This window comes from Phyllobates terribilis, unplaced genomic scaffold (assembly GCF_046119375.1).
Source record: "Phyllobates terribilis strain yellow unplaced genomic scaffold, ASM4611937v1 Scaffold_8__6_contigs__length_399053987, whole genome shotgun sequence".
NCBI lineage: Eukaryota > Metazoa > Chordata > Amphibia > Anura > Dendrobatidae > Phyllobates > Phyllobates terribilis.
This window is the reverse complement of record NW_027362768.1, coordinates 321,687,853-321,759,941: the sequence shown is the minus strand read 5'-3', so window position 1 is coordinate 321,759,941 and position 72,089 is coordinate 321,687,853.

Here is a 72,089-nt window from a genome sequence, read left to right as displayed (position 1 = left end):
CATTGGCCAGGCATGGTACATGTGTGAGCTTGCCTAGCTTCAGAGCCGCCGCCAGGTTCTCTGATACTGCTTTCAACAACTTTGCAACGGTGTGCAGTTTATCGCCTAAACATACAGTCCTGCTTATTGTTAGTGGCACACACGAAGTTTAAGTAAATAATCTGGAATATGTCCTGAAAAAATGAATCAAGTGATGGAGATTGAGGCTGAAGAGGAGGCGGTGGTACACAAGCTGTAGAATGTAGGGGCAACCCTGATTGACCCATGGCCCGTAATTCTCTGCGTCGGGAGGACGTGTTCCGTCCCAGGGTCCACAATATTAACCCAGTGGAATGCGTCAGTGATATGAACCGTTACTGGCCACATTCACTTGTACACGAGTTTGTGGTGAGGTGGTCCTTCCCACTTAAGTGCACTGGGGAGGGCCTGGGTAATGTTCTGGGACCCGCGCTTGTGGAAGGCGAAGATGATACCGTGAGAAATAGTGGTAGCTGGGGACCGAGCTTGGACACCCGCCCACCGACGCCATGAGGTTGTGGAAAGCTTCCGCCTCCACGAGCCTAAAAGGCAACATTTCAAGTGCAAGCAAGCAGTCCAGAAATGTGGCAGTTTAGTATTTCGGCCTGTGGGTGGGTGGTTGGCTGCATACTTGCGCTTGCATTCCAAGGACTGTGGTAGGGACAACTGAACGCTGTGAAGGGATAAGGAAGTGGACGGTGATGGTTGCAAGTCTGCAATGACAGGTGCAGGGCAGGAGGCATCTTTGCATGCACCATGGACAGGGGATTGGCGTGCACGCACAAGAGCGGAAGAGGCAGTGGTGTCACCCTCAGATACTGTTTCTGGACCTTGGTGTTCGGCCCAGCTAGTCGGGTGCTATGCTGTCATGTGCCTGAGCATGCTGGTGGTGGTCAGGCTGGTAGTTTTTGTGCTCTTGCTGATGCTGGCCTGGCAGATGTTGCAAATGGCCTTTTTGGGGTTATCTGAACAGTCTTTAAAAAAGAACCAGACTCGGGAAGACCTAACAGCTGTACTGGTGTGGTGCCCCTGCGGGTTCAGTCGCCACAGAGGTACTGCATCTCACCCAGAGGTGTGGTATCTCACTCTCAGGTAAGGATAGAGTGCTGCCCGGGACCCAAACACTTGCATCCAACACATTCCGCTTCAGTGGGGGGCAGGGCGAGATTGCTCCTGAGGGAGAGCACAGTCCCTGGTCCCTAGCTGAAGGGTGGAACCATGTAGTGGGTGTGGGTGGAGGAAGAAGTTCAGGGGAGCACATGAGAGGGAGGGTATAAATAGGGAAACCATCTTGGGAGTGGTGAGACAGTCTGGGAGAACAGTGAAGGGAGCAGGAGCTCTACAGGAGCTCTGCTCAGGAGGAGGGCCTAGTGAGAGAGGCCCAGGACAGACTGAGGAGGAAAGGAGCAGGAAGAAAGGCTCCAGGAGTGAAGAAAGGATCCCAGGGGTATGGGCAGTGCTGGAGGCCACCCGTACGCCCGAATCTACCAGGTGGTGGAGGGATCGAGCGGCAGAGGGGACCGGCCCCTAGCTAGTAAGAATTACAAAGTTCAACTAGAAACGGAGGCTTCTGTACTTTCAGGGTGCAGTTGCCACATCCGCAATTAATCGCCAAAAAGGTAGCCACATAGGATCCAGGGAACTCCAGGTTGCCCAGAAAGATCTGAGGATACCGGCTTGGGACACTGTTTGCGAGGCGCAGGGCAGGAAGGGTGAGAGCCAACGCAGGAAGACGGCTGAGAAGGGCATATAGAACGAGGTCCTGTCAGGCACTCTTGAAATACCTGAGGGATTGCTGAACCCCTGCCCAGTGAACGCAGCACGACGTGGGAAGTTATAATCTGCAGTTGTAACCAGGAGCAAAGAGAGAACTGTGAGTAAATCCGGAAGACTGCACCCCACTGTCTCTGTGAAATTATTGCTGTGTCATCATCCCCTGCACTACACTGCACCACAACTGCTACAGCAACATCCATAACATCTCAGCACAGCCCTGGAGCTTAGCTCTACCTCTGGAGAGCTGAACCAACTCTGCTGCATTAACAACAGCTCCAGTGGACCTGCTCCACAGTGGCGGCTCCCTTTAGCCGCATACCACAGGTGGCGTCACGAACATTATATAAAAACTATAAATCCCCTGTAAATAACCCCTTTTATTGACCGCCCTGGGTCACGGACCAGGTCACTGCCACTGTGACATCTCCCCTAGCAACAACCGGCCCGGCTACCGAGTACCCCACAGCCCAGGGGGTGCATCACTGGCAACTTCCGTCTTGTTGGTGTTCTGGGGAGCAGTTGTCCGCCTTTTGTCTGTGGCCACCACACTGCTTGTTCCTGCCTGTTGTGGTGCTATGTCACCCTCCCCCTGCGTGCTGCTGTCCTTGCTCTGCGTGTCCCCTTGCCAGGTTGGGTCAGTGACTTCATCGTCCACCGCTTCATCTTCCACTTCCGCACTCTGGTCCTCCTCCTGACTTTCTGTCCATTTTGTCTCATCATTATCCACCACTTGCAACAGTAATTGCACTTCTCTACCGTCACCTTTGGGTTACCATGGCTGCTCAAATCGCTACATGCGATCTTCTGTTGCCCTTCTCGAAGCTGGCCGGGCGAGGGGCCCGAATCTATCGATGGAAAAGTGAACAGCTCTTGGGGTAACCCTGGACTCTAATCTCTCCTTCAAACCACATATCCAAGCTCTTTCCACTTCCGAGCGGACCAAGCGAGAGGCAAGAATCTATGAATGGAAAGATGAACAAAACAGTTCATCGGAGTGTCCAAGTGAGGGATCAGTTGTCTCAGGTCACTCGGAATGGTGGGAGGAAAGAGGATCAGGGTGAGGAAGATGCCAACTCCAAGTAAAAAAAAATCTCCCATATCCGCACATTCCTCAACCACGAATCTACAAAAAAAACACTAGTGCACGCCCTCATCATCTCTCGCCTTGACGACTGCAACCTCCTGCTCTGCGACCTCCCTTCTAACACTCTCGCATTCCTCCAATCTATCTTAAACTCTGTTGCCCGACTAATTCACCTGTCACCTCGCTATTCCCTGGCCTCTCCTCTCTGTCAATCAGTTGACTGGCTCCCCATTGCCCAGAAACTCCAGTTCAAACCCTAACCTTGGCATGCCAAGCCATCCACAACCAGTCTCCTCCATACATCTGTGACCTAGTCTCCCGGTACTTACCTGCACGCAACCTCCGATCCTCCCAAGATCTCCTTCTCTACTCCCCTCTTCCCACAATAGCATACAAGATTTCTCCTGTGCATCCCCCCTTCTCTGAAACTCTCTACCCCACCATTTCTGACTCTCGCCTACTGTTGCAACCTTCAAAAAGCACCTGAAGACCCACCTCTTCCGACATGCGTGCAACCTGAAGTAACCCTTGCTCCACCATACCACTGCACGACCAGCTCTATCCTCACCTGTTGTATCCTCACCCATCCCTTGAAGACTGTGAGCCCTCGCGGGCAGGGTCCTCTTCTCTCCTGTACCAGTCGCTGTCACATTTTTGTTCAAGATTATTGTAATTGTTTTTGCGATGTATACCCCTTTTTCACATGTAACGCGCCACGGAATAAATGGCGATAAAGTAATAATAATGTGGTCCAGACTCACATCTACTGAGACTGGACCATGTGGAACACGGTGGTGGTGGTGGCAAACTGACTGGAAGCTTTATCTGCTATCCAACCAACAACATTTTCACACTGCTCTGGCTTCAATAGTGGTGTTCCGCAGCCCCCTCAAAATTGGGACAGGAAGGTAGTTCGACATGATGTGGGTAGCGTTGAGCGAGCACTAAAATGCTCGGGAGCTCGAAGCTCGGGCCGAGCTCACTGTGATACTCGGGTGCTCGACTCGAGCAACGAGCCCAATGTTAGTCTATGGGAGACCCCAGCATTTTTGCGGAGGCACCCCCGGCAGTCTGTAGAAAGCCTAAAAAGTGCCCAAAACGATAGTGACAGTGCTCAAATGACATGGGGACAGCATGGGGATCACCCAAGGAAGCATTTCTGAACCCCAGGTCATGCTGTCGACAATGTGGTCAGAGGTATTAAGCCACTTTTACGGACTCACAATAAAACATTCAAAAACAAAACTGAAACTATTTTCCTGTGAAATATGTTAAGGAACATCCTTTCCAGGGTAAAGACTTGTGTATAAGGTAAAATAAATAACCAAAAACAAAAATACTCCTCCAAACCTTGGGCTATGTTCACAAGTAGCATTTTTATGCGTTTTTGCACTTTTGTATTGCTTTCAACCGTGACAAATGCATTCACCGGAAAATGTGATTTTAACATTTTACAACCTTATCTGGCCATGTGCTGTGTGACACATGCATACAGTGCTGAAAAGACATGGGAAGACCCCTGGAAGCATCTCTGACACCCAGGTCACTGCCTAAAAGTGTGCCCATCAGAAATGATCCTTGCCGCATCAGAAGATGCAGACTTGCAACTATCCCCGTGCAAGTCCTTGTTCCAGGGAAGTGTTTAATTGTACCTCCCCCATTCCTTGCAATGCAAGCGCAAATATGCAGCCAACCACCCACCCACCCACAGGCTGCAATACTATACTGCTAGCTTGCATTTGAAATGGGGCCTTTTAGTTTGGAGGAGGCCGAAGCTGGCCACTACCTCATGGCTGCTTCAGCAGCGAGGTCTCCATACTCAGTCCCCAGCCACCACTATTTGTCCCGGGAAACTTCCCCACACTTTTCTTAGCCTGGCCTGCTTTAGGTCAGCATTGGACGAGCCCACCACACAACCAGAGACTCCTCCGGTGGGCCCTGGCCTCTCCATCAGGGGAGTTGAGAGTGCCAAGGTGAGGAGCATGATGATGATGATAGAAGTTAGCATCTGCTTTGTTTTCTTGGAATGCAAGTGACTCGCCTCCTGGGCCGTGGGGCACTCGGATCCGGGCAACAGGGCAATAATGGGGGTAGTGGTGGCAACCCAGTCCGTGGCTCAGGGTGGTCAGACCAGTGGCAGTCTTCTATATGCTTTGCAATGTCCGACTACGCCACCCGTGGATTGCGGTCAGGGTTAACCGCCGCTGCAGTGCAGACGGCTGGGGCAGATGTAAATGTGCAGCACTGAATAGTACAACTCCCCACGGGAGGAGTATGGCCCCAGGGCAGTATATAATGGATGATGGAGGGGATGATTCCGACAGCAATAGCCAGGAAACGGAGGCCTCTTAAACAGTTCAGGGTCTTTATTAGAACAGGAGGAACGACCCAAAAACAGGCCCGGCTAGGAGGGGGCCTGGATGTCTGAGAACAAGTGGGAAGCTGGCCCTGATCAGGGTGAGGGTGTAGGCCTACCGTGCTCTCTGCGGTCTCTCTGGCTATTTCCCTCCTCGTGGTGTAATAGCCCACGTTCCTGAGCTCACCGTGTCTTCTCGCCCGTATGGCTGGCGACTTGGGTCCCTTTTTACTCTTGTCCTGGTGTGGCTTCACCGGTCCCTTCTGCTGTGGCGGAACCTCCGGGCTTCTTAGGCCAAAGGACATACAGTCCCCTGCGGACTGGTTATCTGCTGTAGGACTTGGAATCCTATCAGCCTCGGACACCAAAGTCCGGTAGATTAGCTTCTCTATCTGCCAGGACAGGCTTGCTTCGCCTCTTGTCCCTGGCTCGTGTCTCTCCTACTGCCACAAGGCCTCTTAGGCTGCAACACAACTGTCTGTCCCTGCTCTGGGACACCTCTTAATCCAGAGACAGGTTGTCCAGTTCTCCTTTAACCCTGCCCCCAGTTCCAGCTTTTATAGGGGCAGCCTGCTCCCCCTACTGGCCTGGGACAGGAGGTATTGCATGCTAATGGTCCTTGACCAGAGAACCTCCCCCTTGCTCTCAGACACAGCTTTATTATACATTTGTGGCATCCAGGCCAGGGTGACACATTCCCCCCTAGTAAAATTTAGTACTCCGGGACTAAACAAGAAACACAAATACAGGTTATAAATGCATGACCATAAAACATTATTAGGCAAGTGACACACAGGTTGAGTTCTTAAGGTCATAGTGTGGTCTGTGACCGGGAGTCCATATCACCAACACAACGGGGAGCCTTAACCAGGGTCTGTCCTAGCCCCAAGTCCTTTACAGTCTTAGTTCATTCCTTGGTTAGGCTCCGAACGCAGTCCATACAAAGTCCCGGTTATTAAAAGTTCATAACCTTTGAGTCCGTACAGCAACTGTAAGAAACTGAAATACGCAATTACTAATCACGCATGTAACTTTGCAAACATTTCAACACTTGGCAACAGGGTTATTTACAGTTTTAGTGCGCCCTATATTTTCCAGCGAGCGGGTATCTGCCCCCTTGTGCTCTTGGTTGACCTGCGTAACCCACTGTCTGGTGGTGGTCTAACCTGGTTTTCTTCACTACCATTTAGGGTACAGTTACTGGCTAGACTTACAGGCAGGGCAGGCAGCTGTCTGCGGGTCCTCTGGCTTACCGCAGGCATGGCAGGCTCACTTTCAGCAGAGGGTTGATTCTACTGCGCTGCTGGTTCAGGGTCTTCTGCCTCTGGAACTGCTTGTTCCTCTTCGCTTTCCTGCTCTGGTGTAGGTTGCTGCTGAGTAGGTTGCAGGAAATGCAGGACAGGTACCACTATGGCATCGTTTATTCGAGTCCAGGATTGAGGGAACTCTCTGAGAACAGTGCTGATCATTTCTTCCTTGTCCTCTGCGGGTTCAAGGTCACTTTGATCCTCTTCTGCATTCCGTAGTTGCTCGGGGCACCTTTTTAGATGGTCTCTGGAGACGGTACTAGTGGTTTCTCCTCCATCCTTAGTGACCACGCACACCTTCGGGTTGTCGTGATCAGACTGCAGTACTGTGTAGGGTTCCCTTTCCCACTGGTCGTCCAGCTTGTGTAGCCTTCTCGTTCGCTTCAGGACCTGCTCACCAGGCTCTAATGGACCAGCAGGGGTGTGTTGGTTGAAGAGTCTCTCTTGCTTTTCTCTCACCTGGGCCATGCTCTTCTCCACACTCTCCTGTACCTTCTTGTACTGCAGTCGCCTTTCCGTATCCCAGTCCACATCTGGGGAGGTGTCCTCGGGTGTTAGGACTCCCATCTCCTGATCTATGGGCAGCTTACCTGGTCTGGCTCGCATCAGGTAAGCCGGGGTGCAGTTTGTAGCATTCACCGGGATATGGTTGTATAAGTCTATCAGGTCCGGTAGTTTTTGTGGCCACAGGCTGCGTTCCTCCAGGGGCAACGTCTTCAGGAGATCAATGACTATATTGTTCATTTTCTCACACATCCCGTTGGTTTGTGGTTGGTAAGGCGTTGTCCGAATCTTTTTACAGCCATAGAGGTTGCAGAACTCTTGGAAGATTTCAGCCTCGAACGCTGGACCCTGGTCTGTCAGGACCTGCTCCGGATACCCGTGTGGGCGGCAGAAGTATTGCTGGAAGGCTCTTGCCGCCGTTTGAGCTGTCAAGTCTTTTACAGGGACCACCACTAGAAATCGGGAATAGTGGTCCATGATTGTCAGGGCATAAACATATCCTGACCGGCTTGGAGCCAATTTGACGTGGTCCAGAGCTACCAGCTCAAGAGGCTGCGTGGTGACGATGGGCCTCAAGGGTGTCTTCTGGCTGGTGCGGTCCTTCCTCCTTAGGTTACAAGGGCCACAGTCTCTGCACCACTTCTCTACAGCCCCTCTCATGCCGACCCAAAAGAACCGTCCTCTTAGCAGGAACTCCAGTTTCTTCCAGCCGAAGTGCCCCACTCTGTCATGGTAAGCACCCCAGGACCATAGCTGCATCCCGCCTTGGGACCACGACTTGCCAGGTCAGCTCGTGTGTCCGGTGGTTGACAAGTCTTCTGCACAGCTTGCCTTCATAGAGGAACAGCTTGCTCTTCTCTTTGCATAGCTGCTTGGCTTCCTCTGGAGCATCCGGATCTAAGCGGGCGTCTTCCTGGGTCAGCAGGTCTTTCACCATGCGGATTGCAGGGTCACTATCTTGGGTCTCGGCCCAGCTGTGGTGAGGTAGGGGATTGATCATAATGGTTGTTAAATCTTCCTCCTTCACGCGGTGGGAGTATTGAGCAGCTCCATACCGGTGAAACGCGCAGAGTTCTACCTCCTCCAGCTCTTCTGGGTCTTCGTCACGTTCAGGTAAGTGAGGCATTCTCGATAGGGCGTCAGCGTTGGCATTGGTTTTGCCTGCCCGGTACTTGATCACGAAGTCATAATTCGAGAGTCGCGCCATCCACCGCTGTTCTAGGGTACCCAGTCTTGCATTGTCTAGGTGTGTCAACGGGTTGTTGTCCGTGTACACGGTGAACTTTGCGGAGGCCAGGTAATGCTTAAACCTTTCTGTGATGGCCCACACCACCGCCAAGAATTCTAGCTTGAAGGAGCTGTAATTCTCCGGGTTCCTTTCAGTGGGCCTCAGCTTCTGGCTGGCATACGCGATCACCCTTTCTTTGCCCTGTTGGTTTTGCGACAGTACGGCTCCCAGCTCCACATTACTGGCGTCTGTGTGGAGGATAAAAGGCTGGCCATAGTCGGGGTAGGCCAGGATCTCATCCCCTGTGAGGGCCATCTTCAACTGGCGGAAGGACTCCTCTTCCGGCTTGTCCCACTTGAAGGGTGGCTTTTGGCTACTGGACTTAGACTGTCCTATCAGGAGGTTCTGCATAGAGGCTGCCATCTTAGTGAACCCGGGGATGAACCTTCGGTAGTAGCCTACCAACCCGAGAAATTGCCTCACTTCTTTGATGTTTGAGGGGCTTGGCCAGCTCTTGATTAACGTGACCTTGTCAGGGTCGGGGGCTACTCCTTCTGCACTTACCACGTGCCCTAGGTACTGGACCTTCGGTTTCAACAGGTGACACTTTGATGGTTTCACCTTCAGGCCATAGCCTGCCAGGGCTTCGAACACCTCTGCCAGGTGTTTTAGATGGTCCTCGTAGGTCTTCGAATCGCCAATCCCTCGTCCAGGTAAAGTAGGACCGTCTCGAAGTTTCGGTGCCCTAGACAGCATTCATCAGCCTCTGGAAGGCCCCTGGTGCGTTGCAGAGCCCGAAGGGCATACAGTTGAACTCGCTCAGTCCCATCGGCGTGGTGAAGGCAGTCTTCTCCTTGTCAGCCTCTGCCACAGGAACCTGCCAGTACCCGCTAGTAAGGTCCAAAGTAGAAAAGAAGTTAGCTGATTTTAGTTCGGCTAAAGACTCCTCTATTCTAGGCAGCGGATATGCGTCTTTGTGGGTGATACGGTTGATTTGTCTATAGTCCACGCACATTCTCATGGTGCCATCTTTCTTTTTTACCAGAACCAAGGGGGCTGCCCAGGGGCTACAGCTATCTCTAATGACCCCAGCTTCTTTCATTTCTCTTAGCATGCCCTTTGCGTTCTGATAATGTGCAGGGGGTACAGGTCTGTGCCTCTCTTTTATTGGTGGGTGGCTCCCCGTGGGGATGTGGTGTTCTACCCCTTTCACTCTGCCGAAGTCCAGCGGGTGCTTACTAAAGATTCTCTCGTACTCCTGAACCACCCGGTAGACTCCTTGTTTTTGGTGCAGGGGAGTGGAGTCAGCACCCACATGGAGTTTCTGGCACCAGTCCTCCTTTTGTTTCTGGGAGCCATTACCCTCCGCCTGTGGAGATGGAGGCAAAGGCTCCACGGCCCTGATAGCTTTGTGTTCAACAGCAAACAGTTTGGCAAGTGTAGCGTACCTGGGTAAGTGTACCTCCCTCTCCCCAATGTTGAGAATGCGGACGGGCTCCCTCCCATGACGGACATCAACCACCCCCCGGGCTGTCAAGATGGTGGGCCTGCTGTCTGAGTACACGGGTTCTACCATGGCTTGGTAGTCTCTGCCTCTCAACCCGATTGCAGTCCGACACCAGATCATCATTTCACTTTTGGGAGGCATGGAAATGGGGAATGGGTCACTCATTCTTACGCTACCGATCTCACCACCAGACACTTCTACCTGCTGCCGTCTCATCAGGGCTTTTATCTCCTTGTTGAGGACTCTCTGTTGGCTGAAACTAGCATTCACTGCCACCTGTTGTAGAATTACAATTACCTCTGAAAGACAATTTTCAATCACGTTAGTAGCCACAGTTATTTTAGGGTGACTTTCACGACGGTCAATGTCCACAATAATCACTCCCTGTGCCGGCAGTTCAACTTTACCAATCTTAATGGTCATCTCCTTGAACCCCATCTGCGGCACGGGCAAGCCATTACTGGCGATGATGCTCAAGTTACTGTCTGGATACTGTGTTATATCAGCATCAGTCCAATACTGCTTAAAAAGTACATAAGGGATAGTAGTTACTTGCGACCCGGTATCCAGCAAGGCGCTCATGGGGATACCGTCCAGCACCACGGGTAAAACCGGGCGCCCCCCAACGTACTTATTACGCCAATTGTAAGGGCCTGGTGATCTTATGCCTGGGGGTTGGTCCTCTGCCCCAGGTTGGACCCGTTTAAATTACAGTACCTGGAAATGTGTCCGGGCTGGTTGCATCGACGGCAAATGGGCTGTCCATCCTCTGCGTAGCGGTCTGTGGGCCTCCCTCGGAACAACGGGGTCTTCCTCTGTCGACGCCATGGGACATCCTCCGGACTTGAAGCCAACTCGATGGGTCTTGACGGGTCCACTTGTAACGCCTGGACGGTCCTGGTCAACGCCGCGACGCTCCTGGTCAGCTCCTGGACTTGGTGGTGCTGATCTTTCGACGGGGCTTGGTTCAGGGCCTGTGCATCGGCCCCCACAGAATCCATAGAGGAGGGCGCTGCCTCCTGGTGATAGGTGAGAGCAGGGCGCCGGGGGTTTATAGCGCCACTTGTTGCGGGTTCACGGAGCACCCTTATGGCCCTGTCCTTGAATTGGGCAAAGGTCAGATCAGGGTTCTGAAAGAAAATGAGGCGCAGCTGGGTCCTGTGGGCGCTAGACAGCAGACCTTCTATGAACTGTTCTGTTAGTAGCTTATCCGTATCCTACACGCTGCCAGGGTCAGCTTGTTTGATGGCTCTCAAGGCTTCCTGCAAATTTAGGGCATAGTCTCTGATGCTGTCCTGTGCCCGCTGCTTACATCCGTAGAACCGCATTTTAATTTCAGCGGAGGTACGTGTATCAAAGGTTCCCCGCAGCCGGGCCAGAATGTCCTTTACAGTCCTTTTCTCCTCAGCGGGCCATGACTTTACATCCAGCTGGGCTGCGCCAGTTTACTGCCCTGTCAGTATGCTAATCTTCTGTTCCTCTGTCAGGGGGTAAACTTGGAACAAACTGTACAGCCTTTCCTTAAAGTCAGTTAGTGCATGGGGCTCCCCTGAATACTTGGGCAGCCAGGCCGCTCCAGGGATGTAAGGCAGGGAGAATGGCATCACCGCTGCTGCAGCTGCGCTGGTGGTAGTGGGCGCCTCCGTATCCGACATCTTCCTCCCCCCTAGTTAAGCGTGGCCTACCTTCCGACGATCCTCTACTGTAGGCCGCGGCTCCGCTGGTGCTGCTCCGGACGAGGACCTTGCGTCTCGTCCTGGTGACGTCAGCGTCGCTCTCTCTCCATTCCAGGACCTTGCGCAGCGTCGGTGCATAGGGCAGAGCTTCGGTTCTCGCGCGGTTTGGACGTCCACGCCCCTCTTCTTCCCGCGCGGCGTCCTGCAGATGGCGTCCGATGGAGGGAAAATGGCTGAAGATGGCGGGAAACAGCTGAAAATGGTGGGAAAACGGCTCCGGATGGCGGGAAACCCCTTTTTAAGGTACGTGTACAGTCTTTTTCAGGCACGCAATACCCATTTGTGGCGGGTTGGTCACAATCCTGCCGACTACGCCAAAGCTGACTTGCCCCCTGGGCCGTGGGGCACTCGGATCCGGGCAACAGGGCAATAATGGGGGTAGTAGTGGCAACCCGGTCCGTGGCTCAGGGTGGTCAGACCAGTGGCAGTCTTCTATATGCTTTGCAATGTCCGACTACGCCACCTGTGGATTGCAGTCAGGGTTAACCGCCGCTGCAGTGCAGACCGCTGGGGCAGATGTAAATGTGCAGCACTGAATAGTACAACTCCCCACGGGAGGAGTATGGCCCCAGGGCAGTATATAATGGATGATGGAGGGGATGATTCCGACAGCAATAGCCAGGAAACGGAGGCCTCTTAAACAGTTCAGGGTCTTTATTAGAACAGGTGAAACGACCCAAAAACAGGCCCGGCTAGGAGGGGGCCTGGATGTCTGAGAACAAGTGGGAAGCTGGCCCTGATCAGGGTGAGGGTGTAGGCCTACCGTGCTCTCTGCGCTCTCTCTGGCTATTTCCCTCCTCGTGGTGTAATAGCCCACGCTCCTGAGCTCACCGTGTCTTCTCGCCCGTATGGCTGGCGACTTGGGTCCCTTTTTACTCTTGGCCTGGTGTGGCTTCACCAGTCCCTTCTGCTGTGGCGGAACCTCCGGGCTTCTTAGGCCAAAGGACATACAGTCCCCTGCGGACTGGTTATCTGCTGTAGGACTTGGAATCCTAGCAGCCTCGGACACCAAAGTCCGGTAGATTAGCTTCTCTATCTGCCAGGACAGGCTTGCTTCGCCTCTTGTCCCTGGCTCGTGGCTCTCCTACTGCCACACGGCCTCTTAGGCTGCAACACAACTGTCTGTCCCTGCTCTGGGACACCTCTCAATCCAGAGACAGGTTGTCCAGTTCTCCTTTAACCCTGCCCCCAGTTCCAGCTTTTATAGGGGCAGCCTGCTCCCCCTACTGGCCTGGGACAGGAGGTATTGCATGCTGATGGTCCTTGACCAGAGAACCTCCCCCTTGCTCTCAGACACAGCTTTATTATACATTTGTGGAATCCAGGCCAGGGTGACACACAAGCGTAAGTGTGCAGCCTGCCACCCACCCACCCCCAGGCTGCAATACCATACTGCTAGCTTGCTTGCACTTGAAATGAGGCCTTTTAGGCTTGTGGAGGCAGACGCCGGCCACCATGTCATGGCTGCGTCGGCGGCCTGGTATCCATACTCAGTCCCCAGCCGCCCCCATTTGTCCCGGTGCGCCTTATACACAAGCGCGCATACCAAAACATTACCTGTGCCCTCCCTAGTGCATTTAGAGGGAAGGACAGCCTATTTCGCTGTAGTGTGTGCACGCCAACCCCCTGTTCATGGCACATGCGAAGATGCCTCCTGCCCAGCACCTGTCGTTGCAGACTTGCAACTATCCCCGTTCAAGTCCTTGTCCCAGGGCAGTGTTCAATTGTACCTCCCCCATTCCTTGCAATGCAAGCGCAAGTATGCAGCCTGCCACACACCCACTCCCAGGCTGCAATACCATACTGCTTGCTTGCACTTGAAATTGGGCCTTTTAAGCATGTGTAGGCGGAATCTGGCCACCACGTCATGGCTGCGTCGGCAGCCTGGTATCCATACTCAGTCCCCAGCCGCCTGGCGGCCGGGTGTCCACGCTTGGTCCCCAGCCGCCAGGGGGTGGCCGGGTGCCCATAATCGGTCCCCAGCCGCCCCACGGCCGGGTGCCCACAAACGGTTCCCAGCCGCCTGGGGGCGGCCGGGTGTCCATAAACGGTACCCAGCCGCCTCTATTTGTCCCGGTGCGCTTTATACACAAGCGCGCATACCAAAACCTTACCTGTGCCCTCCCCAGTGCATTTAGTGGGAAGGACAGCCTCACCACAAACACGTGGACAAGTGAATGTGGCCAGGGATGGTCCATCTCACTGACGCCTTCACACTGGGTTAATATTGTGGAAGCCGGGACACAGTTGGACACTGGGATGCAACACGTCCTCCAGACATAGAGGATTGCGGGTCCTGGGTCAATCAGGCTTCAACACAAAGTTCAGAAGGTAGACAGCAGCATTGGTCGGCCTCCTACACAACGAGTAAATTATTCATGATCATGAGGCCATCCATCTCCTTAGCTTTCTGTTCCTTGGAATGCAAGCGCATGTATGTAGTAGCGGCTAGGCCTGAGGTGGTCAGCGTTTTGGCGCATATCCTACCTCCTTCGAGGATTGCTGGATGTTTTCCTGCTACTATCCCAGTTCTATGACTCCCGTTAAAACAAAGCTTCATGTGATGAATGATGGATGAGGTGGTGGCAATGGAGAAAGAGCAGGAGGAACTGGGACCATTCACATCAATATCAGGCCAGTCAACCACACATGTCTTGTAGGATATGTTTCTGTACAAAAAGGAGCAGTTCGGCTACACAGTTATAGGGCATACAGTGAGTGCAATGCCTACCAAAAATTTCGAGGCACTCCAATGTCCCTTGGAAGTGACATGGAGGTCAGAGGGCCTTAACTAAACCGTTCTTTTCCATTTATAGCAACTGTGTCTCCTGTACACTGTTGGCCTAAGCAGTGAATGGAAGGCTTTCCAAAAATTATGAGGAACTGCAATGCCCCTTGAAACAGATGTGGATTACAGCGTACTAAAAACCTTCTACCCATTATTGGGGAGTGGGTCTCCCTTAGTGTTCGCCTATGCATTGAAAAGCAAAAGTTGACTAAAATTAGGAGGAAATGCAATGCCCGTTGGAAGAGTCGTGGAGGCTAGAGGTAATTAAAAACAACATTTCAATGCCCCTTGGAAGAGCTGTGGAGTTCAGAGTGGTTTAACAAGATGGTTTTAATGCCCCTTGGAAGAGACGTGGAGGTCACAGTAGCTTAACAAGACGGTTTTAATGCCCCTTGGAAGAGTGGTGGAGGTCGCAGTGGAATAAAAAGACAATATCAATGCCCCGTGGAAGAGACGTGGAGGTCACAGTAGCTTAACAAGACGATTTTAATGCCCCTTGGAAGAGTGGTGGAGGTCGCAGTGGAATAAAAAGACAATATCGATGACTCTTGGAAGAGACGTGGAGGTCACAGTAGCTTAACAAGACGATTTTAATGCCCCTTACAAGAGCCATGCAGTACAGCATATTAAAAACATTATTCCCATTATTGGGGAGTGGGTCTCCCATAGTCTTTGCCTATGCCTTCCAAGCAAAAGTTGCCAAAAATTAGGACGGAGGAACTTGCAATGCCCATTACAAGAGCCATGCAGTACAGCATATTAAAAACATTATTCCCTTTATTGGGGAGTGGGTCTCCCATAGTCTTTGCCTATGCCTTCCAAGCAAAAGCTGCCAAAAATTAGGACGGAGGAACTTGCAATGCCCCTTACAAGAGCCCTGCAGTACAGCATATTAAAAACATTATTCCCATTATTGGGGAGTGGGTCTACCATAGTCTTTGCCTATGCCTTCCAAGCAAAAGCTGCCAAAAATTAGGATGGAGGAACTTGCAATGCCCCATACAAGAGCCATGCAGTACAGCATATTAAAAACATTATTCCCGTTATTGGGGAGTGGGTCTCCCATAGTATTAACCTATGCCTTCCAAGCAAAAGCTGCCAAAAATTAGGACGGAGGAACTTGTAATGCCCCTTACAAGAGCCATGCAGTACAGCATATTAAAAACATTATTCTCATTATTGGGGAGTGGGTCTTGTGACACCCCAGGGGTCTGGTTGCCACAGTAATAGAGCCCTAAGCATGCACCACGGCCCACCCAGACCTGGGAGGGGAGGAATCTGCCCTTATAAACTGGGTCTGAGGTGGGATTAGGTTAGACAGAGCCTGCAGAACAAGCAGAGCAGTCAGAGCCTAGAGTGAAGCTGCAGACACAGGAAAAGATACATCAGGAGCTCTGTAGGAGCAGAGGCAGAAGGCCAGGGGCTGTGAGCAGAGATATAGCTCGCCCTGGCTGAAGTTACTAAAACCGGACACAGGAGTCCGAGGCTGTGGGGACTGATATATACCCAGCAGCAGAAACCAACCGGCAGGGGATTCCAGGTCCTCTGGCCATAGAAGCCCGGAGGCTCAGTCACAAAGAAGGGACCAGCGCCGCCATCCAGGAGCGGAGGCTAACAGAAGGCCCCAAGTCACCAGCCATACGGGTGAGCACCACACGGTGTACTCAGGGACGTGGGCTACTTGTAACCGCTGACAGCAAGGTAGCCAGGAAGAGTGCAGATAAACGGGGAGGCCTACAACTCCACCTGGCCAGGGGAACTCCTGCTTGCTCGCAGACTGACCAGGCCCCTTATACTAGCCAGTACTCCCGGGAGGGTCTGCCTTGTACCATCAGTAAAGACCCTGAACTGCACCTCACGTCTCTGTGATTCCTTGCCGCACCAGCACCATTAGCACTGGGACCCTCACACCATCACTCCCATCATCTCTCACATTAGCTGCCCTGAGGCAATACTTCTCCTGTGGGGAGTTATCCCATACTCGGCTGCGCAAACAACATCAGCCTCAGCGGTCGGCAGCGCAGCGGCGGTCCCCACTGACCGCAATCCACGGGTGGCGTAGTCGGACATTTGCTATACATTAAGACTGCCACTGGTTTGACCACCCTGGGCACAGACCGGGTCACCGCCACACGGAGACTACAACCCCCAGCATCCTACAACAGGCCCGGTTCCGGGTTCCCCAGCACAGCACAGGCCCAGGGGGCGCGTCAACTTTGGCGTAGTCGGCAGGATTTCGTGCCCGCAACCACCGGGTACTGCGTGCCTGAAAAAGAGACTTTTATACTTAAAACCTGTGGTGAAGTTTCCCGCCGTCCGGAGTCGTTTCCCGCCATCTGCAGCCGATTCCCGCCATCAGACGCCATCTTGGACCGTTTCCTGCCGTCTTCTGCCTTCTTCCCGCCATCCGCAGCTGCTTCCCGCCTTCGAACGCCATCTTCGGGACGCCGCACGGGAAGAAGAGGGGCGTGGACGCCGAAAGCGCGCGAGATCCGAAGCTCCGCCCCACGCTGTGACGCTGCGCAAGGTCCTGGAAGGGAGGAAGAGCGACGCTGACGTCATCGGAGCGCGACGCCAGGTCCTCAACCCCGACGATCGACTGCGGAGCCGCGGCCTACGGAAGAAGAGCATCGCAAGGTAGGCCACGGTCCACTAGGGGGGAGAAGGATTCCGGATACCGAGGGGAGCTCCACTGCCACAGCCACCGCCTGCGCAACCGCTGCAGCAGTCATGCCATTCACCATGTCCTATATCCCGGGGCCAACCTGGCTACCCCAGTACTCAGGGGAGTCACATACTCTAAATGACTTTAGAGAAAGACTGGATAGCCTCTTCCAGGTGTACCCCCTCACAGAAGAGCAAAAAGTGAGCATCCTGGTGGCCCAATTAATCGGGGCAGCCCAAAGGGAGGTAAAGTCCTGGCCACCTGGGAGGAAGAGGACTGTCAGAGAAATACTAGCCCGGCTGAAAGACACATTTGATACCCGCACCTCAGCCGAAATAAAGCTCAGATTTTACGGGTGTAAACAGCGGGCACATGAGAGTATAAGAGACTATGCTCTAAACCTACAAGAGGCCCTGAGAGCCATTAAGCAGGCAGACCCTGACAGCGTGGGAAATGAAGATAAGCTGTTGACTGAACAATTTATTGAGGGTCTACTGTCCAATGCCCACCGAACCCAGTTGCGGGCAATGGCCTTACAGGACCCTGACCTGGACTTTGCACAGTTCAAGGACAGAGCCATCCGGGTGCTCCGAGAACCGGCACCAGGTGGCGCTGTGACCCACAGGCGCCCTGCTATCACTTACCACCAGGAGACGGCGCCCTTGTCTGCAGGGCCTGTGGGAGCTGATGCGCAGGCTTTAAACAGTGACCCGGCTACAGACCTGCACCATCAGGTCCAAGAGCTGACTAAAAGCGTTGCCGCGCTAACCAGAACTGTGCAGTCTTTACAGGTCTCTTCTCCAGGAAAGATCCAGCTGGCATCCGGACCGGAGGACGTCCGGTGGCGCCGACTGACGAGGACCCCACCGGCCAGAGGAAGACCCAGCGACAGATACAACGAGGACGGACGACCCATCTGCCGCCGCTGCAATCAACCCGGACATGTGGCAAGGTACTGTCATTTAAACGGGCACAACCTGGGGTAGAGGGCCAACCCCCAGGCATAAGACCATCAGGCCCATCAAACTGGCGTGATAAATACGTAGGGGGACGTCCAATCTTGCCTGTGGTACTGGATGGCATTCCTATGAGTGCCCTACTAGACACTGGGTCACAGGTGACCACCATCCCGTACGTGCTCTTTAAACAGTACTGGAATGACTCGGACATAACCCGCTACCCAGATGACGACCTGAGTATCATCGCCAGCAATGGTCAGCCCGTGCCGCAGGTGGGATTCAAAGAGGTGACCATTAAGATCGGTAAAGTCGAACTGGCGGCACAAGGACTGATTATAGTGGACATAGACCGTCATGAGAGTCACCCTAGAATAACCTTGGGAACTAATGTGATTGAAAATTGTCTTGCAGAGGTGATTCTCATTTTACAGCAGGTTGCCAAGAACGCCAGTTCCGGCCAGCAGCGTGTGCTCCAAAAAGAGATCCGGGCACTGATGAAGCGGCAACAGGTGGAACTATCTGGTGGTGAGATAGGTAGCGTGAGAATGTGTGACCAGTTCCCTATTGCCATGCCCCCAAAAAGTGAGATGATGATTTGGTGCCGGGCAGCTATTGGTCTAAGAGGTAGAGACTACCAAGCAATGGTAGAACCCGTCTACTCAGACAGTAGGCCCACCATTTTGACAGCACGGGGGGTGGTCGATGTACGCCATGGGAGGGTGCCCGTTCGCATCATAAATATCGGGGAGAGAGAAGTACACCTGCCCCGGTATGCCACGCTAGCCAAATTGTTCACCATCAACCAGAACTCTGTACAGGCCATGGAACCCTTGCCTCCATCTCAACCAGAGGAAGGTAACGGCTCCAAGAAACCAATGGAGGACTGGTGTCAGCAACTGCATTTGGGTACTGACTCCACTCCCTCACACCAGAAACAGGGAGTCTATCGGGTGGTTCGAGAGTACGAGAGAGTGTTTAGTAAACACCCGCTAGACTTCGGGCGAGTAAAGGGGGTAGAACACCACATCCCCACGGGAGACCATCCTCCCATAAAGGAGAGATACCGACCCATACCCCCGGCACACTACCAACACGCCAAGGGGATGCTAAAAGACATGAAGGAGGCTGGGGTAATCAGGGACAGCTGTAGCCCCTGGGCAGCTCCACTAGTCTTAGTGGAAAAGAAAGACAACACCATGAGAATGTGTGTAGACTACAGGAAGGTCAACCGTATCACACACAAAGATGCGTACCCCTTACCAAGGATAGAAGAGTCCTTAGCTGCATTAAAATCTGCTAACTTCTTCTCTACTTTGGATCTCACTAGCGGGTACTGGCAGGTTCCTGTAGCAGAGGCGGACCGGGAGAAGACCGCATTCACCACCCCGATGGGTCTCAGCGAATTTAACTGTATGCCGTTCGGGCTCTGCAACGCTCCAGGAACCTTCCAACGGTTGATGGAATGCTGTCTGGGACACCGGAACTTCGAGACGATCCTGTTATACCTGGACGATGTCATTGTCTATTCCAAGACCTACGAGGACCACCTGAAACACCTGGCAGAAGTGTTCGAAGCTCTGGCAAACTACGGCCTAAAGGTGAAACCCTCCAAGTGTCACCTCCTGAAACCAAAGGTGCAATACCTGGGACACGTGGTGAGTGCAGACGGAGTGGCTCCTGACCCTGATAAGATCACCGTGATTAAGGACTGGCCAAGACCCTCCAGCATAAAGGAAGTGCGGCAGTTCCTCGGGTTGGTAGGCTACTACCGAAGATTCATTCCCGGTTTCACCAAAATGGCAGCCCCTATGCAGGACCTCCTGATAGGTCAATCTCGGAAAGCCAAAAACCAGAAGCCGCCCTTTAGGTGGGAAAAGCTGGAAGAGGAGTCCTTCTGCCAGCTGAAGATGGCCCTCACGGGGGATGAAATCCTGGCATATCCAGACTACAGCCAGCCCTTTATCCTCCACACGGACGCAAGCAACATCGGGCTAGGAGCCGTACTGTCCCAGATCCAGCAAGGGAAAGAACGGGTAATCGCTTACGGCAGCCGAAAGCTACGGCCCACGGAGAGAAACCCTGAGAATTATAGCTCATTCAAGCTGGAGTTCCTGGCAGTAGTGTGGGCAGTGACCGAACGTTTCAAGCATTACCTTGCCTCCTCCAAATTCACCGTGTACACGGATAACAACCCGTTGACACACCTAGACACTGCAAGGCTCGGTGCCCTGGAACAGAGATGGATGGCCCGCCTGTCCAACTTTGAATTCACCATCAAATACCGGGCAGGACGCTCAAATGCCAACGCGGATGCCCTGTCTAGAATGCCGAACTTACCGGACGTAGGGGAAGATCTAGAAGATCTGGAAGAAGTTGAGCTCCCTGCGTTCCACCGTCATGGGATTACCCTGTATTCCCACCGTGTGAAGGACAGGCGCTCCATGACGTTCAATCCCTTGCCCCACTACAACTGGGCGGGGACGCAAGACAGTGATCCCGCAGTCCATTTGGTGAAGGAAATGCTGACCCGGGCCGATGCCCGTCTTGACCCAGATGCTCCGGAGGAGACCAAGCAACTGTGGAAGGAGAAAAGTAAGCTGTTCCTCTACAGGGAGAAGCTGTGCCGGAGAATGGTTAACTCTCGAACACATGAGTTGACCTGGCAGGTAGTGGTCCCAAGACGAGACGCGGCTATGGTTCTGGAGGCATACCACAATGGAGCAGGGCATTTCGGATGGAAGAAGCTGGAGTTCTTGTTGCGTGAACGGTTCTACTGGGTAGGCATGAGAGGAGCCATCGAGAGGTGGTGCAGAGACTGTGGCCCGTGCCACCTGAGAAGAAAAGACCGAGCCAGCCAGAAGACTCCCCTGCAGCCCATCATCACCAGACAGCCACTGGAACTGGTAGCCCTGGACCATGTGAAACTGGCTCCAAGCAGATCTGGGTATGTCTACGCCCTCACAATCGTAGATCATTACTCCCGGTTCCTGGTGGTGGTCCCGGTCAAGGACTTAACGGCTCAAACAGCAGCTAGAGCCTTCCAGCAGCACTTCTGCCGTCCACACGGGTACCCGGACCAAGTGTTGACAGACCAAGGATCAGCCTTCGAAGCGGAGGTCTTCCAGGAGTTCTGCAACCTGTATGGCTGCAAGAAGATAAGAACAACGCCCTATCACCCTCAAACCAATGGACTCTGCGAGAAGATGAACCAGGTGGTGATAGATCTGCTAAAAACATTGCCCCTGGAAGAACGCAGTCTGTGGCCTGAGAAACTGCCCGATCTGGTGGACCTGTATAACCACATCCCTGTAGGTTCCACCAACTGTACCCCGGCTTACCTAATGAGAGCAAGACCTGGTAAGCTGCCTATTGACCTGGATATGGAAGTCCTGATGCCTGAGGACACCTCGCCAGAGGCAGACTGGGATACAGAACGGCAGCAGCAGTATCGGAAAGTACAGGAGAGCGTCGAGCGAAGTCTGTCTCAAGCTAGAGAAAGGCAAGAGAAGGCTTATAACCAGTATGCTCCCGCTGTTCCCCTGGTACCTGGAGAGCAGGTCTTGAAGAGGAAGAGGTGGCTCCACAAGTTGTATGACCAGTGGGAGAAGGACCCGTACACCGTACTGCCATCAAGCCATGAGAACCCAAAAATCTGCGTAATCAGTAAGGATGGAGGAGAAACCACAGCCATTGTCTCCAGAGACCACCTGAAGAAGTGTCCCGAGCAGCTGCAAAGCCCTGAAGAAGATCAAGGAAACCCTCAACCCGCAGAGGAAAGGAAAGAAATGATCAGTACCGTACTTGGAGACTTCCCCCGGTCTTGGACACAAGTAAACGGCGCTGTCGTGGTGCCCGTCCTCAACTTTCTCCAGCCAGCCCCGCAAGTGCCTACAGAGGAACCGGTAGAGCTGGAAGAGCAGCCGGCCCAAGAGGCAGAAGAGTCCACACCAGCAGTACAGGAGGATCAACCCTCTGCTAGTAGTGAGCCTGCCGTGCCCCTAGTGAGCCAAAGAGTGCGCAGACAGCTGCCCAGCTTACCCATAACACCTCCTACACCCTGTAGTGCAGAACCAGTTAGTGAGCTCCGTAGGTCCACTAGAGTCACTAGAGGTCAGATGCCCGCTCGCTGAAGAATCTAAACTAATGCACTGTGAATATATCTGCTAACTGTTTATGGTTTATGTTTGTTGCCTGTTATTAATTATGTTTCTCAGTTACCCTGCAGATTTTTATGGACTAACAGGTTATGGACGCTGGATAACCGGAACAGTTTTGTAGATAGTTGCACCTTGGTGCCTCTTGCGAAGACGGCCGCGGAAGAGAAAACCTGTCTGGCGTGGCCTCCTTGCGGCCCAAAGTAGTTAGTCTACCCTTGCAGCCACGCCCAAGGCCAACGCAAGGGGTTTGCTTTGGACAGGTCCCCTACTTCGCTTAAAGTTTCACCTTGGGTGACATGGACACCCTCTTGTTTCAAAAACTTCACCTTGGGTGATATGGACACCCGGTTGCGGACACGCCGTGACCTTTAAAGAACTAAAGCTTCTTGTAAATATGTTATCGTATTATTGTTTATACCCTGTTATTATGTTTTAAAAATGTGTTTAGTTCCGGAGTACTAAAATTTACTAGGGGGGAATGTGACACCCCAGGGGTCTGGTTGCCACAGTAATAGAGATATTATGTCTGAGAGCAAGTGGGAGGTTTCTCTGGTCAGGAGCCCTAAGCATGCACCACGGCCCACCCAGACCTGGGAGGGGAGGAATCTGCCCTTATAAACTGGGTCTGGGGCGGGATTAGGTTAGACAGAGCCTGCAGAACAAGCAGAGCAGTCAGAGCCTAGAGTGAAGCTGCAGACACAGGAAAATATACATCAGGAGCTCTGTAGGAGCAGAGGCAGAAGGGCAGGGGCTGTGAGCAGAGATATAGCTCGCCCTGGCTGAAGTTACTAAAACCGGACACAGGAGTCCGAGGCTGTGGGGACTGATATATACCCAGCAGCAGAAACCAACTGGCAGGGGATTCCAGGTCCTCTGGCCATAGAAGCCCGGAGGCTCAGTCACAAAGAAGGGACCAGCGCCGCCATCCAGGAGCGGAGGCTAACAGAAGGCCCCAAGTCACCAGCCATACGGGTGAGCACCACACGGTATACTCAGGGACGTGGGCTACTTGTAACCGCTGACAGCAAGGTAGCCAGGAAGAGTGCAGATAAACGGGGAGGCCTACAACTCCACCTGGCCAGGGGAACTCCTGCTTGCTCGCAGACTGACCAGGCCTCTTATACTAGCCAGTACTCCCGGGAGGGTCTGCCTTGTACCATCAGTAAAGACCCTGAACTGCACCTCACGTCTCTGTGATTCCTTGCCGCACCAGCACCATTAGCACTGGGACCCTCACACCATCACTCCCATCATCTCTCACATTAGCTGCCCTGAGGCAATACTTCTCCCGTGGGGAGTTATCCCATACTCGGCTGCGCAAACAACATCAGCCTCAGCGGTCGGCAGCGCAGCGGCGGTCCCCACTGACCGCAATCCACGGGTGGCGTAGTCGGACATTTGCTATACATTAAGACTGCCACTGGTTTGACCACCCTGGGCACGGACCGGGTCACCGCCACACGGAGACTACAACCCCCAGCATCCTACAACAGGCCCGGTTCCGGGTTCCCCAGCACAGCACAGGCCCAGGGGGCGCGTCAGTCTCCCATAGTCTTTGCCTATGCCTTCCAAGCAAAAGCTGCCAAAAATTAGGACGGAGGAACTTGCAATGCTGGCAACACAGACCATGGTCACACTGGTGGTATAGTGGTGGTGGAGGCTGAGGATAAGGAGAAGAGCAAAAAACAGCCGAAATGAGGAAATATATACCCATGTGTGGGTGTGAAGCGGTGCATGGGAATACACCTCCCGAAATAACACAGTGGATTTGACTTTATGTTACTCTTCTGTCATTTGGTGGTGATGAGAAGTCTGGCCCAATCCAGCCCTTGTTCATTTTGATAAGGGTCAGCTTGTCAGCATTGTCAGTTGACAGGTGAGTGCACTTATCAGTAGTGTTGAGCCACCCCCGTAGTGTTTGAGTTCGGTTCGTCGAACACCCTTGTGTTCGCCGAACTGTTCGTCGAACTGTTCGTCGAACACCTTCGAACACCGTTAAAACCAATGGCAGGCAAACAAAAACACATAGAAACACATAGAAAACACCTTCAAAGGTGTCCAAAAGCTGACAAACTGCTCAGAAGACACAACTAACACATGGAAAAGTGACAAGTACACATAGTCATGCGAAAAGAAAAGAGGTGGAGGAGTAAAAGGAGGGGGAGACACAGATATAGGCATGTCATGCCCTTCTAAAATCCAAAAAGTGAGAAGCCGACACGGCCAGTCCGTTCCTGCCCGTGCCACCTCCGTGTCGCCGGGTTTGTGCCAGAGCCGCGGTGGACCCTGATGGCCAGCCCCCCTCTCCCAATACTGGTGCCTGTCCGCTGGTGGCTCGAGCCCCCCCGCGGTGGGGGGGGGAGTAACATCTGCAGAAGAAAGACCATCTTCCAGCCAAACTAACATGTCGACTTCTTTTCGTGGACAATGTGATACGATCCCTTTGTTACGGACACACCCATCGCTACAAATTCCAGATGAGGCACAAAAACAGCAGGTGCTTCAGCGGATATCAAGTGCTCCTTCAAGTGGGCTCTCCTCCACCTCAATTTCAACATCACAAATACTCCAGTCCTCAGAGGTGTCACCCCCAATCGCACTTGCTTCCTCACAGCTCCCAAGTCTCCAGCTGCCTGTCCGAGTATGGGGTAACACAAATGGTTGAGTCTGCAGAGCTGTTTACTCATACTGTAGCCTGGGAAACGGAGGTCTGCTCCAGAGCTTCTGTTAATCCAGATGAGGAAATGATCTGCACTGATGCCCAGAATCTTTATAAGTCGGATCCAGGACCAGATGAAGAAGGTTCTAAGCATAATGTAGACCCTCGTTCCCAAACTGTAACTCCTGTTGGTGGAGACAATGATGAAGACGATGATGAGACTCAAATACCTGATTGGAGCGACAACTTGACTTTTCGGTCAGGGCAGGAAGAGGTTGGCTTTTAGGACGACGGGTGTGATAACACACAGGGTGATGATGACAAGGTTGGAGATCCCACTTACTGTCAACCCACAGTCAGCCAGTCGATGAGGTCACCCGGGCCTTTGCCTGGCCTTGGGGATGTCGCTGTGTTGGCTCCCTGGCCCGTACCCTGGGGTCACTCTTTAAAAGGGTGGATAATTGTTAATTTTATAAGAGTTCGTGACGCCACCTGTGGTATCTGGTGAGAAGCACCAGCGCTGCAGCAGTCCTCTGAGGCCCGTGATAAGGCAGCTCGATGGTATAGCTCCCCACAGGTGGAGCTAGGTCTCAGGGCAGCGTATGCAGGGGGAATGCAGGACAGGCGAGACCCAGCTGGGTCAGAGCAAGAACGGGAACGGACACGGTAGTCACTTCAGTACCTTTTACTGGAGGAAATTCATTCACATCCCGGAGCACTGTAGGGTGAAGGGTGCATATCAGGATCCTACCCAATGAGCGGGTGTAGGGCCTCCTGTTTCTTGCCTCTGCATAGTAAGTTTCTGACCTGCCTGGAGCTAGGCCTAACTTTGTCTCTGCCCTGCGCTGGCTGACCTTGTGGTAGGGCCTTCTCTTGGAGTTCACGCTCCCAGTATGCGGGACCTAAGCGTCTCCTGGCTCTGTTACGTATCAGCACCTTAGCGATCCTGGGACTTGTAGTTCTCCAGGGATTCCGGTTATGCCTTACTGGGTCATAGAGATCCCGGTAAGCTCGGATCCGGTGTCCGGTAAATGCTTCGGGGTGAGCTGGTTAAGCTCCTCTGCCCCTTATGTACTAACTCGCCACTCGCCTTCGGCCTACTCGGGCCCTCACTAGGCTATACACACTAACGGCAGCTTGCCGCGCTTCACCGATCTTATGGCGCCGACACACCTTAAGCTCTATCTGGGCTCCCTGAATTTAGCTAGCAGGAGCCTTGTGCTTCACTGCTGAACTATTAACTGAGTTCTCTAGACTAGACTGAGCTCCACTGCAGACTGACCTCTCTTAGGCTTCTCTACTGCAGGAACTCTTCAGAGGAACTGAACTGCCTAGCTGCACCTTCCCTATTTATATCCCTAACGGGCTCCCTCTGCTGGTCTGAGGTGGAAGGTGGAGATGTGTGAATGTTTATGGGGGGCTCTTGTGGTGGATTCCATCAATACACTCTTCTAGGATCTGTGATACCAAGCGCAGCCGGGCGTCACAGATCCTATTGACGACGAGGTTAGGTTGCGCCTTCCTGGACAGAGACGGAGTACTCGTCAACAACTGCATCCTCAACCTCAACCACAACTCTGCCTCTGACCACAAGTCGTAGTGGCTCTTCAGGTCGCATGGGCTCTAAGCCTTGCATAGCCTGGGCATTTATTCAGATCGATAAGGATGACCCAACTCGTGTTATCTGTAATATTTGTCACCAAAAGCTAAGTAGAGGCAAAAAAATCCATAGTTTGAGTACTTCAAGCATGTACCGTCACATGGATATGAAGCATAAGTTGCAGTGGGAAGCTCACTGTGCTACAATGCGGCCTAGCAGGCTGGGCCAACCACCATCTGCCCCATTTTGTGCATCCGCGGCCTCTTCATCCTCTGTGACTGGGGGGACAGCAGTCACACATGTTTTTGGACGCAGACCTGCCACCTCTTTACCTGCAACAGCCAGTGTGATTGGCAGGTCGTCAGTTCATTGGGAAGTGGAAACACCTGCTGGTGTTGAGCGCTCTCTGACATCGAGAGCACCACCTTTGGATCAAGGCAACCTAACATGTCCGCCTGCATCTTCCTCACAGACCGGCAGTTTGCCGGGGACACCCTACTCAACCCCGTCAAAGCACAACAGCCAGCCCTCGGTCCCTTAGATGTGGAAAAGTAAAAGACCATTTCCTCCTAGCCATGAGAAAGCTAAGAGGTTGAATTTCACCATCTGCAAGCTGTTGGCTACAGAAATGCTGCCTTTCCGCCTGGAGGACACAGTGGATTTTCGAGACCTTATGTCCGTCGCAGTGCCCCAGTACCAAATGCCCAGTCGGCACTACTTCTCAAAGAAAGGTGTGCCTGCGCTCCACCAGCATGTCGCACACAACATCACCGCTTCTTTGAGAAACTCTGTGTGTGACAGGGTGCATTTCACCACAGACACTTGGACGAGTAGGCATGGACAGGGGCGTTACATGTCGCTGACTGGGCACTGGGTAACTATGGTGACAGCAGGACAAGGGGCTGCTGTCCAAGTCTTACCGTCCCCACGAGTTTTGCGTCAATCCTCTTTATCTCGAAGTTCCTCCATTGCTTCTGCCTCCTCAACCTCCTCTCGGTCTTCCACCTACACCCAAAGCCTGTCTGGTAATGCCACCTGCTTTCAAACTACGCAGAAGGAATCCTGCACACCTCTTTACTATGCTGGCAGCAGGGCTCAACGGCATCAGTGTTTACTTTGAAATGTCTGGGAAATGGAGTCACACAGCTGAGGACTTGTGGTCAGCTCTGGAGACCGAGTTTCATGAATGGTTGTCTCCACTGGACCTGCAACCAGGGAAGGCCGTGTGCGACAATGCTGCAAACCTGGGTGCGGCCCTTCGCCGGGGCAATGTCACACACGTGCCTTGTATGGCTCACGTGTTGAACCTGGTTGTCCATAAAATTTTAGCCCACTATCCCAGACTAGATGGCCTTCTGCAGAGGGCACGGTCGCTGTGTGCTCACTTCCGCCGTTCGCGTCCCGCAGCTCAACGACTTACATCTCTACAGAAGTCGTTGGGCCTGCCAGTTCACCGGCTGAAATGCGATATGCCGACATGGTGGAATTCAACTCTGCACATGTTGCAGCGACTGTGGCAGCACCGACAAGCCCTGGTGCAATACGTTCTGACGTATAGCCTGGGCCAACGAGATCCAGAGGTGGGGCAAATCACGCTGCAGGAGTGGTCTCAGATCAGGGACCTATGAAGTTGACGCGCCCCCTGGGCCGTGGGGTACCCTGAGCCGGGCCGGTAGACGCTGGGGGTTGTAGTCACTGTGGCGGTGACCCGGTCCGTGACCCAGGGCGGTCAATCCAACGGTAATTTGTATATATGGATTTTATAATGTCCGACTACGCCACCTGTGGAGTGCGGCCAAAGGGGCCGCCGCTGCAGAACAGTCCTCTGAAGCTGGTGGTTTTGCAGCAATGGTATTATTACTCACCACAGGAAGAGTGTAGCTTCAGGGCAGTGTGGATGGATGATGGTGGTTGTAGTGCAGGGAGTCAGTAATGAACACAGAGTCCGTGTGATGCAGTCCCAAGATCTTTACTTACAGTTGTTGCAGTCCAGATTACAGGTACCAGAGCAATCTCACCCGTCGTGCTGTGCGTACTCAGTGAGGGGCTCAGTCCACCCCCAGATAGCTCCGGAGTACTTAGCAGGACCCCCTTCTGTGTGTCCTTTCTCTGGCCTTCTCCCTGCACCTCACACCCAGTGACACTTCTATCCGGTATCCTCGGGCCTTGGCGGGCGACTTGTGTTCCGTCCTCTGGGTCCTATGTGGCTACCTTCTCAGTGAGACTGGTGTGGACTTTTGCCTGCAGTACAGGAAATGCTGCATCCTCCAGTTTCTAGTTGAGCCTTGCTGTTTCTCCTCTAGTTGAGGGACCACTTCCCCTTATCTGGCCTGACCCCTCTACCTCCTGGTAGCAGCGGGAGTACGGGTGGCCTTCTGCACGGCCCGTAGTCCTAGGGTCCCTTCGGTTCCTGGAGCCTTCCTGCTCCCACTCCTCTCTTCTCTCCTTCAGTCCTGGGCCTCCAAGGCTAGGCCCGCCTCCGGAGCAGAGCTCATGCCGAGCCTCTGCTCCTGTCACTTTTCCTCCTCTGACTGTCATGTGCTCCCATAAGCTGCTCCCCTAAGCACCCACTACATAGGACCCTCCCACCAGCTAGGGACCTGGGACTGTGCTCTCCCTTAGGAGCAATCTCGCCCTACCCCCACTGCGGGTATGTGTTGGATGCAGGTGTTAGGGTCCCGAGCCATACGCCTTCCTTACCTGAGGGTGAGATACCACACCTCTGGGTGAGATGCAGTAACTCTGTGGCGACTGAACCCTCAGGGGCTCCACACACCCTTCTGCACAGTTTTGAAATGGCGACGAAGATGTTTAGTGCTGACGACGATGCCATTATCAGCATGACTATTCCGGTGATTTACATACTGGAGCACACATTAAACAGAATTCAGAGTCAGGTGGTGGGACAAGAGGAGGTGGAGGAAGTAGAGGAGGAGTCGTATGCGGAAGGGATAACATCTCCAAGGTCCAGACGGTTGGCAGCACCAAGGCGGCAGTCATGGGAGGGTGGGGGAGAGGGATTAACCAGGGTGCATGGTAGCAGCCAAACTGTGAGGAAGGTGCAGGAGCCGAGGATGAAGTGGAGGATGAACTGGCGATGGGCATGGAAGACTCATCAGATGAGGGAGACCTTGATCACATTTCTCTTGTGCGAGGTTGGGGGGAGAGGGCAGAGGAAGGAAGCATGATTCTTACTAGTGTTGAGCCACCCCCGTAGTGTTCGAGTTCGGTTTGGTTCGTCGAACACCCGTGTGTTCGCCGAACTGTTCGTCGAACTGTTCTTCGAATACCTTCGAACACCGTTAAAACCAATGGCAGGCAAACAAAAACACATAGAAACACATAGAAAACACCTTCAAAGGTGTCCAAAAGCTGACAAACTGCTCAGAAGACACAACTAACACATGGAAAAGTGACAAGTACATATAGTCATGCGAAAAGAAAAGAGGTGGAGGAGTAAAAGGAGGGGGAGACACAGATATAGGCATGTCATGCCCTTCTAAAATCCAAAAAGTGAGAAGCCGACACGTTCAGTCCGCTCCTGCCCGTGCCACCTCCGCGTCGCCGGGTTTGTGCCAGAGCCGCGGTGAACCCTGACGGCCAGCCCCCCTCTCCCAATAATGGTGCCTGTCCGCTGGTGGGTCGAGCGAGCCCCCCTGTGGTGGAGGCAGCTCTAAGCTTTTTAATTTAAATTGTCTCTCTAATTTGAATGAATACACTTTAAATCCATTTACAAGGATCTATTGGAGGGCAAGTCTCATGCCAGCAGCCGCGTAATTCCAGCTCCAGTAGCGTCCACTAAAGCTGCTGCAGTTAAAAAGCTTTTATAAGGATCGAGCTCGGCTGTCCACCGCAAGGCATCCTACTGCCAGTCCCAGCCCCTATGCCTTGGGGTGCCTCCTGATGCTCTTCACTGAGTATCCCGTGGTCCCGAAGCATTTCCTTTGAAAAAATTAAGTGTCCAAACTACAGGTGGTGTAGTTTGCTTAACAGCCGGGATAATCCGCTGACTAGCAGACACTGCTACTAGGCACAAAGTATTTCCTGGGCTAGATGCAGTTAAAAATTTGTAATTAGATACTCTCGTTGGATGCTGAGAAAGCATTCCATAGAGTCTCCTGGCACGCCATATATGATTCTCTTAAAAAGCTTGGGGTAGGGGTCTAGGGGACCCTTTTATAGCCAAAATCACGGCCCTGTATCGCAATACGTCACCTAGGCTGAAGATAAATGGAACTGTAGCACCCTGAGGGCTCGGTTGCTACAGAGGTATTGCACCTCACCCAGAGGTGTGATATCTCACTCTCAGGTAAGGATGTAGTGTGGATCAGGACCCGACACCTGCATGCATTACACCACATTGCCGTGGGGCAGGGCGACCAATATGCCCCTGAGATGGGCACGACAGTCCCTGTCCCTGGCTGGAGTGGGGGGAGTGAACACTGAGGAAGGGGAACCCTGTAGTGCAGGAGCAGGGAGGAAGCAGTTCCTGGGTGCATTGAGAAGGGAGTATAAAAGGTGGGCACCATCTTAGTTCAGTGCAGAGAAGTCTGAGCAGAAGTGGCAGGGAGCAGGGGCTCTGCATGAGCTCTGCTCCGGAGGCGGGCCTAGTAACAGAGGCCCAGGCCTGGAAGAGGGAGAAGGAAGGAAGAGGAGCGGAGAAGGCTCCAGGAACGAGGAACAAAGGGATCCCAGGGGTGCGGACGGGCGAGTCGCCACCGCACGCCCGAATCCACCTGCGTGGAGGGGTCAGGCCAAAGGGGGAGACCGGTCCCCGAAACTAGTGGAGGCAGGAAACGACCCTCAGCTAGAAACAGCAGGCTGTGACATTTTATGTGGCGCAGCCCCTCGCTACACCCGCTAGGAAGGCACCACATAGGGTCAGGGAAACTGGCGCCAAGTTTACCAAGAGGAGGCCCGAGGCAGCCGGACAGAAGGGTTGGTAAGAAAGGCCAGACAAAGGACACACAAAGGGGGTCCTGTGAAGCGCTCCAAAGTTATCTGGGAGTTGTCTGAGCCCCTCACCTGGTGAGCACAGTACGACATGGGCAGCCGTTACCTGCAGACGTGGTCTGGATAATAAGAACTGTGAGTAAAGGCCCTGGAGTGCATCACTGACTCCGTGTCGTTACTGCTGCTGCCCTGCACCATCACCCCCATCCTCCGCATACACTGCCCTGAGGCTATACTCCTCCCGTGGGGAGTTATGCTACGCTCTGCTGCACCCACAACACCAGCCTCAGCGGTCTGCCCTGGAGCGGCGGTTCACTCTGACCGCAATCCACGGGTGGCGTAGTCGGACATTTAAACATCAAAACCACATAAATAGTTCCGCCACTGGTTTGACCGCCCTGAGCCACGGAACCGGGTCGCCGCCACGGAGACTACAACCACCAGCATCCACCAAAAAGGGTCCGGCTCCGGGTGTCCCAAGGCCCAGGGGGCGCGTCAGAACATTTTCATCACCTTTCACAATCACCAATGGGACAAGGCAGGGATGTTCTCTGTCCCCTCTCTTATACATCCTAGTGACGGAGCACCTGCTCTCATCAATTCGCCATAACCCCAATATTAGGTGGATTGAGGTGGGAGGCACTGAGTACAAGTGCTCTCTATTTGCTGATGATGTCCTAGTATATATCACTCAATCACATATATCCATCCATGCTGTTATGGCTGAAATAGATCACTTTGTTACATGGTCAAATTTTAAAATCAATGCAGCGAAGTCTGAGGCCCTCGATGTCTCCCTCCCCAAATCCATATAGGATTCCATCCAGTCCAACTTTCCCTTTGCCTGGCCCTCACAGGGTATCAAATACTTAGGAATTCCTATTCATAGAGACCTCTCCCATCTATGTTATCTTAATTTTGGGCCCTTTATTGAACAACTCCATACAGACCACGGTTGGCAAGTTAGAACTGTAAGATTCACTACGTGAACCACTGGTGTTTTGTGGAAAAGCACATGTACACTGTGCTCCAAATTATTATGCAAAAAGTGTTTAGGAGTGATAAGGGAAGAATTTGTTTGTTTGTCAGTTAAACTCATTGATGGTGATGTGTGTCAGGGCTCTTTATATCACTGTAAGCAATTGCAGACACCTGTGCTAATTAGTTTGGCAGGTGTGTCCAATGAAAGGCAAGACTACTTAAGAAGGCTGTCTCACATTATTAAGCAGCCTACATTTTTTGCCAAAATGGGAAAGAAAAAGGATGTGTCGGCTGTTGAGAAGCAACAAATTGTGGAGTGTTTAGGTCAAGGCATGACTACAATCAACATTGTGCGATGATCAGGATGAAGTGTCTTGGCAATCAAGAAGTATGTAGCTGATTCACAGTACACACGTGTGCGTGCTGATAAGGGCAAATTGAGGACTCTTTCCTACAGGCAATTACGTCAGGTTGAAAGAGCAGCGGCAAAAAAGCCTTGTCATAGCAGCAGACAAGTTTTTGAAGCTGCTGGTGCCTCCAACGTCCCCCGAACAACAAGATGCAGGGTCCTTCAGAGGTTTGCAGCTGTGCATACGCCATCCTGTCGACCTCCTCTATCCACTTCACACAAGCAGAAACGGCTCCAGTGGGCCAAACATTACATGAAGACTGATTTCAAAACTGTTTTGTTCACGGATGAGTGCCGTGCAGCGCTCGATGGTCCAGATGGATGGAGTGGAGGATGGCTGGTTGATGGACACCCCACGCAAACACGGCTACAGCGCCAACAAGGAGGAGGTGGAGTAATGTTTTGGGCTGGAATCATGGGGAGAGAGATTGTCGGCCCCTTTAGGATCCCTGAAGGCGCTAAAGATGAACTCCATAATGTATGTGGATTTTCTCAAACAGCACTTCCTGCCATGGTTCAAGAAGAAGAACCGTGTATTTCACAGCAAGATCATTTTTTTGCATGATAATGCACCATCTCATGCTGCACATAAAACATCTGCATCTCTGGCTGATATGGGCATAAAAGGGGACAAACTTATGGTGTGACCCCCATGCTCCCCTGACCTCTACCTCATTCAGAACCTTTGGAGCATCATTAAAAGGAGTGTCTATGATGGCGGGAGGCAGTTCACATCTAAGCAACAGCTCTGGGAGGGTATTCTGTCCTCATGCAAAACAATTGAAGCAGAAACCATCCAAAACCTGACAAATTCAATGGACGAGAGAGTTCAGAAGCTCCTTTCGAACAAGGGGTCCTATGTGAAAATGTAACATCACCTAGAATAAAGTTTTGAGTTGAAAACTGTTTGATTTCAGTTTCTAACAACCTGCTAATGCTTATAATTTCAAAAATGACCATTTTTTTGGTCTTTATTAAAATGAAAAGGTTGATCGAAAAGTTTGGGGGATCTAAGAGTGTGGCAACCCAGTAGTCATGATTACTTCGAATTCTGACAATATGAGGGTCATGCTGCAGGTAGTGCAGCAAGAAGGCACTTATGTGTCTTGCGCATCTCGGAGCCCCAAAATTATTTTCCGGGCTAGATGCAGCTAAAAATTATTATTAATTTTAAATCTGGTGAAGCTTTAGTATAGATGGCCTAATAGGATCAGTGCTGCACACTGCTACAAAGCCCAAATTATTTTCCAGTCAAGATACAGATAAACATGATTAGTAATTTTAAATCTGGTGGAGCTTATTATAGATGGCCTAATAGAATCAGTGCTGCACACTGCTACAAAGCCCAAATTATTTTCCAGCCAAGATACAGATAAACATGATTAGTAATTTGAAAGCTTAAAACGGTTGGTAGGGTGATTTTAACCAATCATCAAGCTTTTACTCTCCCCAGGATTACAAAGGGGTAGAAAAGTCGTTTCGGATCCATGATTTGTTCATCTTTATGAACGTGAGTCTGTCTACATTATCAGTGGAGAGCCGCGTGCGCTTATCTGTCAGCACACCACCAGCAGCGCTGAACACACGTTCAGACAGAACGCTGGCTGCGGGGCATGACAAGATCTCCAAGGCGTAAGTGGCTAGCTCCGGCCATTTATCCAGATTGGAAGCCCAAAAAGAGCAAGGGTCCAGTGACACAGTCATGGCTTCAATGTTTACTTGGAGATACTCCTGTACCATCGTCTCTAGGCGTTGACTATGTGTCAGACTTCTTGTCTCCTGTGGCCTTGCAAAGGATGGGCTAAAAAAGTGGTGAAATGATTCCGCAAAATTGATGTTACCAGCAGATACTGTGGTTCTGTTACGGTTTGAGTGCTGAACACTTGACGGTCCCACGGTTGGCAAGTTGGAACTGTGAGATTCACTACGTGCACCACTGGTATTTTGTGGAAAAGCACATGTAAGATTCTGCAACAGTCTCTGCTGATACTCCTGCATGCGTGCATCCCTTTCTATGGCAGGAATAATTTCTGCAAATTTACTTTTGTACCGGGGATCTAACAGTGTGGCAACCCAGTAGTCAGGATTATTTCTAATTCTCACAATTCGAGGGTCATGTTGCAGGTAGTGCAGCAAGAAGGCACTCATGTGTGTTGCGCATCCAGGAGCACCAAGTCCCTGTTGTGCTGGTGGCGAGGTAACAATCATGCTTCCTTCCTCTGTCCTCTCCCCCCAACCTCGCACAACAGAAATGTGATCAAGGTCTCCCTCATCTGATGAGTCTTCCATCAGTTCGTCCTCCACTTCTTCCTGGGCTCCTGCACCTTCCTCACTAGTTTGGCTGCTACCATGCACCCTGGTAAAACCATCTCCCCCACCCTCACATGCCTGCCGCCTTGGTGCTGCCGACCGTCTGGACCTTGCAGATGTTAGCCCTTCCGCATACAACTCCTCCTCCTCTACTTCCTCCACCTCCTCTTGTGCCACCACCTGACTCCGAATTCTGTTTAACATGTGCTCCAGCATGTAAATCACCGGAATAGTCATGCTGATAATGGCATCGTCAGCACTAAACATCTTCGTCGCCATTTCAAAACTGTGCAGAAGGGTGCATAGGTCCCTGATCTGAGACCACTCCTCCAGCGTGATTTGCCCCACCTCTGGATCTCGTTGGCCCAGGCTATACATCAGAACGTATTGCACCAGGGCTTGTCGGTGCTGCCACAGTCGCTGCAACATGTGCAGAGTTGAATTCCACCGGGTAGGCACATCGCATTTTAGCCGGTGAAGTGGCAGGCCCAACGACTTCTGTAGAGATGTAAGTCGCTGAGCTGCAGGATGCGAACGGCGGAAGTGAGCACACAGCGACCGTGCCCTCTGCAGAAGGCCATCTAGTCTGGGATAGTGGGCTAAAAATTGCTGGACAACCAGGTTCAACACGTGAGCCATACAAGGCACGTGTGTGACATTGCCCCGGCGAAGGGCCGCACCCAGGTTTGCAGCATTGTCGCACACGGCCTTCCCTGGTTTCAGGTCCAGTGGAGACAACCATTCATGAAATTGGTTCTCCAGAGCTGACCACAACTCCTCAGCTGTGTGACTCACATTTCCCAGACATTTCAATGTAAAAACCGCCTGATGACGTTGAGCCCTACTGCCAGCATAGTAAGGAGGTGTGCAGGATCCCTTCTGCGCAGTTAGAAAGCTTGTGGCATGACCAGACAGGCTTTGGGTGCAGGTGGAAGACCGAGAGGAGGTTGAGGAGGCAGAAGCAGTGGAGGAACTTTGACATAAAGAGGATTGACGCACAACTCGTGGGGACGGCAAGACTTGGACAGCAGCCCCTTGTCCTGCTGTCACCATAGTTGCCCAGTGCCCAGTCAGCGACATGTAACGCCCCTGTCCATGCCTACTCGTCCAAGTGTCTGTGGTGAAATGCACCCTGTCACACACAGAGTTTCTCAAAGAAGCGGTGATGTTGTGTGCGACATGCTGGTGGAGCGCAGGCACACCTTTCTTTGAGAAGTAGTGCCGACTGGGCATCTGGTACTGGGGCACTGCGACGGACATAAGGTCTCGAAAATCCTCTGTGTCCACCAGGCGGAAAGGCAGCATTTCTGTAGCCAAGAGCTTGCAGATGGTGAAATTCAACCTCTTAGCTTTCTCATGGCTAGGAGGAAATGGTCTTTTACTTGTCCACATCTGAGGGACCGAGGGCTGGCTATTGTGCTTAGACGGGGTTGATAAGGGTGTCCCCGGCAAACTGCCGGTCTGTGAGGAAGATGCAGGCGGACATGTTAGGTTGCCTTGATCCAAAGGTGGTGCTATCGATGTCGGACAACGCTCAACACCAGCTGGTGTTACCACCTCCAAAGAAAATGATGACCTGCCAATCACGCTGGCTGTTGCGGGTAAAGAGGTGGCAGGTCTGCGCCCCAAAACAGGTGTGACTGCTGTCCCCCCAGTCACAGAGGATGAAGAGGCCGCGGATGCACAAGATATGGCAGACGGTGGTTGGCCCGGCCGGCTAGGCCGCATTGTAGCACACTGAGCTTCCCACTGCAACTTATGCTTCATGTCCATGTGCCGGTTCATGCATGAAGTACTCAAACTATGTATTTTTTGGCCTCTACTTAGCTTTTGCTGACAAATGTTACAGATAACACGAGTTGGGTCATCTTTATCGATCTGAAAAAATGCCCAGGCTATGCAAGGCTTAGCACCCATGCGACCTGAAGAGCCACCACGACTTGTGGTGAGAGGCAGAGTTGTGTTTGAGGATGCAGTTGTTGACGTGCTTCCAGTACTACGTCTCTGTCCAGGAAGGCGCAACCTGACCTCGTCGTCACTAGCATCTTCCTCCACCTCCTCTGCTGACCTCATCTCTTGGCTGACTGTGGGTTGACAGTAAGTGGGATCTCCAACCTCATCATCATCACCCTGTGCGTTATCACACCCGTCGTCCTCAGAGCCAACCTGTTCCTGCCCTGACAAAAAACTAAAGTTGTCGCTCCAATCAGGTATTTGAGTCTTATCATCGTCTTCCTCATTGTCTCCACCAACAGGAGTTACAGTTTGGGAATGAGGGTCTACATTATGGTCAGAACCTTCTGCGTCTGGTCCTGGATCCGACTCATAAAGATTCTGGGCATCAGTGCAGATCATTTCCTCGTCTGGATTCACAGAAGCGCTGGAGTCGACCTCTGATTCCCAGGCTATAGTATGAGTAAACAGCTCTGCAGACTCAACCATCTGTTCTACCTCATACTCAGATGGGCAGCTGGAGATTTGTGAGCTGTGAGGAAGCAAGTGCGATTGGGGTGACACCTTTGAGGACTGGAGTATTTGTGACGTTGAAGTTGATGTGGAGGAGAGCCCACTTAAAGGAGCACTTGATATCCGTTGAAGCACCTGCTGTTTTTGTGCCTCATCTGGAATTTGTAGCGATTGGCGTGGCCGTAAGAAAGGGATCTTATCACATTGTCCGCTAAAAGAAGTAGACATTTTAGTTTGGCTGGAAGATGGTCTTTCTTCTGCAGATGTTACTGTTGCTTTAACACCTACCCCACGGACACAACCTTTTTTCCCCTTCCCAACACGCCTATTCCCCTTTCCACCAGCAGCAGGCCTTTTTCCACTCATTTTGGTGGTTAACTAATTCACAACTCTGGAGTTGTTTGTACAAAAAAACAATGGATGGGAACCGAGCAGAGCTGAGTGGCCAAACTGTGGTATTAGGCCAAAACTATTGGCTGGGTTAGATGCAGAAAAAAAATATATTCAATTTGCAACCTGATGGAGGTCAGTATAGATGGACTAATAGAATAAGTCCCACACACAGCTAGAAGCCCAAATATTTTTTCAGAGGTAGATGCAGAAAAATTTTTTATTCAGTTTGCAACCTGATGGAGGTCTGTATAGATGGATTAATAGAACAAGTCCCACACACAGCTACAAGCCCAATATTTTTTCAGAGGTAGATGCAGAAAAAAAATATATTCAGTTTGCAACCTGATGGAGGTCAGTATAGATGGACTAATAGAGAAAGTCCCACACACTGCTAGAAGGCCAAATATTTTTTCAGAGCTAGATGCAGACAAAAAAATATTTTGAATTTGCAACCTGATGGAGGTCAGTATAGGTGGACTAATAGAACAAGTCCCACACACTGCTAGAAGGCCAAATATTTTTTCAGAGCTAGATGCAGATAAAAATTATATTCAATTTGCAACCTGATGGAGGTCAGTATAGATGGACTAATAGAACAAGTCCCACACACAGCTAGAAGCCCAAATATTTTTTCAGAGGTACTGTAGATGCAGATAAAAATTATTTTTAATTTGCAACCTGATGGAGGTCAGTATAGATGGACTAATAGAGAAAGTCCCACACACTGCAAGAAGGCCAAATATTTTTTCAGAGCTAGATGCAGAAAAAAATTATATTCAGTTTGCAACCTGATGGAGGTCAGTATAGATGGACTAATAGAACAAGTCCCACACACAGCTAGAAGGCCAAATATTTTTTCAGAGCTAGATGCAGATAAAAATTATTTTTAATTTGCAACCTGATGGAGGTCAGTATAGATGGACTAATAGAACAAGTCCCACACACTGCTAGAAGGCCAAATATTTTTTCAGAGCTAGATGCAGACAAAAAATTATTTTGAATTTGCAATCTGATGGAGGTCAGTATAGATGGACTAATAGAACAAGTCCCACACACTGCTAGAAGGCCAAATATTTTTTCAGAGCTAGATGCAGAAAAAAATTATATTCAATTTGCAACCTGATGGAGGTCAGTATAGATGGACTAATAGAACAAATCCCACACACAGCTAGAAGCCCAAATATTTTTTCAGAAGTAGATACAGAAAAAAATTATATTCAGTTTGCAACCTGATGGAGGTCAGTATAGATGGACTAATAGAACAAGTCCCACACACAGCTAGAAGGCCAAATATTTTTTCAGAGCTAGATGCAGATAAAAATTATTTTTCATTTGCAACCTGATGGAGGTCAGTATAGATGGACTAATAGAACAAGTCCCACACACTGCTAGAAGGCCAAATATTTTTTCAGAGCTAGATGCAGATAAAAATTATTTTTAATTTGCAACCTGATGGAGGTCAGTATAGATGGACTAATAGAACAAGTCCCACACACTGCTAGAAGGCCAAATATTTTTTTCAGAGCTAGATGCACACAAAAAATTATTTTGAATTTGCAACCTGATGGAGGTCAGTATAGATGGACTAATAGAACAAGTCACACACACTGCTAGAAGGCCAAATATTTTTTCAGAGCTAGATGCAGAAAAAAATTATATTCAATTTGCAACCTGATGGAGGTCAGTATAGATGGACTAATAGAACAAGTCCCACACACAGCTAGAAGCCCAAATATTTTTTCAGAGGTAGATGCAGAAAAAAATTATATTCAGTTTGCAACCTGATGGAGGTCAGTATAGATGGATTAATAGAACAAGTCCCACACACTGCTAGAAGGCCAAATATTTTTTCAGAGCTAGATGCAGAAAAATATTATATTCAGTTTGCAACCTGATGGAGGTCAGTATAGATGGACTAATAGAACAAGTCCCACACACAGCTAGAAGCCCAAATATTTTTTCAGAGGTAGATGCAGAAAAATATTATATTCAATTTGCAACCTGATGGAGGTCAGTATAGATGGACTAATAGAACAAGTCCCACACACAGCTAGAAGCCCAAATATTTATTCAGAGCTAGATGCAGAAAAAAATTATATTCAATTTGCAACCTGATGGAGGTCAGTATAGATGGACTAATAGAACAAGTCCCACACACAGCTAGAAGCCCAAATATTTTTTCAGAGGTAGATGCAGAAAAAAATTATATTCAGTTTGCAACCTGATGGAGGTCAGTATAGATGGACTAATAGAACAAGTCCCACACACTGCTAGAAGGCCAAATATTTTTTCAGAGCTAGATGCAGAAAAATATTATATTCAATTTGCAACCTGATGGAGGTCAGTATAGATGGACTAATAGAACAAGTCCCACACACAGCTAGAAGCCCAAATATTTTTTCAGAGGTAGATGCAGAAAAAAATTATATTCAGTTTGCAACCTGATGGAGGTCAGTATAGATGGACTAATAGAACAAGTCCCACACACTGCTAGAAGGCCAAATATTTTTTCAGAGCTAGATGCAGATAAAAATTATTTTTAATTTGCAACCTGATGGAGGTCAGTATAGATGGACTAATAGAACAAGTCCCACACACTGCTAGAAGGCCAAATATTTTTTCAGAGCTAGATGCAGACAAAAAATTATTTTGAATTTGCAACCTGATGGAGGTCAGTATAGATGAACTAATAGATCAAGTCCCACACACTGCTAGAAGGCCAAATATTTTTTCAGAGCTAGATGCAGAAAAATATTATATTCAATTTGCAACCGGATGGAGGTCAGTATAGATGGACTAATAGAACAAGTCCCACACACTGCTAGAAGGCCAAATATTTTTTCAGAGCAAGATGCAGAAAAATATTATTTTTAAGTTGCAACCTGATGGAGGTCAGTATAGATGGACTAATAGAGAAAGTCCCACACACTGCTAGAAGGCCAAATATTTTTTCAGAGCTAGATGCAGATAAAAATTATATTCAATTTGCAACCTGATGGAGGTCAGTATAGATGGACTAATAGAATGATGCTATGCCCAAAAGATTTTACTTCACTAGGTGCAGTAAAAAAATTGGTATTCTATACACAGGTGGTATATCTTGCAGCACAGATAGGCTACTCCACTGACTAACACACTCTGCAATAGGCCAAAAAGGATTAGCTTTGCTAGATTCAGCCAAATGCTGTGAAAAAAACTTGCACAGCACTGGCACAGACCTGCCTGGCAAAAACTGATAGGAACTGATGTAACCTAGTCCTGAAAAGGACTCCAATTACAATTAGTCTTTACTCCCACAATCTATCTATTTAAGAGCACAAACCTGCCTGATAAAAGTCATAGGAAATGCTGTAACCTAGTCCTTAAAAGGACTGCAATCACAACTATTCCCTACTCCCAAGCTATCTCTAGATTTGTGCGAAAATTGGCTTGAAATTAACAAGGTATAGCGCACACAGCAACAGCGGTGCCGTCTAACACGCAGCTGCAGCAGTGAGAAAATGGTGGCGACGGGGAAAATGGCTTGGTCTTATAGGGCAAGGACATGTGACATACACTGCCAATGACACATGCCCTTGCTTGTGTGAAAAAAAGCACTTCGCTCCGTGTGTGCGCTGCTGATAGGCTGACAGATTGCATCTCCCCACTGTAAATGCGGGAAAGAGAAAAAAAAAATGGAGATCTTCATTGTTCCTGCAGAGATCCATCCCCTGCCCCTCCCCCCACCCCGCTGTACACTCAAACTGCGTATTAACATTAATTTTCATCATTACTGAGAAAAAATCCAGTTATGATTTTGGTGCACGAACAGTTATCGAACATAACCTCGAACAGCCGAATTTTTCTCAAATTGTTCGTGTTCGCCGAACGGCTCGAACACCGCCCAAAACAGCTCGAATTTGAGATTGGCGAACAGTTCGAGTAGAACAACGCTCATCTCTAATTCTTACCTCGCTACCAACACAACAAGGACTTGGTCCTCCTGGATGCGCAAGACACATGAGTGCCTTCTTGCTGCACTACCTGCAACATGACCCTCAGATTGCAGAATTCGAAGTAATCCCGACTACTGGGTTGCCACACTCTTAGATCCCCGGTACAAAAGTAAATTTGCCGAAATAATTCCTGCCATAAAAAGGGATTGACGCATGCAGGAGTATCTGCAGATGCTGTTGCAGAATCTTACATATGCTTTTCCACAAAACACCAGTGGTGCACGAAGTGAATCTCACAGTTCTAACTTGCCAACCGTGGGACTGTCGAGTCTTCATCACTCAAACCGTAACAGTAACACAGTATCTGCTGGTAACAGCAATTTTGTGGAATCGTTTCACCACTTTTTTAGACCATCCTTTGCAAGGCCACAGGAGACAAGAAGTCTGACACATAGTCAATGCCTAGAGAGGATGGTGCAGGAGTATCTCCAAGTGAACATCGAAGCCATGACTGTGTCACTGGACCCTTGCTCATTTTGGTATTCCAATCTGGAAAAATGGCTGGAGCTCGCCACTCACGCCTTGGAGATCTTGTCATGCCCTGCAGCCAGTGTTCTCTCTGAACGTGTGTTCAGCGCTGCTGATGGTGTGCTGACAGATAAGCGCACGCGGCTGTCCACTGAGAATGTAGACAGACTCACGTTCATAAAGATGAACAAATCATGGATTCGCAAGGACTTTTCTAACCCTGTGTTATCCTTGGGAGACTAAAAGCTTGAGGATTTGGTAATATCACCTCACCAACCGTTTTAAGCAACTGTGGGGCAATTGATGCCACTTAACCCTAGAACACATGACCATAAAAATCTACACTTTCATATACCTGGGGCCTTTTAGGCCCGTGTGCAAATAACATGGAATAACTCAAACTCCAATGACAAACAACTATATACATGAAGAATACCTAGAGTTTCAAAATTCTAACTAAAGTAATCTTGCAGAAAATAGAAAACAATTAACAGGGCGGGACTGCGAGGCCCCAGGTATGCGTTCTAGGGTTAAGTGGTGTCTGTGCCACAATTTTGGGAAAAAATGGAGACTCTTTTTGGAGTCCCCTTGCTGTGTCTTACGTGACGTTGGCATCGTCAATTCCAGGTGGGTTGGGTCGCCCCCCCCCCCTTTAACTATAAGAAACTACATACACTATGGCTTGGGGTAACACAGATGGTTGAGTCTGAAGAGCTGTTTACTCAGAGGTCTGCTCCAAATCTTCAGTGTCTGCTAGTCAGCGTAGAATTTTTAACTGCATCTAGCCTAGGAAATACTTTGGGCGTAGTAGCCCAGCTGCGAAGCAAGCTGCACCGCCTGTGTATCTAATAAGAATTTTTAAATGCATCTAGGCTAGGCAGACTGTGGGGACCCCCAACCAAACCCAGACGCTCAGCCCCCCTACCGCCCCCCTTTCCTTGACAATACAATAATGTAACTCTTACAACTGGATGGTTGAGGATCGGTCACAGCTTTATTAACTCTTTATACTCATTCCATTAGAAAGGCATTTTATTTCTAAAATAATTCAGCTTGTTGCAGCATGCCCTGGGTCTCCACTCCGGCAACTTGGTCAACAAGTGTAACTCTCCAACATGTCCTTTCTATTTCCAGGCCACGGAGGATCCTGTGTACTCGTATGCAGGACTTTGACCCCCACCCATCACTCTTAACGCTTGTTCCACTCCGTCCTGGAGTCCTGACAGGAATATGTCCAGTCCAATATCCATTAAGTGAACACCGTCGGGCCGTATGAGGCCTGCTTTATCTCCTTCCAGTTGTCGGTGTCGTACCACTACACCGCCTCTGTCTCTTCTAAATTTTGCCATCCGAATATTTATTACCCGCCTTGTCCATTCGATGGCCGTGATATCTCGCGCACCTTGCCATACCGCTATCGGCACAATCTCTGACCATACTATAGCTAGTTTTGTGAAAAATTCTCTGAAGCGCTCAGTGTCTAGTTTCATTATTGCCATTAGTTACGCGCTCTTGTGATGACCTAGGTTGTTTCCCCCGGCCTGTATAACTAAGATGACCGGACATCTTGCCTCTTTCCCTACCTTGATTACCTCCATTAGTACCTGTGGCCATAGCAGGCCTCTAATACCTCTCCAGTTGAAATATGTGTTATGAAACTCTAATTTCCTCCCGCCTGGGCGGACTTTCGCCCTTTTTTCTGCCCAATATATATACGAGTGGCCTATCACCCACACTGTTGGTTTAGCGTCACCTGTAAAAGAAACAAACCACGTTAGGATACCAAGTCCGGTCTTATGTATCTTGCCAAACACGTGGATCGCCATCTCCCTATCCTCTGAACTTCCGTTTCTGACAGTCCTGCTCTTGCTGCTTCCGTGGCCGCGCCTATGCGGAATGAGTGTGTCCCGTAATCTTTGGGGTGGTTCCCTGCCGATGTTATGCATTTATTAAATATAGCTTGGAACTGGTATCTTGATAATGGCGTTCCATCAATGTGTGATAGGAAGAAATTACTTTGTGATCTGATGGTTAGATATGTTTTTACTATTGTTACCCGACTCAGTGTACCGTTTGTGGGTTGTAGAAGTACCCAAGTGCCCCTGCCCGCTGGAACCATTTTCGATTTGTGTATGCGTAGACGTATTGCATTATTGGCTATGACTACGTCCTGGTGTAATAAGCCTGCACTGGTGGTAATTTTGGATTGAGGGACTAATTCGCTTATGCATAGCGCCCCGAAGAAGGCGATCACAAATGCAGTAGACAGTAGTGTTGCTTTAAATTGTGAGTGTCATGTTAATGGTGTTAGGGATATGATGTTAGAAATCAGTTTTAGTGACACGGGACGGGACGTCTACACTCCTGACTTGGCTGACCCCTTTTCCACCCTTTTATGGATTGTCTGATGATGAATCTCTTTGTCACATCTCCCCAATTCAGTAGTTGGAAGTGAAATGCTACTCCGGTCAGACACCGCTGCGCTGACGCCCCTGATATGCCCCTCATCATTAGCTGGTGGAGAAATTCTATGGTGACTTGTGATCTGGCTTGTTCACATTGGTCAACCCGTCTGCCTGCTACTAGTCATGTCCACTCTTCCCATGCCTTACCGTATGCTTGCCACGTCGACGGGGCAATTGACGCTCTGATTAATGGCATCAACTATTCGCCACTAGATCCCATAGGGAAGGTGGGCAACTGTTGCCCGATGGGTGGGCGTTGTGGAAGAGCTCTGTGAAAATCTGCCAATTGAATTGTTATAAAGCGTTAGCAGCAGCTTTAGACCCCTCAGCATAGTGGCTAGCGCGGACCCATACATTGTGTTTTAGGCACAGGAATGCTAGCCTGTGTAGTAGGCCTAGCACTGGGAGAGACGATGATGCCATCTTATTAATGCAGTGCGCTAGGCTGGTGTTTTTTGTTATGAAGCGTATATTTTTGTAAGCCAGGAGCGCGCCCCATATTTCTATTGCTACCACTATTGGGAAGAAAAATTATTTTCAGGGCTAGATGCAGCTAAAAATAATTATTAATTTAAAAGCTGGTGGAGCTTGGTATAGATGGCCTAATACAATGAGTCCCACACACTGCTAGAAGGCCAAATATTTTTTCAGAGGTAGATGCAGAAAAAAATTATATTCAGTTTGCAACCTGATGGAGGTCAGTATAGATGGACTAATAGATCAAGTCCCACACACTGCTAGAAGGCCAAATATTTTTTCAGAGATAGATGCAGAAAAATATTATATTCAATTTGCAACCTGATGGAGGTCAGTATAGATGGACTAATAGAACAAGTCCCACACACTGCTAGAAGGCCAAATATTTTTTCAGAGCAAGATGCAGAAAAATATTATATTCAATTTGCAACCTGATGGAGGTCAGTATAGATGGACTAATAGAACAAGTCCCACACACAGCTAGAAGCCCAAATATTTTTTCAGAGGTAGATGCAGAAAAAAATTATATTCAGTTTGCAACCTGATGGAGGTCAGTATAGATGGACTAATAGATCAAGTCCCACACACTGCTAGAAGGCCAAATATTTTTTCAGAGATAGATGCAGAAAAATATTATATTCAATTTGCAACCTGATGGAGGTCAGTATACATGGACTAATAGAACAAGTCCCACACACTGCTAGAAGGCCAAATATTTTTTCAGAGCAAGATGCAGAAAAATATTATATTCAATTTGCAACCTGATGGAGGTCAGTATAGATGGACTAATAGAACAAGTCCCACACACAGCTAGAAGCCCAAATATTTTTTCAGAGCAAAATGCAGAAAAATATTATATTCAATTTGCAACCTGATGGAGGTCAGTATAGATGGACTAATAGAACAAGTCCCACACACTGCTAGAAGGCCAAATATTTTTTTCAGAGCTAGATGCACACAAAAAATTATTTTGAATTTGCAACCTGATGGAGGTCAGTGTAGATGGACTAATAGAACAAGTCCCACACACTGCTAGAAGGCCAAATATTTTTTCAGAGCTAGATGCAGAAAAATATTATATTCAATTTGCAACCTGATGGAGATCAGTATAGATGGACTAATAGAACTAGTCCCACACACAGCTAGAAGCCCAAATATTTTTTCAGAGCTAGATGCAGAAAAATATTATATTCAATTTGCAACCTGATGGAGGTCAGTAAAGATGGACTAATAGAACAAGTCCCACACACAGCTAGAAGCCCAAATATTTTTTCAGAGCTAGATGCAGAAAAAAATTATATTCAATTTGCAACCTGATGGAGGTCAGTACAGATGGACTAATAGAACAAGTCCCACACACAGCTAGAAGCCCAAATATTTTTTCAGAGGTAGATGCAGAAAAAAATTATATTCACTTTGCAACCTGATGGAGGTCAGTATAGATGGACTAATAGAACAAGTCCCACACACTGCTAGAAGGCCAAATATTTTTTCAGAGCTAGATGCAGAAAAATATTATATTCAATTTGCAACCTGATGGAGGTCAGTATAGATGGACTAATAGAACAAGTCCCACACACAGCTAGAAGCCCAAATATTTTTTCAGAGGTAGATGCAGAAAAAAATTATATTCAGTTTGCAACCTGATGGAGGTCAGTATAGATGGACTAATAGAACAAGTCACACACACTGCTAGAAGGCCAAATATTTTTTCAGAGCTAGATGCAGATAAAAATTATTTTTAATTTGCAACCTGATGGAAGTCAGTAAAGATGGACTAATAGAGCAAGTCCCACACACAGCTAGAAGCCCAAATATTTTTTCAGAGGTAGATGCAGAAAAAAATTATATTCAGTTTGCAACCTGATGGAGGTCAGTATAGATGGACTAATAGAACAAGTCACACACACTGCTAGAAGGCCAAATATTTTTTCAGAGCAAGATGCAGATAAAAATTATTTTTAATTTGCAACCTGATGGAGGTCAGTATAGATGGACTAATAGAACAAGTCCCACACACTGCTAGAAGGCCAAATATTTTTTCAGAGCTAGATGCAGATAAAAATTATTTTTAATTTGCAACCTGATGGAGGTCAGTATAGATGGACTAATAGAACAAGTCCCACACACTGCTAGAAGGCCAAATATTTTTTCAGAGCTAGATGCAGACAAAAAATTATTTTGAATTTGCAACCTGATGGAGGTCAGTATAGATGGACTAATAGATCAAGTCCCACACACTGCTAGAAGGCCAAATATTTTTTCAGAGCTAGATGCAGAAAAATATTATATTCAATTTGCAACCTGATGGAGGTCAGTATAGATGGACTAATAGAACAAGTCCCACACACTGCTAGAAGGCCAAATATTTTTTCAGAGCAAGATGCAGAAAAATATTATATTCAATTTGCAACCTGATGGAGGTCAGTATAGATGGACTAATAGAACAAGTCCCACACACAGCAAGAAGGCCAAATATTTTTTTCAGAGGTAGATGCAGAAAAAAATTATATTCAGTTTGCAACCTGATGGAGGTCAGTATAGATGGACTAATAGAACAAGTCCCACACACTGCTAGAAGGCCAAATATTTTTTCAGAGCTAGATACAGATAAAAATTATTTTTCATTTGTAACCTGATGGAGGTCAGTATAGATGGACTAATAGAACAAGCCCCACACACTGCTAGAAGCCCAAATATTTTTTCAGAGCTAGATGCAGAAAAATATTATATTCAATTTGCAACCTGATGGAGGTCAGTATAGATGGACTAATAGAAAAAGTCCCACACACTGCTAGAAGGCCAAATATTTTTTCAGAGCTAGATGCAGACAAAAAATTATTTTGAATTTGCAACCTGATGGAGGTCAGTATAGATGGACTAATAGAACAAGTCCCTCACACTGCTAGAAGGCCAAATATTTTTTCAGAGCTAGATGCAGAAAAAAATTATATTCCATTTGCAACCTGATGGAGGTCAGTATAGATGGACTAATAGAACAAGTCCCACACACAGCTAGAAGTCCAAATATTTTTTCAGAGGTAGATGCAGAAAAAAATTATATTCAGTTTGCAACCTGATAGAGGTCAGTATAGATGGACTAATAGATCAAGTCCCACACACTGCTAGAAGGCCAAATATTTTTTCAGAGCTAGATGCAGAAAAATATTATATTCAATTTGCAACCTGATGGAGGTCAGTATAGATGGACTAATAGAACAAGTCCCACACACTGCTAGAAGGCCAAATATTTTTTCAGAGCAAGATGCAGAAAAATATTATATTCAATTTGCAACCTGATGGAGGTCAGTATAGATGGACTAATAGAACAAGTCCCACACACAGCTAGAAGCCCAAATATTTTTTCTGAGCAAGATGCAGAAAAATATTATATTCAATTTGCAACCTGATGGAGGTCAGTATAGATGGACTAATAGAACAAGTCCTACACACAGCTAGAAGCCCAAATATTTTTTCAGAGGTAGATGCAGAAAAAAATTATATTCAGTTTGCAACCTGATGGAGGTCAGTATAGATGGACTAATAGATCAAGTCCCACACACTGCTAGAAGGCCAAATATTTTTTCAGAGCTAGATGCAGAAAAATATTATTTTCAATTTGCAACCTGATGGAGGTCAGTATAGATGTACTAATAGAACAAGTCCCACACACTGCTAGAAGGCCAAATATTTTTTCAGAGCAAGATGCAGAAAAAAATTATATTCCATTTGCAACCTGATGGAGGTCAGTATAGATGGACTAATAGAACAAGTCCCACACACAGCTAGAAGTCCAAATATTTTTTCAGAGGTAGATGCAGAAAAAAATTATATTCAGTTTGCAACCTGATAGAGGTCAGTATAGATGGACTAATAGATCAAGTCCCACACACTGCTAGAAGGCCAAATATTTTTTCAGAGCTAGATGCAGAAAAATATTATATTCAATTTGCAACCTGATGGAGGTCAGTATAGATGGACTAATAGAACAAGTCCCACACACTGCTAGAAGGCCAAATATTTTTTCAGAGCAAGATGCAGAAAAATATTATATTCAATTTGCAACCTGATGGAGGTCAGTATAGATGGACTAATAGAACAAGTCCCACACACAGCTAGAAGCCCAAATATTTTTTCTGAGCAAGATGCAGAAAAATATTATATTCAATTTGCAACCTTATGGAGGTCAGTATAGATGGACTAATAGAATGATGCTATGCCCAAAAGGTTTTACTTCACTAGGTGCAGTAAAAAAATTGGTATTCTATACACAGGTGGTGTAGCTTGCAACACAGATAGGCTACTCCACTGACTAACACACTCTGCAATAGGCCAAAAAGGATTAGCTTTGCTAGATTTAGCCAAATGCTGTGAAAAAAACTTGCACAGCACTGGCACAGACCTGCCTGGCAAGAACTGATAGGAACTGATGTAACCTAGCCCTGAAAAGGACTGCAATTACAATTAGTCTTTACTCCCACAACCTATCTATTTAAGAGCACAGACCTGCCTGATAAAAGTCGTAGGAAATGCTGTAACCTAGTCCTTAAAAGGACTGCAATCACAACTATTCCCTACTCCCAAGCTATCTGTAGATTTGTGCGAAAATTGGCTTGAAATTAACAAGGTATATCGCACACAGCAACAGCGGTGCCGTCTAATATGCAGCTGCAGCAGTGAGAAAATAGTGGCGATGGGGAAAATGGCTGGGTCTTATAGGGCAAGGACATGTGACATACACTGCCAATGACACATGCCCTTGCTTGTGTGAAAAAAAGCACTTCGCTCCGTGTGTGCGCTGCTGATAGGCTGACAGATTGCACCTCCCCACTGTAAATGCGGGAAAGAGAAAAAAAAAATGGAGATCTTCATTATTCCTGCAGAGATCCATCCCCTGCCCCTCCCCCCGCCCCGCTGTACACTCAAACTGCGTATTAACATTAATTTTCATCATTACTGAGAAAAAATCCAGTTATGATTTTGGTGCACGAACAGTTATCGAACATAACCTCGAACAGCCGAATTTTTTCAAATCGTTCCTGTTCGCCGAACGGCTCGAACACCGCCCAAAACAGCTCGAATTTGAGATTGGCGAACAGTTCGAGTCGAACAACGCTCATCTCTACTTATCAGTTATAATTCCCCCAGCGGCACTAAAAACACGCTCCGATAACACGCTAGCTAGCGGCAGGGCAGGCCAGTACCTCCAAGGCGTACAGAGCGAGTTAATTCCAAGTGTCCAGCTTGGATACCCAATAATTAAAAGGCACAGAGGAATCAAGGAGGACGCTGGTACTGTCGGCAAGGTATTCCCTCACCATCTTTTGAAACTTTCCACTCCTTGTGAGAGTACCCCGCGCCTCAGGGCCTGTAAGCTGGGCGCGTCTCAGAAAACTGTCCCAGAACGTTGACAGTAATCCCCTGCCTCTGCTGGATTGGAGTTGCGTCTCTCTCGCCTGTACGCCTTGGTTGGGCAACGAACTGTGACCTCTGCTGCTAGCGTGTTCAGATGGGATTTTTTTTTAACAGTTCTGCAGCAAGGGCCTTCTGGTACTGCCCCATTTTTGTAGACCTCTCCACCTCAGGAATAAGAGAGTGAAAGTTCTCCTTGTAGCAGGGGTCTAAAAGTGTCACCAACCAGTAATGACTGTCACCCAACATTTTGACAACGCAAGGGACAAGGTTAAGGCAGCGTATCATAAAGTCAGCCATGCGTGCCAGACTGGTAACGGGCAAGACTTCCGTGTCCTCACCAAGATGATGACTGACCATGCTCTCCTCCTCCTCCTCCCCCCTGTCCTCAGGCCACCCACGCTGAACCGATGGTATGACAGTTGTACAGGTACTACCGTCTACAGCGCATGATACCAGCTCCTGTTCTTCCTCCACCTCCTCCCCCTCCTCTCCCTCATTGTCCCCCAATGCACGATGGGATGAGATGAGGCTGGGCTGTGTGTAATCGCCCGCTACGGCTTCTTGATCCATCTCATCATACTCTGGCTGCAATTCCTCCTCTTTAATTCTCTGCAGAGAGCGTTGCAAAAGACAGACAAGTGGGATGCTGACCCTAATTATGGCGTCATCACCACTCACCATCTTGGTGGCCTCCTCAAAGTTTGTCAGGATGGTACATATGACTCGCCCCCTGGGCCGTGGGGCACTCGGATCCGGGCAATAGGGAGACGGTGGGAGTAGTAGTGGCAACCCGGTTCCGTGGCTCAGGGTGGTCAGGCCAGTGGTAGTCCGTTATGTGCTGATGTTTATGTCCGACTACGCCACCCGTGGATTGCGGTTATTAGGAACCGCCGCTGCATGCAGACCGCTGGGGCTGATGAGGTGTGCAGCTAGGGTAGTGTGACTCCCCACGGGAAGAGTGCGGCCCCAGGGCAGTATAGTGGATGGTGGGAGTGATGGTAGTGAGAGTCCCAGTGCTGATACTGCTGGAGGAGCAAGGAGCCTACAGACAACAGGTTGCAGTCCAGGGTCTTTACTGAAACAGGTAAACTGACCCATAAACAGTCCCAGCTAGGAGGGGACCTGCATGTCTGAGAGCAACGGGGAAATTGGCCCTGGTCAGGGTGAGGGTGTAGGCCTACCGTGCTTTCTGCGCTCCTTCTGGCTATCTCCTCCTGATAGGGTAACAGCCCACGTTTCCGAGCTTTCCGTGTATTCTCGCCTGTATGGCCTGCGACGTGGGTTCCTTTCTGCTCCCAGCCTTGTACGGCTTTACTGGTCCCTTCGGTTGTGGCAGGGCCTCCAGGCTTCTTAGACCAAGGAATATACAGTCCCTTGCGGACTGGTTCTCTGCTGGGGGATGTGGAATCCTTCCAGCCTCAGACACCAAAGTCTGGTAGATTAAGTCTGTTATCTGCCAAGACAGGCTTGCTTCGCCTCTTGTCTCTGGCTTGTGGCTCTCCTCATGCCACACTTCCTCTTAGGTGCAATACAACTTTCTGTCCCTGCTCCACTCTGGGACACGTCTCAGTGCTGAGACAGGCTTTCCAGTTCTCCCTAACCCTGCTCTCAGTACCAGCTTTTATAGGGGCAGCCAGCTCCCCCTACTGGCCTGAGACAGGAGGCATTGCATGCTAATGTTCCCCTGACTAGAGAACCTCCCCCTTGCTCTCAGACACAGCTTTAATTACACTTGTGGCATCCAGGTCAGGGTGACACATTCCCCCCTAGTGAAATTTAGTACTCCGGGACTAAACAGTAAACAAAGATAATATACATAACAATAAAACATTAATAGACAGACGACGCACAAATTGAGTTCTTAAGGTCACAGTGTGGTCTGTGACCGGGTGTCCATATCACCAGCACAACGGGGAGCCTTAACCAGGTGGGGGGTCTGTCCTACCCCAAGTCCTTCACAGTCTTAGTTCATTCCTGGGTTAGGCTCCGAATGCAGTCCATACAAGGTCCCGGTTATAAAAAGTCCATAACCTGTGAGTCCTTACGGTAGCTGCAAGAAACTGAAACACGCTATTAATAATCACGCAGGTAACTTGGCAAACATTTCAACATTTGGCAACAGGGTTATTTACAATTTTAGCGCGCTCTATATTCTCCAGCGAGCGGGTATCTGCCCCTTTGTGCTCCTGGTTGATCTACGTAGCCCACTGTCTGGTGGTGGACCAACCTGACTTTCCCCACTAGCGTTAGGGGTACAGCTACCAGCTGGGTGTACAGGTAGGGCAGGCAGCTGTCTGCGGGTTCTTTGGCTTACCGCAGGCATGGCAGGCTCACTGTCAGCAGAGGGTTGACTCTCCTGGGCTGCTGGTACAGGCTCTTCTGCCTCTGGAACCACTTGCTCCTCTTCACCTTCCGGCTCTGGTGTTGGTTGTTGCTGTGCCGGTTGCAGGAAATGCAGGACAGGTACCACTATGGCATCATTTATGCGAGTCCAGGACTAAGGGAACTCTCCGAGGACGGTGCTGATCATTTCTTCCTTGTCCTCTGCGGGTTCAAGGTCACTCTGATCCTCTTCTGCACTACGGAGTTGCTCGGGGCACCTTTTGAGGTGGTCTCTGGAGACGACACTAGTGGTTTCTCCTCCGTCCTTGGTGATTACGCACACCTTTGGGTTGTCGTGGTCAGACTGCAGTACGGTGTAGGGTTCCCTTTCCCACTGGTCGTCCAACTTATGTAGCCTTCTTTTTCGCTTTAGGACTTGCTCACCAGGTTCTAGGGGACCAGCAGGGTCGTGTTGATTGAAGAGTCTTTCTTGCTTCTCTCTCACCTGGGCCAGGCTCTTCTCCAAACTCTCCTGTACCTTCTTGTACTGCAGTTGCCTTTCCGTATCCCAGTCCGCATCCGGGGAGGTGTACTCAGGTATTAGGACTCCCATCTCCAGGTCTACGGGCAGCTTACCTGGTCTAGCTCGCATCAGGTAAGCCGGGGTGCAGTTTGTAGCGTTCACCGGGATGTTGTTGTACATGTCTACCAGGTCCGGCAATTTTTCTGGCCACAGGCTGCGTTCCTCCAGGGGCAACGTCTTCAGGAGATCAATGACTATATTGTTCATCTTCTCACACATCCCGTTGGTTTGGGGGTGGCAAAGCGTTGTCCGTATTTTCTTACAGCCATAGAGGTTGCAGAACTCCTGGAAGATTTCAGCCTCGAACGCTGGACCCTGGTCTGTCAGGACCTGTTCCGGATACCCGTGTGGACGGCAGAAATATTGCTGGAAGGCTCTGGCCGCTGTTTGGGCTGTCAAGTCCTTTACCGGGACCACCACTAGAAAACGGGAATAGTGGTCCACGATTGTCAGGGCATAGATGTATCCAGACCGGCTTGGAGCCAATTTGACGTGGTCCAGAGCTACCAGCTGAAGAGGCTGCGTGGTGACGATGGGCCTCAAGGGTGTCTTCTGGCTGGTGCGGTCCTTCCTCCTCAGGTGACAAGGGCCACAGTCTCTGCACCACTTTTCTACAGCTCCTCTCATGCCGACCCAAAAGAACCTTCCTCTTAGCAGGAACTCCAGTTTCTTCCAACCGAAGTGTCCCGCTCTGTCATGGTAAGCCCCCGGGACCATAGCTGCATCCCGCCTTAGGACCATGACTTGCCAGGTCAGCTCGTGCGTCCGGTGGTTAACAATCCTTCTGCACAACTTGCCTTCGTAGAGGAACAGCTTGCTCTTCTCCTTCCATAGCTGCTTGGCTTCCTCTGGGGCATCTGGATCTAGGCGGGCGTCTTCCCGGGTCAGCAGATCTTTCACCAGGCGGACTGCAGGGTCACTATCTTGGGTCTCGGCCCAGCTGTGGTGAGGTAGGGGATTCATCATCACAGTTGTTAGATCCTCCTCCTTCACGCGGTGAGAGTGTTGAGCGGCTCCATACCGGTGAAACGCAGGGAGTTCTACCTCCTCCAGCTCTTCTGGGTCTTCATCACCTTCAGGTAAGTGAGGCATCCTTGATAGGGCGTCCGCGTTGACGTTGGTTTTGCCTGCCCGGTACTTGATCACGAAGTCATAGTTGGAGAGACGGGCCATCCACCGCTGTTCCAGGGCACCCAGTCTTGCATTGTCCAGGTGTGTCAACGGGTTGTTGTCCGTGTACACGGTGAACTTTGCGGAGGCCAGGTAATGCTTGAAGCGTTCCGTCACGGCCCACACCACCGCCAAGAATTCTAGCTTGAAGGAGCTGTAATTCTCCGGGTTCCTCTCGGTGGGCCTCAGCTTCCGGCTGGCGTATGCGATCACCCGTTCTCTGCCCTGTTGGTTTTGGGACAGTACGGCTCCCAGTCCCACATTACTAGCGTCCGTGTGGAGAATAAAAGGTTGGCCATAATCAGGGTAGACCAGGATCTCATCCCCTGTGAGGGCCATCTTTAGCTGGCGGAAGGACTCCTCTTCCGGTTTATCACACTTGAAGGGTGGCTTTTGACTTCTGGACTTAGACTGTCCGATCAGGAGGTCCTGCATAGGAGCTGCCATCTTAGTGAACCCGGGGATGAACCTTCGGTAGTAGCCTACCAACCCGAGAAACTGTCTCACCTCTTTGATGTTCGAGGGGCTTGGCCAGCTCTTGATTGCCGTGACCTTGTCAGGGTCGGGGGCCACTCCTTCCACGCTTACCACGTGCCCTAGGTACTGGACCTTTGGTTTCAGCAGGTGACACTTCGATGGTTTCACCTTCAGGCCATAGCCTGCCAGGGCTTCGAACACCTCGGCCAGGTGCTTTAGATGGTCCTCGTAGGTTTTCGAATAGACGATCACGTCGTCCAGGTAAAGGAGGACCGTCTCGAAGTTTCGGTGCCCTAGACAGCATTCCATCAGCCGCTGGAAGGTCCCTGGTGCGTTGCAGAGCCCGAAAGGCATACAGTTGAACTCACTCAGTCCCATCGGGGTGGTGAAGGCGGTCTTCTCCTTGTCAGCCTCTGCCACAGGAACCTGCCAGTACCCGCTAGTAAGGTCCAAAGTAGAAAAGAAGTTAGCAGATTTTAGTGCGGCTAAAGACTCTTCTATTCTAGGCAGCGGATATGCGTCTTTGTGGGTAATACGGTTGATTTGTCTATAGTCCACGCACATTCTCATGGTGCCGTCTTTCTTTTTGACCAGAACCAAGGGGGCTGCCCAGGGGCTACAGCTGTCTCTAATGACCCCAGCTTCCTTCATCTCTCTTAGCATGCCCTTTGCGTTCTGATAATGTGCAGGGGGTACAGGTCGGTGTCTTTCCTTTATCGGTGGGTGTCTCCCTGTGGGGATGTGGTGTTCTATCCCTTTTACTCTGCCGAAGTCTAGCGAGTGCTTACTAAAGACTCTCTCGTACTCCTGTACCACCCGGTAGACTCCTTGTTTTTGGTGCAGGGGAGTGGAGTCAGCACCCACGTGGAGTTTCTGGCACCAGTCCTCTTTTTGTTTCTGGGAGCCATTACCCTCCGCTTGAGGAGATGGAGGCAAGGGTTCCACGGCCCTGATAGCTTGGTGTTCGACAACAAACAGTTTGGCGAGTGTAGCGTACCTGGGTAAGTGTACTTCCCTCTCCCCAATGTTGAGGATGCGGACGGGCACCCTCCCATGACGGACATCAACCACCCCCCGGGCTGTCAAAATGGTGGGCCTGCTGTCTGAGTACACGGGTTCTACCATGGCTTGGTAGTATCTACCTCTCAACCCGATTGCAGTCCGACACCAGATCATCATTTCACTTTTGGGAGGCATGGAAATGGGGAATGGGTCACTCAGTCTTACGCTACCGATCTCACCACCAGACAGTTCTACCTGCTGCCGTCTCATCAGGGCTTTTATCTCCTTGTTGAGGACTCTCTGTTGGCTGGAACTAGCATTCACCGCCACCTGTTTTAGAATTACAATTACCTCTGAAAGACAATTTTCAATTACGTTAGTACCCACAGTTATTTTAGGGTGACTTTCACGACGGTCAATGTCCACAATAATCACTCCCTGTGCCGGCAGTTCAACTTTACCAATTTTTATGGTCATCTCCTTGAACCCCATCTGCGGCACGGGTAAGCCATTACTGGCGATGATGCTCAAGTTACTGTCTGGATACCGTGTGATATCAGCATCAGTCCAATACTGCTTAAAAAGTACATAAGGGATAGTGGTTACTTGTGACCCAGTATCCAGCAAGGCGCTCATGGGGATACCGTCCAGCACCACGGGTAAAACCGGGCGCCCCCCAACGTACTTATCACGCCAATTATAAGGGCCTGGTGATCTTATGCCTGGGGGTTGGCCCTCTGCCCCAGGTTGGACCCGTTTAAATTACAGTACCTGGAAATGTGTCCGGGCTGGTTGCATCGACGGCAAATGGGCTGTCCATCCTCTGCGTAGCGGTCTGTGGGCCTCCCTCGGAACGACGGGATCCTCCTCTGTCGACGCCACGGGACATCCTCCGGACTTGAAGCCAGCTCGATGGGTCATGACGGGTCCACTTGTAACGCCTGGACGGTCCTGGTCAACGCCGCGACGCTCCTGGTCAGCTCCTGGACATGGTGGTGCAGGCCTTTCGACGGGGCTTGGTTCAGGGCCTGTGCATCAGCCCCCACGGGGTCCATAGAGGAGGGTGCCGCCTCCTGGTGGTAGGTGAGAGTAGGGCGCCGGGGGTTTATAGCGCCACTGGTTGCAGATTCACGGAGCACCCTTATGGCCCTGTCCTTAAACTGGGCAAAGGTCAGGTCGGGGTTCTGAAAGAACATGAGGCGCAGTTGGGCCCTGTGGGAGCTAGACAGCAGGCCTTCTATGAATTGCTCTGTCAGTAGTTTATCCTTTTCCTGCACGCTGCCAGGGTCAGTTTGTTGGATGGCCCTCAGGGCTTCCTGCAAATTTAGGGCATAGTCTCTGATGCTGTCCTGTGCCATAGAACCTCATTTTAATTTCAGCGGAGGTACGTGTGTCAAAGGTACCCCGCAGCCGGGCCAGAATACCCTTCACAGTCCTTTTCTCCTCAGTGGGCCATGATTTTACCTCCCTTTGGGCTGCGCCAGTTAACTGCCCTGTCAATATGCTGACCTTCTGTTCCTCTGTCAGGGGGTAAACCTGGAACAAACTGTACAGCCTTTCCTTAAAGTCAGTTAGGGCATGGGGCTCCCCTGAGTACTTGGGCAGCCAGGCCGCTCCAGGGATGTAGGGCAGGGAAAAGGGCATCACCGCTGCTGCAGCTGCGTTGGTGGTAGTGGGCGCCTCTGTGTCCGACATCTTCCTCCCCCCTAGTTAAGCGTGGCCTACCTTCCGACGATCCTCTTCTGTAGGCCGCGGCTCCACTGCTGCTGCTATGGACGAGGACCTGGCGTCGCGTCCTGATGACGTCAGCGTCGCTATCTCTCCTTTCCAGGACCTTGCGCAGCGTCGGTGCGTGGGGCGTAGCTTCGGATCTCGCGCGGTTTTGACGTCCACGCCCCTCTTCTTCCCGCGCGGCGTCCTGAAGATGGCGTCCGATGGCGGGAAGCAGCTGCGGATGGCGGGAAGACGGCAGAAGACGGCGGGAAATGGTCCAAGATGGCGTCTGATGGCGGGAATCGGCTCCGGATGGCGGGAAACGACTCCGGACGGCGGGAAACTTCGCCACAGGTAAGTTACAAAAGTCTTTTTCAGGCACGCAGTACCCGGTGGTTGCGGACACGAAATCCTGCCGACTACGCCAAAGCTGACTCGCCCCCTGGGCCGTGGGGCACTCGGATCCGGGCAATAGGGAGACGGTGGGAGTAGTAGTGGCAACCCGGTTCCGTGGCTCAGGGTGGTCAGGCCAGTGGTAGTCCGTTATGTGCTGATGTTTATGTCCGACTACGCCACCCGTGGATTGCGGTTATTAGGAACCGCCGCTGCATGCAGACCGCTGGGGCTGATGAGGTGTGCAGCTAGGGTAGTGTGACTCCCCACGGGAAGAGTGCGGCCCCAGGGCAGTATAGTGGGTGGTGGGAGTGATGGTAGTGAGAGTCCCAGTGCTGATAGTGCTGGAGGAGCAAGGAGCATACAGACAACAGGTTGCAGTCCAGAGTCTTTACTGAAACAGGTAAACTGACCCATAAACAGTCCCAGCTAGGAGGGGACCTGGATGTCTGAGAGCAACGGGGAAATTGGCCCTGGTCAGGGTGAGGGTGTAGGCCTACCGTGCTTTCTGCGCTCCTTCTGGCTATCTCCTCCTGATAGGGTAACAGCCCACGTTTCCGAGCTTTCTGTGTATTCTCGCCTGTATGGCCTGCGACGTGGGTTCCTTTCTGCTCCCAGCCTTGTACGGCTTTACTGGTCCCTTCGGTTGTGGCAGGGCCTCCAGGCTTCTTAGGCCAAGGAATATACAGTCCCTTGCGGACTGGTTCTCTGCTGGGGGATGTGGAATCCTTCCAGCCTCAGACACCAAAGTCTGGTAGATTAAGTCTGTTATCTGCCAAGACAGGCTTGCTTCGCCTCTTGTCTCTGGCTTGTGGCTCTCCTCCTGCCACACTTCCTCTTAGGTGCAATACAACTTTCTGTCCCTGCTCCACTCTGGGACACGTCTCAGTGCTGAGACAGGCTTTCCAGTTCTCCCTAACCCTGCTCTCAGTACCAGCTTTTATAGGGGCAGCCAGCTCCCCCTACTGGCCTGAGACAGGAGGCATTGCATGCTAATGTTCCCCTGACTAGAGAACCTCCCCCTTGCTCTCAGACACAGCTTTAATTACACTTGTGGCATCCAGGTCAGGGTGACACACATACAGTATGTCAGACATCCAAGTCCACTCCTGAGGTCTTATGTGTGGAGTCTGACCTGAATATCCACGGCCTTGTTGCAGCTGGTACTCCACAACTGCTCTCTTCTGCTCACAAATCCTTTGCAACATGTGGAGGGTAGAGTTCCAACGTGTGGAGACATCACACAACAGTCGGTGTGCCGGAAGCTGTAAATGCTGCTGCAACACAGCAAGGGCGGCGGAAGCTGTAGCCGACTACCGAAAATGAGCTGACAGGCGGCGTACTTTGACGAGCAGATCTGGCAACTCAGGGTACGATTTAATAAACCGCTGAACCACGAGGTTAAGCACATGAGCCAGGCATGGTACATGTGTGATCTCGCTTCGCCTCAGAGCCGCCACCAAGTTACGGCCATTGTTACACACAACCATGCCTGGATGTAGGTTCAGCAGTCTCAGTCACAGATCTGCCTGCTCTTTCACAGCTGTCCACAACTCACAAGCAGTGTGAGGTTTATCACCTAAGCTTATGAGTTTCAGCACAGCCTGTTGCCGCTTGGCTGAGGCAGTACTGCAGTGCTTCCAGCTTGTAACTAATGTGGTGATATCTGAGATGGAGGCTGAACATGAGGAGGAGGAGGAGGATGCGCAGGAGCTGTACACTGTGGGGGCAACTCTGACTGACATAGGGCCCGCAATCCTCGGTGTGGGGAGGATGTGTTCCGTCCCAAGGTCCGACTGGGTCCCGGCTTCCACTATGTTTACCCAGTGTGCCATCAGGGAGGTGTACCATCCCTGGCCACAAGCACTTGTCCACGTGTCCGTTGTCAGGTGAACTCTCCCAGTAGCTGCGTTGTTGAGGGCACGGCAGATGTTTTGGGACACGTGCTTGAGTAGTGCGGGGATGGCACACCGGGCAAAATAGTGTCGGCTGGGGACCGAGTACCGAGGGACGGCCACCGCCATAAGGTTGCGGAAGGACTCCGTCTCCACCAGCCTAAAAGGCAGCATTTCCAACGCAGTCGTGAAATGTGCGAATTTAGGACTGTGGCCTGTAGGGCATTGGCTGCAAATTTGCGCTTTCTTTCAAAGGTCTGGGATATGGACAATTGAACGCTGCGGTGGGACGTGGACGTGGATGTTGATGCTGTTTCTTGAGAAACTGCCATAACAAGTGAAGACTGAGAGGAGTATGCATGCAGTATGGACAGGGGATTTCCTTGCACGCACAACAGGGGGTTCTCTTACACGCACAACAGTGGAAGAAGCAGTGGTGACACCTGCTGACACTGGTCGTGGACCCTGGGGTTCGCCCCACAAGGTCGGGTGCTTTGCTGACATGTGCCTGATCATGCTGGTGGTGGTCAGGCTGGTAGTTTTGTCACCCTTGCTGATGCTGGCCTGGCAGGTGGTACAAATGGCCTTTTTGGGGTTATCAGCAGAGTCTTTAAAAAAATTCCAGACTCTGGAAGACCTACCGGTTGTACTGGCAACGTCCCTCGTGTTGGTGTTACGGGGAATGGTTGCCCGCCTTCTGTCTGCGGCCACCACACTGCTTCTTCTTGCCTGTTGGGGTACTCTGCCTCCCTCCCTCTGTGTGCTGCTAGCCTCGCTCTGCTTGTCCTCCTGCCACGTTGGGTCAGTTACTAGATCATCCACCACCTCCTCCTCTTCCACTTCCACACCACGGTCCTCCTCCTCACTTCGTGGCAATTGTGTCTCGTCATCGTCCACCTCTTGTGACAAATTGCCAGCATCGCCTTCCTGTGGCCGTGGCTGTTCAAATATTTGGCCATCGCTACATGGGATCTCCTCTTCCACTACTTCAAGCGGAGCAGGCGAGGGGCCCAAATATGGAAATGGACCAGTGAACAGCCCTTCAGAGTGTCCAACTGTGGGATCAGTTGCTGTCTGACGACACTCGGCATGGTGGGAGGAAGGAGCATCAGGGTGAGGAGGAGTATGCAGTCGAGACTCACGGCTACTAAGACTTGACCGTGTGGAAGACAGACCGGAGGTGGTGGTGCCCAGGTGACTGGAAGTATTATCTGATATCCAATTAATAACCTGTTCACACTGATCAGTTCGCAATAGTGGTGTTGTTGTGTGCTTCCATAGCAATTCGGTCAAGAACTGGGAGCGAGAAGATGTGGCTGTTGGTTGTGGCACATTTTCACCTTGGCCACGGCCCTGTCCTCTGCACGCACCATCACCAGAACGTCCAGTTCCACGTCCCTTGCCACGCGCCTTGCCCATTGTAAATGCAGTTAAATAGCTTACACTCACACTATCAATGGCAAAAGGGTAATAAAAAGGCGATTTGAACCGTGGAAGAGGAAAACCACAGTTCTAGTTCTCTGGCCTACACCAGACTCTTTTAAACAGATATATTTGTGTCTGAACAGTCAGCGAGACACTCAAACTGTTTTTTTATGGAAAAAAGGCAAAAAGGTGGATTACACCCAGATTTGAACCGTGGAAGAGGAAAACCACAGTTCTATTTCTCTGGCCTACAGCAGAATCTTTTAAACAGATATATTTGTGTCTGAACAGTCAGCGAGACACTCAAACTGTTTTTTTTTATGGAAAAAAGGTGGATAACACCCAGATTTGAACCATGGAAGAGGAAAACCACAGTTCTATTTCTCTGGCCTACACCAGAATCTTTTAAACAGATATATTTGTGTCTGAGCAGTCAGCGAGACTCTCAAACTGTTTTTTTTTTTATGTAAAAAAGGCAAAAAGGTGGATAACACCCAGATTTGAACCGTGGAAGAGGGAAACCACAGTTCTAGTTCTCTGGCCTACACCAGAATCTTTTAAACAGATATATTTGTGTCTGAACAGTCAGCGAGACACTCAAACAGTTTTTTTTATGTAAAAAAGGCAAAAAGGTGAATTACACCCAGATTTGAACCGTGGAAGAGGAGAACCACAGTTCTATTTCTCTGGCCTACACCAGAATCTTTTAAACAGATATCTTTGTGTCTGAACAGTCAGCGAGACACTCAAACTGTTTTTTTTATGTAAAAAAGGCAAAAAGGTGGATTACACCCTGATTTGAACCGTGGAAGAGGAAAACCACAGTTCTAGTTCTCTGGCCTACACCAGAATCTTTTAAACAGATATATTTGTGTCTGAACAGTCAGCGAGACACTCAAACTGTTTTTTTATGTAGAAAAGGCAAAAAGGTGGATTACACCCAGATTTGAACCGTGGAAGAGGAAAACCACAGTTCTATTTCTCTGGCCTACACCAGAATCTTTTAAACAGATATATTTGTGTCTGAACAGACAGCGAGACACTCAAACTGTATTTTTTTATGTAAAAAAGGTGGATTACACCCTGATTTGAACTGTGGAAGAGGAAAACCACAGTTCTAGTTCTCTGGCCTACACCAGAATCTTTTAAACAGATATATTTGTGTCTGAGCAGTCAGCGAGACACTCAAACTGTTTTTTTTTTATGTAAAAAAGGCGGATAACACCCAGATTTGAACCGTGGAAGAGGAAAACCACAGTTCTAGTTCTCTGGCGTATACCAGACTTTTTAAATAGATATATTTGTGTCTGAACAGTCAGCGAGACACTCAAACAGCTTTTTTTTATGGAAAAAAGGCAAAAAAGTGGATAATACAGAGATTTGAACCGTGTAACTACAAAACCACAGTTCTAGTTATCTGGCCGAAACCAGACTCTTTTAAACAGATATATTTGTGTCTGAACACTCACAGACACACTCCATTTTGTTTTTTGGGGGGGGGGAATACCAAAAGGACGGGTATTTGTACAGTCTGACTGTGGAAAAAAAAAAGAAGAGGATTTAGATGAAAAAAAAAGGATTTTTCCTGGCCCCTGAGACCTGGGGCTAAGTCTATTAATTTGAGCAGTGGCAGCACACAGGACTGCAATGCAGTGTTTGTTGGGATAACCACTGCATCTCCTATACAGCCTGCCTGCCTTCCTGCCTGATATCTGGGATGGATATTAGTCCTCAGAAGGACTATTTGTTTGATTTTGCAGGCTTTAGAGACCCTACACTACCTATTTCGCAGTATAAATCTCTCCCTAGCTCAGCAGCACTCTCCCTACACTGTCTGATCCGGAGCGACTGTGTCCAAGATGGCGGTGCCCGGTTTTAAATACTCGAGGTGATGCTGTGTGGCCAGCCAATCACTGTAATGCCCACAACTAACATGGCTGCGGCATTACAGTGACTGGCTGGCAATCCCTGCATGTTCATTGGCTCTGTAAAGAGCACCAAACATGCAGGGCGGAGACCCGAGCTCCCGCCCGAGTAACCCGAAAATGCTCGGTGCTCGCCGAACATCCCGAGTAGTGAGATGCTCGGGCGAGTACCGAGCAGTGTCGAGCATGTTCACTCAACACTAGACGTGGGTGTTTATTGTGTTCCCACAGCAGGCACAGTTTCATCTTGCCCACGGCCTCTGAGTGCACTATCACCATCACCATAACGTCCACTTCCCAGTCCCTTGACACACACCTTGCCCATTTTAAATGGATTTAAAGATTTGTCACGTTGCCAAAAATGTCTGTATTATTACCGCAGTAATATAGGATCACGTCTGATGAGATGACCAGAGTTTTAGGCAGTGCCCTGGGAGTCAGAGATGCTTCCAGAGGTCTTCCCCATGCTGTTCCCATGTCTTTTCAGCACTGTATGTGACGCGCCCCCTGGGCCATATTCTTTTAGGGGGAATATCCGGAGCCGGATCAGATGGGGGTTGTAGTCTTCCGAGTGGCTGTGACCCGGTCCGTGCCCAGGGTGTCAAACTCAGTTGTATGTGGCAGTCATACAGATGTTATAAGTTCTTTATTGTCGACTACGCCACCCGTTGTGTTGCGGTCACTGTGGCCGCCGCTGCAGCAGGGTCCGCTGAGGCTGGTGGTGTAGGTGCAGCTTTGGTGATATAACCCCCAACGGGTGGGGTATAGCCTCAGGGGGATCAGGTGCAGAGGATGGGAGTTGTGGTGATGCAGTGTAGACGGCAATCAGAGACAGAGTCGGGTTATGCAGTTTAGGATGTTTTACTCACTGCTGATGTTCTGGTCACTCCAGCTTCGAGTGACCTCCCGAGCCGTGCTGCGTCCACCAGGTTCTGGATCCAGCCAACTCCCAAATAAGTCCGGAGCGTGACCCTGAGCTCTCCTTCAGTCCTTTCTCTGGCCGTCCCCACTATTGATCCACCCAGGTCCAGCTCCCTCGGGCCTTCTGTTGGGACACCCTTGGCCTTGGGTTCCCTGACCCTCCTCGTGGTATGCCTTCGTGGTGGATGTGGTGGGTGACCGTGGCAAACGCTGCCCACGGTCTCCGGTCTCTGGCTGGGGAGTGTTTTTACCCCCACCAGCTTGGGTTCCGGTACCCTAGTGCCGACTCTTCACCCGGGGATTTAAGTTGGGATCTTGGAGTCCTTTTCTGCTGTTTCCCCCTCTGGGTCTCTCTCTCTTCTCCTCTCTCACTCTGGGTCTTTCTTCTCCTCTGCTCCTGACTTTCTCTCTGCAACTGACTCTGTTCTTAGTTGGTGCCCACCTTATATACACCCTCTATGTGTGAGCTCAGGTGACCAGCACCCAATGAGCTCCTATCTTTACCCAGGCTGCTCCCCCTATCTGCCCCTACACTACTTGGGATGTACCACCCCCCTCCCACTCCAGCCAGGAACAGACTCGGTCGTACCTGCACATTTCTAAGTGGGAGTACCGTCGGTCTGCTCCTCGGAAATGGGATGTGTGTAGTGCATGCAGCCTACCGAGCTCAGATCCACACTCCTTCCTTACCCGGGAGTGGAATATCACACCTCTGGGTTGAGGTGCAATACCCCTGTAGCAGCCGAATCCTCAGGGTGCTACATTCCCCCCTGGTAAATCACAGCACGTCCTCGGGCAGTAAAACAAAAACAACACCAAAACATACAAAATTTTCATATAAACATATAAAACATATAAAACATTATATATATATAAAACTTTTCATATAACATTCTCGTCGTCTCTTGTTTCTGGTTCCTCCTCCGGACACTGTGCAACGTGTGTCCGGGAAAAGTGCGACAGTCTCTTAGAAAAACTGGTTTTCCTATAAAACCGGTAGGGGGCGCTTTAGGACGCGCAACTATATACAGGGATAGTGGCCGCTCTCAGTCCTCGGCCAGGTAAGGAGGGAAAGGGAATGGCTGCTCACAGTCCTCAGCCTGTGGGATTAAGGGTAAACGGGTAAACAGTTCACTCAGCTGGTCCCAACGGGGACTATATTTGCAGTAACAGTTTCTTTATACCCCGATCGGGTAACTATTTACAGCACCTGCTCCGCTGTACTCAACAACGTCTTCCTCCTGCTCCTTCTTTGGGGATCTCAGCTTCAGACCCGTCCGGATCCTCTTGCTCTTCCTCCTCACATCGCAGCTCCTCCTCTGTCAGGCGATGCACATGGAGGGCGTAAGGTCCTTTGGCACACTTGTGCCGGGTGAAGGTGACCTCGTCCCCGATGTAAAGGTCACGACCTCTGTGTCCCTCCGGTAGGTGGGACTCAACGTCTCTCCTGGTTACGAAGACGTCGCCTAGGGTGTGGTGGTCTCGGATGAAGCCCCACCCATGCTGCATGTTGAACTTAATTACAGTCCCGGTGGTGCGGGGACTGTGCGCTGCACGGGGGTCCCTCCTGGTTCGGCTCTTCTGCTCGGCGCTCCTTACTTGGGCCTGTTGTTCCCGGACCCGCCTCTCTCTCCGCTCCCTCGCAAACTCCTCGAGCTGCTGTCGGCAGCACTCAGCACGCTCCGTTGCAGCTGCCCTGGTTTCTTGAGTGAACCCCATTAGGTCTTCTCCGGTGGGGTCCCACTCAAATTGGGTCTCTTCAAGCGGGGGCGAGATCCTTATCACGGGCTTCGGAGCCGGAATCAGGGGTGCACACATGGCCCCAACTCTCCTCTGGTGCTCCAGTTCATAATATTTCTGGGGCCAGATGAAAGGCTGCCCGTCCGGCCACGTGTGCTGGGCAAACAAGTCCTCTCCCAGACGCGGCACCCTTGGTTTTACGGGTGCGGGCGCGGTGGTGGTGGCGCCCGGGTTGCCCAGGCCTTGCGGCCAGGCCTGGGGCACCTGGAAGGTGAAGGGCACCGTTAGGACGGCGGCACCCTGGGCTACCTGGCCTTGCGGCCAGGCCGGAGGCTCCGCGGAGGTAGGGGGCGCTGTTGGTGATGCGACGCCCGGGGGTACTAGGCCTTGCGACCAGGCTGGTGGTACTTCCTGCTTGGTCACGCTCGGGGTCGAGGCGTGTGACGTCACAGGGGTCGCGGCGGCGGCTTCCGGTTGGGGCCTAGTCTGCGTCGGTGACATGGCGTTTTCGGGCACAGCAGGGGGACTTTCGGGCTCTGCGACGGGGAGCTGGGGCAGGTAAGCGGCGTCCCGGCTTGGGGTATAGACGTCCCCTTTACCTGTCTCCATGCGTTCGGCTCCCTTCTCGGCGCCGTCTCCGGCCTTGGGTCCTCCCGCGCCATCCTCAGAGGCGGTCTGTCTCCTCATCTTGGCTGGCGTGCTCCGGGTCTTGGTTTGCTGGGCCATCTCTCGGCTCCACTCCGCCAATGTCTCTCGCTGTACCCGGGCCATCCTCCGTGCGAGGCCCTCCAGGGCAGTCTGTGCACACTCCCGATCTCGGGGGAGCTGTGCGAGGACCTCCACTAGGCCTAGTGGGGTCGTGGTTTCCAGCAGGCTCCTGACCAACGGGTCGGTGCTGCTCTGCTCTTCTTCCAGCAGGCTCCTGGCCAGCGGGCCGGTGCTGCTCTGCTCTCTGGCCATCTCCGGGTGAGCTTCTCTGCTACTCCTCTCCAGGCTTCCTGCCTCCGGGTGCGCTCGCTCCAGACTGCTCCAGGCGGCACCCATCTTCGTTCTTTCCTTTCGTCTCCTCCCCCTTCGAGGGCGGTCCCGGGGCCACTGGGTGACTGTCAGCTCCAGGGGCGGTTCTTTCACGCTGACAGACACCTCAAGCATCACAGTCTCTGTTGGTGGGGGCGGTTTCCACTTTTGGCGCCATTTTCGGTCCTGGCCCACGATGGGAGGTGGCCTCTCGCCACCCTCTGGCACGCCCATAATGGCGTCCGCTCTTCCAAGGCGGGAAACCTTTGGAAATGGCGGGAATCGCTTCCCAGTGGCGGGAAACTCTGCAGATGGCGGGAAAAAGTTGTTAATGGCGGACAACCGGCTGGAATCGACTGGTGATGGGGTCCGATGGCGGGGACCCTCCGGAACCGGCAGGAGACTTCTTTCTGAGGTAAACTTGCACTTTTCTTCAGGCACGCAGTACCCGGGTGTTGCGGGCACGTAATCCTGCCGACTACGCCAAAGTTGACGCGCCCCCTGGGCCATATTCTTTTAGGGGGAATATCCGGAGCCGGATCAGATGGGGGTTGTAGTCTTCCGAGTGGCTGTGACCCGGTCCGTGCCCAGGGTGTCAAACTCAGTTGTATGTGGCAGTCATACAGATGTTATAAGTTCTTTATTGTCGACTACGCCACCCGTTGTGTTGCGGTCACTGTGGCCGCCGCTGCAGCAGGGTCCGCTGAGGCTGGTGGTGTAGGTGCAGCTTTGGTGATATAACCCCCAACGGGTGGGGTATAGCCTCAGGGGGATCAGGTGCAGAGGATGGGAGTTGTGGTGATGCAGTGTAGACGGCAATCAGAGACAGAGTCGGGTTATGCAGTTTAGGATGTTTTACTCACTGCTGATGTTCTGGTCACTCCAGCTTCGAGTGACCTCCCGAGCCGTGCTGCGTCCACCAGGTTCTGGATCCAGCCAACTCCCAAATAAGTCCGGAGCGTGACCCTGAGCTCTCCTTAAGTCCTTTCTCTGGCCGTCCCCACTATTGATCCACCCAGGTCCAGCTCCCTCGGGCCTTCTGTTGGGACACCCTTGGCCTTGGGTTCCCTGACCCTCCTCGTGGTATGCCTTCGTGGTGGATGTGGTGGGTGACCGTGGCAAACGCTGCCCACGGTCTCCGGTCTCTGGCTGGGGAGTGTTTTTACCCCCACCAGCTTGGGTTCCGGTACCCTAGTGCCGACTCTTCACCCGGGGATTTAAGTTGGGATCTTGGAGTCCTTTTCTGCTGTTTCCCCCTCTGGGTCTCTCTCTCTTCTCCTCTCTCACTCTGGGTCTTTCTTCTCCTCTGCTCCTGACTTTCTCTCTGCAACTGACTCTGTTCTTAGTTGGTGCCCACCTTATATACACCCTCTATGTGTGAGCTCAGGTGACCAGCACCCAATGAGCTCCTATCTTTACCCAGGCTGCTCCCCCTATCTGCCCCTACACTACTTGGGATGTACCACCCCCCTCCCACTCCAGCCAGGAACAGACTCGGTCGTACCTGCACATTTCTAAGTGGGAGTACCGTCGGTCTGCTCCTCGGAAATGGGATGTGTGTAGTGCATGCAGCCTACCGAGCTCAGATCCACACTCCTTCCTTACCCGGGAGTGGAATATCACACCTCTGGGTTGAGGTGCAATACCCCTGTAGCAGCCGAATCCTCAGGGTGCTACATATGCATGTGTCTGATGATGTGTCACACACCACATGGCCAGATAAGGTTGTAAAATGTTAAAATTACATTTCCCAGTGAATGCATTTGTCACGGTTGAAAGCAATACAAAAGTGCAAAAACGCATCAAAAACACAACGTGTCAACATAGCCCAAGGTGTGGAGGAGCATTTTTGTTTTCGTATATTTATTTTGCCTTATATGCAAGACATTACCCTGGAAAGGATGTTCCTTAACATTTTTCCCAGGAAAATCCATTTTGGTTTCGATTTTGTACGTTTTATTGTGAGTCCATAAAAGTGGCGTAATATCTCTGACAACGTTGTTGACAGCAGTGATCTGGGAGTCAGAAATGCTTCCTGGGGTCTTCCCCATGCTGTTCCCATGTCATTTGAGCACTGTTCCCATCGATTTAGGCACAAATAAACAGGGTAATTACCAAAATCCCAAGATGAAACAACAGAGAACGCATGTAAATACGAAGAGTTCCAACACCAGGGTACGTTGAAGGTCAGTGAAGTGATGATAAATAGTGATGAGCGAGCATACTCTCAAGTACTCGGTACTCGCCGAGCATCTCAGTACTCGAGATGCTCGGAGCTCGCCGAGTACTTGCGAGATGCTCGGGCGGATGCTCAAGTCCCCTCCCTGCATGTTTGGTGCAGCCATGGTGGTTGTGGCATTACAGTGATTGGCTGGCGGCACAGCGTCACCAGGTCTATATCAGACCTGGCGCCGCTGTGCTCGTCAGTCTACTCAGCAATCAGGCAGTGTAGGGAGAGGTGCTGCTGAGCTAGGGAGAGATTTGCGTCAGCAAAGTTTTTGGCACCGGTTTGCTGTTCAAAATAGTTACCTACAGGCCAGGTATTTAAAACTGTGGTTTCTCCATCACACGGATCACATATAACTTCGCTCCAAATTCAGCCATTTGTAGTGAGCGTGGAAGATATTGTCCTCCATTTAAAATGGGCAAGGCGCGTGGCAAGGGACGGGGAACTGGACGTGATGGTAATGGTGCATGCAGAGGCCGAGGCCAAGGCCATGGGAAAGCTGAAATTGTGCCAAAACAAACACCCACATCTTCTCGCCCGATCTTCCTGTCCCAATTCCTAGGGGACTGCAGCACACCACTATTGAACCCAGAGCAGTGTCAAAAGGTTGTTGGTTGGATAGCGGATAATGCTTCCAGTCACTTAGCCACCACCCTGTCTTCCACACGGTCAAGTCTCAGTAGCCGTGAGTCTGGACCGCATATTCCTCACCCTGATCCTCCTTCCTCCCACCATGCCGAGTGCCTGGAGAAAACTGATCCCACACTTGGACACTCTGAAGAGCTGTTCACTTTTCCATTTATAGATTCGGGCCTTTCGCCCGTTCCACTTGAAGCGGGGCAAGAGGAGATCGCATGCAGCGATGCCCAAATATTTGAGCAGCTACGGTCACATGAAGGCGACGGTGGGAAAGTGTCACAAGAGGTGGACGATGATGAGGCACAATTGCCAGAAAGTCAGGAGGAGGACCAGGGTGCTGAAGAGGAAGACGAGGTGGTGGATGATATAGTAACTGACCCAACCTGACAGGAGGACATGCAGAGCGAGGACAGCAGCACACAGTGTGAGGGAGGCAGAGCACGCCAACAGGCAGGAAGAAGCAGTGTGGTGGCCGCAGACAAAAGGCAGACAACCGTTCCCCGTAACACCAACACGAAGGAAGTTGCCAGTACAACTGTTAGGTCTTCCCGAGTCTGGTTGTTTTTTAAAGACTCTGCCGATCACCCCAAAAAGGCCATTTGCACCACCTGCCAGGCCTTCATCAGCAGGGGTGGCAAAACGACCAGCCTGACACCACCAGCATGATCAGGCACATGGCAGCAAAGCACCCGACTTTGTGGGCCGAACCCCAGGGTCCAGGAACAGTGTCTGCGGGTGGCACCATTGCTTCTTCCGCTGTTGTGCATGCAAGCCAATCCCCTGTCCATGGTGCATGTGAAGATGCCTCCTGCCCTGCACCTGTCTTTGCATACTCTGAAGTAGCAACATCAGAAAGCACGTCCACGTCCTTGTCCTAGCGCAGCGTTCAGTTGTCCATACCCCAGTCCTTGGAACGCAAGCGCAAATACGCAGCCAACGCCCCACAGGACACACTACTAAATTCCCACATTTCACGACTGCTTGCGCTCAAAATGTTGCCTTTTAGGCTTGTGGAGACGGAAGAATTCCGCAATCTGATGGCGGCGGCCGTCCTTCGGTACTCGGTCCCCAGTTGCCACTATTTCTCCTGTTGTGCCATCCCCGCATTACACAAGCACGTGTCCCAAAACATTAGCCGTGCCCTCAACAACGCAGCTACTGGGAAAGTCCACCTAACCACGGACACGTGGACAATTGCTTGTGGGTAGGGACGGTACATCTCGCTGACGGCACACTGGGTCAACACAGTGGAAGCCGGGACCCAGTCAGACCTTGGGACGGAACACGCCCTCCCGACACCAAGGATTGCGGGCCCTAGGTCAATCAGGGTTGCCCCCACAATCTACAGCTCCTGCACCTCATCCTCCTCAGTCTCCTCCTCCTCTTCAACCTCCATCTCTGAAATGACCACATCAGTTACAAGCTGGAAGCACTGCAGCACTGCCTCGGCCAAGCGGCAAAAGGCAGTGCTGAAGCTAATATGCTTAGGTGACAAACCGCACAATGCTGAAGAGTTGTGGACAGCTCTGAAAGAGCAGGCAGATATGTGTCTCACACCGCTCAACCTACAGCCAGGCATGGTCATGTGTGACAATGGCCGGAACCTGGTGGCGGCTCTGAGGCGAGCTCACACACGTACCCCATGCCTGGCCCATGTGCTTAACTTCGTGGTTCAGCGCTTTCTCAAATCCTACCCAAAGCTGCCAGATCTGCTTTTTAAAGTACGCGTCACCTACAGTTTCCGCCGCCCTTGCCGTGTTTCAGCAGCGTTTGCAGCTTCTGGCTCACAGACTGGTGTGTGATGTCCCCACGCGTTGGAACTCTACACTGCAGATGCACCATCCTGTTTCTGTGTCTTCTGAAATGCTCTCTGCTCACAATAAAAGAGGATGCATTGCAGGCGGACCACGATGAGATGGCGCAAGGAACCATACAGGGTGATTACACACAGCCCAGCCTCATCT